The sequence below is a fragment of the Eucyclogobius newberryi genome, unplaced genomic scaffold (assembly GCF_026437365.1).
Source record: "Eucyclogobius newberryi isolate DKJ021-1_F unplaced genomic scaffold, fEucNew1.0.hap1 SCAF_5, whole genome shotgun sequence".
NCBI classification, from domain to species: domain Eukaryota; kingdom Metazoa; phylum Chordata; class Actinopteri; order Gobiiformes; family Gobiidae; genus Eucyclogobius; species Eucyclogobius newberryi.
The window spans coordinates 2,112,971-2,185,059 of NW_027316167.1; the positions used below are offsets into that span (position 1 = coordinate 2,112,971).

Here is a 72,089-nt window from a genome sequence, read left to right on the forward strand (position 1 = left end):
CTCAAACACAGACCTGACTCGTCTCATCTGGACTCTTCTCCTCAAACACAGACCTGACTCGTCTCTTCTCCTGAGCTGAGCCTTATTTTAGACACATTTTAACCTTTGATCTTGAACTGAAGTTTAAAGGAAACATGCACAGACTCCTGCGAGTAACGCTCACTACTCAGAGTACCACTGAGTATTCTGGAGTATTCTGGAATATTGTTCATGAGAAAGACACAAACACAAAGTCATGCAACAACAGCGCCACCTGGAGTTCACTCTGGACAGTTTAGTCACACTGTGACACACACTGTGAGTCTAACGGAGGAAAGGAACGTTTGAAAAGAGTTTTTCAAACTAAACTAGGACTAAACCAGGACTAAACCAGGACTAAACCAGGACTAAACCAGGTCTAAACCAGGACTAAACCAGGACTAAACCAGGACTAAACCAGGTCTAAACCAGGTCTAAACCAGGACTAAACCAGGTCTAAACTAGGACTAAACCAGGACTAATATAATAAAAGAGCTTTTTCTACCTCCAGTCCGCATTTGATGCAAGTTTGAACAAAGTAAAGGAACTAAGGAGGAACTAAGGAGGAACTAAGGAGGAACTAAGGAGGAACTAGGTGAGTCTAAGTACTTTTGGTGACACAAACAAAGAGTTTTCTCTCATTTCAGACACAAACACAGTTTCACGTTTAAAGAGTTCAAACAGAAGAGACGAGGTTCAGTTCTCACCACGAGAACAGCCGACACGTGCTGAAGCTAGAACCGCTCACAGGGACCGCACGGTTCCTCTGACGGAACAGGGACCGGACGGTTCACAGGGACCGGACGGTTCACAGGGACCGGACGGTTCCTCTGACGGAACAGGGACCGGACGGTTCACAGGGACCGGACGGTTCACAGGGACCGGACGGTTCACAGGGACCGGACGGTTCCTCTGACGGAACAGGGACCGGACGGTTCACAGGGACCGGACGGTTCACAGGGACCGGACGTCATGGGGACAGAGGAGGATCCTGAGGTCCAGAGGGTGAGCGGGAGTGCATGCACCTGACGCTCAGCTGCACCTGACGCTCAGCTGCACCTGACGCTCAGCTGCACCTGACGCTCAGCTGCACCTGACGCTCAGCTGCACCTGACGCTCAGCTGCACCTGACGCTCAGCTGCACCTGACGCTCAGCTGCACCTGACGCTCATGGCTTAAAGGGACTCGGCGGCGACGGAGAAACCGAGAACGAGAAACATTTCAGACAAACGAAGCTCAAGCGTTGGAGTAAGTTCATTATTGCTTTCATAGAACGAAGAACAAGTTCTGCACGACGAGCAACGAAAGAGCTGCACGAGCAACGAAAGCAGCGCGACTCTCCAGGAACAAGAGTCATAAAGTTAGACTTTCACTTTAATGTATTGCACATGGAAAACAATGACACTTACACTCACTTTCACTTTGTGGGAAATAAAAGGTACATTTATATTTAGCAACAAATACATTTTATTTAAATGCAACGAAATGATTGACTTTAGCCACTCTCCTGAGCTCTGATTGGTCCTGCCCAAAGGGGAGGAGTTATGAGGAGTTAGTCTGGCGTCCTCCACCTCAGAGCTGGGCCTCATCAACATACGCTTTTATTTGTGCTGAGGTTTTACGAGGCGGTTGTGAACTGAGGGGGATATTTCTGTTTCCTGCTTCAAGCGTTCAGGCGTTCTTCAGACGTTCTTCAGACGTTCTTCAGACGTTCTTCAGGCGTTCTTCAGGCGTTCTTCAAGCGTTCAGGCGTTCTTCAAGCGTTCAGGCGTTCTTCAGACGTTCTTCAGACGTTCTTCAGACGTTCTTCAGGCGTTCTTCAGACGTTCTTCAGGCGTTCTTCAAGCGTTCAGGCGTTCTTCAAGCGTTCAGGCGTTCTTTAGACGTTCTTCAGGCGTTCTTCAGGCGTTCTTCAGGCGTTCTTCAGACGTTCTTCAGGCGTTCTTCAGGCGTTCTTCAGGCGTTCTTCAGGCGTTCTTCAGACGTTCTTCAGGCGTTCTTCAGGCGTTCTTCAGGCGTTCTTCAGGCGTTCTTCAGGCGTTCTTCAGACATTCTTTAGACGTTCTTCAGGCGTTCTTCAGACGTTCTTCAGGCGTTCTTCAGACGTTCTTCAGGCGTTCTTCAGGCGTTCTTCAGGCGTTCTTCAGGCGTTCTTCAGACATTCTTTAGACGTTCTTCAGGCGTTCTTCAGACGTTCTTCAGGCGTTCTTCAGGCGTTCTTCAGACATTCTTTAGACGTTCTTCAGGCGTTCTTCAGACGTTCTTCAGGCGTTCTTCAGACGTTCTTCAGGCGTTCTTCAGGCGTTCTTCAGGCGTTCTTCAGGCGTTCTTCAGGCGTTCTTCAGGCGTTCTTCAGGCGTTCTTCAGGCGTTCTTCAGGCGTTCTTCAGACATTCTTCAGACGTTCTTCAGGCATTCTTCAGTAGGATGAACCCCAGTTAAACCCCGCCCTTCATGGTTCTGTTTTCTTTTGTCCTGTTTCTTGTCTCTTTTAGCGTTGTTGAGAGCATTCTGGACGTGCTATGCTTCCTTCTTTCCCTCAGAGTTTTGGACACTTTCTGGACTCTGATGTGAAGTCCTAAACCTGCAATCGGCGGTTCCTTTGTTGCCATGACACCAGCTCCACACATGTCCAAAAAGACACTATGAAACAAATACAATCCCCTTCACACAGAGTCACGTGATTGCACATGATTCAAAGGCTCTTTATTGTTCTTTGGCGCCTCCCAGAGGCCACAGAGAGGTGAAGCAGGAGAAGGTTTGAAAGAGAGAGAAACATCCCTCAGTTCACAACAGCCTCATAAAACCCCAGCACAACTCAACGCAGTGAAACAATGAGGCACAGCTCTGAGGCGGAGGAGAACAGACCTCATAAGCCCCTCCCCTTTGGGCAGGACCAATAAGAGCTCAGTAACAGTTCCAGATGAAAGCTTTGGAAAAGACCTCTGCTGGATGAATGAGGTAATACACAGACTTAAACGATGACGTCATAAGTGGGGCTTAAGGAGGCGGAAAATGTCGCCCGAGAATATTTTCAACATGTTCAAGTAAACGTCAGGAAGGACGAGAAACAGACGAGACGATCACACGTACAGATGATTATAGATTATAGATTCAATATCATTTAATATGTTTGTTTTCTTCATCACATGATAATAATATAAAAGAATGTGCTCTGCTCTTTGTGCTACACAGACTCAATATTGCGACTATTACATTATTATTATTATTATTATTGTGCATTCATAAAATAGCTTATTTAACATCTACATAGAATATCTGCTCTTTAAACAAAATAAATGAACTCTGTGGTGGTTTTCTGTGGGTGAGACGGGGGTGACGGGGTGAGGCGGGACGGGGTGACGGGGTGAGGCGGGACGGGGTGACGGGGTGAGGCGGGACGGGGTGACGGGGTGAGGCGGGACGGGGTGACGGGGTGACGGGGTGAGGCGGGACGGGGTGAGGCGGGACGGGGTGACGGGGTGACGGGGTGAGGCGGGACGGGGTGAGGCGAGACGGGGTGAGGCGGGACGGGGTGACGGGGTGACGGGGTGAGGCGGGACAGGGTGACGGGGTGAGGCGGGACGGGGTGACGGGGTGAGGCGGGACGGGGTGAGGCGAGACGGGGTGAGGCGGGACGGGGTGACGGGGTGACGGGGTGAGGCGGGACGGGGTGAGGCGGGACGGGGTGAGCGGGGCGGGGTGACGGGGTGACGGGGTGAGGCGGGACAGGGTGACGGGGTAAGGCGGGACGGGGTGATGGGGTGAGGCGGGACGGGGTGACTGGGTGAGGCGGGACGGGGTGACGGGGTGAGGCAGGACGGGGTGTGGCGGGACGGGGTGAGGCGGGACGAGGTGACGGGGTGAGGCGGGACAAGGTGAGGCGGGACAGGGTGAGGCGGGACGGGGTGAGGCGGGACGGGGTGACGGGGTGAGGCGGGACAGGGTGACGGGGTGAGGCGGGACGGGGTGAAGCGGGACGGGGTGACGGGGTGAGGCGGGACGGGGTGACGGGGTGAGGCGGGACGGGGTGTGGCGGGACGGGGTGAGGCGGGACGGGGTGACGGGGTGAGGCGGGACAGGGTGAGGCGGGACGGGGTGACGGGGTGAGGCGGGACGGGTGAGGCGTCACTGGCAGGACGGGGTGAGGCGGGGGTGAGGCGTCTTGAGTGGGACAGGGTGAGGCGTCATGGGCGGGATAGGATGAGGCGTCTTGGGTGGGACAGGGTGAGGCGTCATTGGCGGGACAGGGTGAGGCGTCATTGGCGGGACAGGGTGAGGCGTCATTGGCGGGACAGGGTGAGGCGTCATTGGCGGGACAGGGTGAGGCGTCATTGGCGGGACAGGGTGAGGCGTCATGGGCGGGACAGGGTGAGGCGTCATGGGCGGGACAGGGTGAGGCGTCATGGGTGAGGCGCGAGGTGGAGCGTGGTTTTAGGCCCTGAAGGGGAGCGCGGCGGAGTTGGGGTCAAAGGTGATGTTTGACCCGTTTGTGGGCCGCGCTCTTCATGGCTCGTCTGGAGGATTCCTATGTCTGAAACGTTAGCTCCTGCTTTAAAAACAGCGAGGAGCGTTTGTTCCTGAGACTTTGTCTTTAAACACGAGACACAAACGACACGAGAAGAACCCACGCATTTTAGAAAAGCACAGGACTGAACCAGGAACCAGGAACCAGGTCTAAATGTGGTCCAAACCTAGCGGCACATGTTTGTGGTTTGACTCATGCGCCACAGCTCCAGGGCTCAGGACTGACACCTGGTGGCAGAAGTGCATTTTGCATCTCAACGCTTGTTTTTTGTTGCTTTTTTAACGTGTAAAACTACGACAAAGCTGCAGGGACAAAAGAGACGTTTAGTCAAATATGAACCGTTTTAACCTATTCAACTAAGCGCGCTTATTGTAGAAGAGAAGCAGTAACTATAATATCTGGAGTAATAGTAGAAGTACTTGTACCAGTAGTATTTGTAGTAACAACATTAATAGTTGAAGTGTAATACTTGTTGAAAGCAGCAGCAGTAATAGTTGAAGTAAACATTACACTCATTTACATCGTCAGACCTCGTGAAGCTAGTGACAGTGTTCAGTCTGAACGCGCTTCACGTTCAGTCTGAACGCGCTTCGCGTTCAGTCTGAACGCGCTTCACGTTCAGTCTGAACGCGCTTCACGTTCAGTCTGAACGCGCTTCACGTTCAGTCTGAACGCGCTTCACGTTCAGTCTGAACGCGCTTCACGTTCAGACTGAACACAGCTCGACACTTTACATCTCAAACAGAGGATTCTTTTGTTTATTTGGATTTTGTCCCATTTTGTTTGTAATTCTCACATTTCTGTCCGTTTCCTTCGCCACTTCAATATTTTAGGTCTAAACGTTCATCGAGCTGTTTTATCATTGTTTTTTCTTCTTTTACAATAAAATATATCGTTTGTTTCTGAAGTTTTCTAAAATGCGTGAAGGCCCCGCCCACACACTGCAAAAATGTCCATCTCCGTGAGGTAAAACCACTCGTTATATTATTGTTTTGAAACTGAACTGGCAGATCATGATTTCCTGGATTGTCAAAATAAATATCTTGGAATCAACAATTGAAGTATAAATCTAAACATTCTTTTCTGAATTCAAGTCATTTTATCACGTTGAGAGGTTTATTTCCGCAGTGTTAAATCTAAAGCCCTAAAACGGTGACGACGACACGACAAGCACAGATCCAGACTAAACTAAGACTAAACTTAAGCTACAGTTAGCTCTACCACAGCTAGCCACGAGCGCTAACACTTTCACTGCACGACACAACATGGAGGCGTTAGCATTTTAGCACTTCAGCACTTTAGCAGGTCTTTCCTGCTCTGGCTACATAGACTTCTGATAATACTGTATATATTCTCTTTAGAGATAATGTCTGGACACGTTCACGTCACACTTTAGAGTTATTTTCTCTGTAAAAATTGTAAAAAGCACTATTTGTCCGACTAACGTGGGGTAAATGACACAGATTATATGCGTCGCTAGTGACTTGAGACGACACGATACAAAAGACAAAAACAGAGATATTACAGATTTGATCACTCAAATGTTCTTTTAGATGAAGCAGAAGCTGCAGAAGCTCGAGGCGACGCCCAAAACCTGATGTTTCTGTTCAACGTTTCTGCAAATGAACCAAACACGCCAAACGTGAAGCAAACAGACTTTTAACGGCTCATTTAACCTGAGACTCCACCCACACTTTTGTATCAAACGTTTGTTCTTGTTGTTTAATCTTTGGTGCACAAAGAAGATCATGTTTATTAAAATACTAATTACAAGTGTCACAAGGACTAAAACACGAACATGACACAATTATCAGAGTTTAGTCGACTAAAAAAAACTAAACACATTTTTTGGGTCAAAACACAAAGACTAAAACATAAATAAATTCTCGTCAAAATCAAGACAAATTTACATAATTTAGTAATATCAAATGGCTTTATCACTGTAAGTTTGTGTTTATTTTGTTCGTGGCGCTGCCGTTACAGCTGTTTGTTTGTTTGTTTGTTTGTTTGTTTGTTTGTTTGTTTATTGCCAAACCGTCACAAACGTGAGTGACATCACGGTTTGTACCTTTTTTAAAGTGTTTTACAGAAACGTCCAACAGAAACTTCTTATTCATAATTTTCAGACAAAAGTTGGGCCTAAATCTGCCTCGTGTTTATTTTCACTTCTAATGTTCAGTCTAAAATATATGGAAGAGGCTAGACCCAAAATGGCGGCACACGCACACAGTGACACACATACCTTACACGGCTCCCATGGGAGCCGCTCTGCCCCGGGAGACGCTCTGCCCCGGGAGCCGCTCTCCCCCGGGAGACGCTCTCCCCCGGGAGACGCTCTCCCCCGGGAGCCGCTCTCCCCCGGGAGCCGCTCTCGGGAGCCGCTCTCGGGAGCTTCTCCACAGCTCGGAGCAGTTCACAGTCGTGTCGACTTTGTTTTAACTTTTTTTTGGTTGTTTTTACAACACTTTTTTTCTCTTAAAATGTGCCCAGAAAAGGGTTCCAAAAAAACTTCTTGGAGTCAATACAAGCTCCAAACCGAGTCCTTCGAGAAACCAGGATTTATGGAGGAAAATGAGCAGGGATTGTCACGGTTTTCTCAGACATTTTGGACGTTGAGCGCTGGAAAAGATAAATGAACTAACGGCTTTAAGAAGTACACATCAACGTTCAAACCTCAGAATATGTTCAAATCAAGGCAAAACACGAGACAAGACCAAATGTAGTGATTCCTCCTGCGTTTGAGGCTCCTGGAGAAAAGAGTGGACTTCCAGACAAACGGGAGAACAACGGTGGAGGGCGTCAGACGTCCTCGGCTTCCCCAGGATCAGCTCTCGACGGCTGGGTACGAGCGCAGGACCACGGGGAACGAGCGGTGCTACTGGTACGCGCCGAGCTGGAAGTCTTTGGGCGGCAGTTTGAGGCCGAGCGAGTTTGTTCCGAGCGGATCCATCATGTTCTTGTAACGTTCTCCACGATGTTTCAAGAGGAACGGGCCCCAGTCGGGCTGAGGAGAGCAGACTAGCTTCAGGCGCTGCAGGAGAAGAAAGAGGAAGAGGAAGAACATAAAGAAGAGGAAAGACAGGGAGAAGAAAGGAGAATGTTGGATTTATATATTTTATCTTACTAATGCATCATGTATTTTGCTTAACATGTATTTTGCTTAAAATGTCTACAGAATGTAGAATGCCTCAGAGGAGGAAGTGATTCTATTTCTGTGTGAGTTATTTGCAGACTCAGCAGATTCTCACCGAAGGAGCAAACAGGTGTCCTCGGAAAAACACCCAGACTGCTGTGAAAGAACAGGAATAACTGCAAACTATGTGCAACAACATTTTAAAGTGCTAAATGTATCAAAAGTGTCAGGTCAGCTGCCCTGTACGTGATCTGTACGTGACCCTTTCCTTTTAGGGCCAGCTTGACTGTTTGTAACTAGGAGAGTCCTTCAATAAAAGGGGATTGAACGCAGGAGACCGGCAGAGCGCTCGGAGCAGGGTGGGCTACAGTACACCATACTGGAGCTGTTCTCTCTATATGAGAACAGATATGGATGGTAAAATGTTAGTATCTTTTGTCTTCCTTCTCAAAGATTTAGTTCTATCATTTGGTCCTTCGAGCTGGATTCCAAGACGCCTGAAAGACCTCCGACAAGATTTCGGTGACCCAGGTTGGTCTGTGAAAAGAGACTTGGTCAAGGTTGAGTAGTTTAGTTTAGTTTTTAGGAGTTTAGTATCTTTTGTCTTCCTTCTCCAAGATTTAGTTCTATCAGAGATGAAGGCGCGAGAAGACAAGAAGAAACAAAAAGCTCTAAAGCAGCTGGACGGTTCATGAGGATGGATGCAATGTGGTCAGGAGAATGTCCGATCTGTACTGGACCAGGAGTGGGCCAGGGGTGGTCCAGGGGTGGGCCAGGGATGGGCCAGCGTATCTGAGCAGGTCGAGGGCCTGCCCAGGTCAAATTTGACCCTGTTGACGGCCTTTTTGGCCCACATTGGAAACACCAGAGCCATAAACACATATGTGATCGACCACGGGAAAAAACGCCACAATTGGCCCGGACCAAACAGAGATAAAGCCAAAATAAGATTTTTTTTTTCAAATGTGTGATTTTTGTTGTTTTGCAGAATGTGCTAGTTGAAGTTATGAATGAGCCCCTGTGTGCTTCAGATAACACTATTGGTTGTCTTAAACGTATACATTAAGCTGTTAAAAATGTGTAGTTTTCGGGTCTTTTTCCAGCGCTCCTGGGGGGGCGTCACCTTTTTCTAGCCAGCGCATTGTTGATCTTTTTCCACCAATCAGCTGCGAACCACATGGCTACAGCTGCGTGCTCTCCTTGTACTCCTCTCATGGACTCCTCTCAGAGACATTATTCATGTCTCCAGACTTTCTTCAGAGCTTACATTCCCTGGACTGCATTGCAACGGAACTGAGGTACTTTTACTCTAAAGTATTGCTTTAACGCAGTGTTTTAAGGTGGTTTCGTGATGTCACTTTAGCCTCGTGCCTCGGCACCGGTGCAGACACGGTCTCTCCACAACCGCATGTAGCAGACACGGAGCAATGCTAAGCTAACATGCTGCGTGCACTCTACATTATAAATACGGGCTTGAATTTAATGTGACCACTTTCTGAATAATTAACATCACGTAGTCTCTTGAAACTAGCTTTTTTGGGATGGTATAATGTCTGTATCTTCGTGTTTTTTACTGTTTTTACTCTTTTGTTTCCCTTTTCAGAATTGGCGCTCAGAGCTGGATTTGATCAAAAACTATGCAGAAGTCCATTGCATTACAGCTTCGACTTTGCACAGCAGGTACTATTTATTACACATCATTTACTTAACTTCACTTTATTAAATGTACAATAAAGTGCAAATGCAGAATAGCAATTATAGATTGCTATAAATATTATTAGTATTATTTTGTCTTACGCTGTTTTTATTTCATTTTATCTTTATTTTCCCCCTCCATTCCTTATTGAGAAATGAGAGGTTCTGTCTATAGGAGATTTTGTTTATAAGAGTTCTTCTATTAAGAGTGTTTTTTTAAACTTCCCATAAGTTATCTGTCCTTTTCCTCTGTATCAACCTGCGTTGCAACAATGAAATTTCTCCATGTGTGGACAATAAAGGAATATCTTATCTTATCAAATGTCACATGTCTTACTCTAATTCCTTCGCTCTCTCCCTCTGCAGCACGGAGAGGCGCGCTGACCCCGCGAGCAGAGGCGCGCTGACCCCGCGCGCAGAGACGCACTAACCCCGCGCGCGTCGCTCTGTGCTGACAGAGGCGCCTGGTCAGCGCGCCTCTGCGCGCGGGGTCAGCACAGAGCTACAGAATTTCAGCTACTACGCAATTCAGCTGTTCTGCCTCCGGTTGACAATCTCCATGTCCTGGTCCCACCTGGACTGAACATTGACAGGCAGACCTATCTGCATGAAAAAATCAGGCCTTTCTGTGCTGACGAGGCAAAAGACATCACATGCCCAGCGCCGAGAGTCACAGCACAGAAGAGGATGTGGCTGTGATCTCTGATGTAATTGGACTCTGATGGTGTACATATCATATCTATTATCTCATTAATTAATACATTTTTATGATGTACATATCACCACTTCCTATTGCACTACATAACTTTATACCTTTATATTTCATTATGTACATATCATGCCGTTTAGTGCTCAGTGTTCAATGTTTTGCTGTTTGTGTTGCACTGAATCACCTGTGAATTCTGTTTATCCACAAATGGCAATAAATCCTATTCTGATTCTGATTCTGAATCTGATTCTTGGATTATAAAAGGCCCTGAATAGCATCAAAGTATTTCCATTTCAACATAGTAACTTCTAATTCTGATTCAAGTCCAGTTCACATCAACAACACTCCTCTTGAGTCTTGAGTGACAGCTGTAGGGGGAGGGGCTGTCAGTGTGACAGGGGGGAGGGCTTATCAATGAGATGCAAATGAGCCCCGCCCCCTGTGACTCTGGGCTCACTCCGGTGAGAAACTATAGAGGCCGTTTTCTCAGTGAAAGGTTTTGAGAGTTGTTTACATTCAAATGACCACAACTTACTCAAATATTATCAGATCTACATGAGTGAGACATCATTGGAAAGCTTTGAATTCACACTTTCAGAATCTGTGAATAACTCAAAATGTCTCCGAGTAGACATGTAACTGGTTTATCCACGGTCAGTCACATATTTAAAAGGACAAATAATGATCTTAAACCTGCTCTTTAGTTTGGCATCTCGTGTTTTGAAACTTAGAGCTAACTGAGCTTGAGCATCATCTAGTGGCTGCAGAGGGAATTACACACAGTTTAACATAAATGTGTTTTTGATGCTCGGAGGGAGAAGACCTTCTAACCAAGACCTGACGGCTCCTTCACACCATAAATCAGGACGTGCTGCTGGAGTCGTTACCTCTCTGAAGGACCCCGGGGCCAGGTACATCTTGATGCCGAACATGATGGGGATCCAGATGACGGAGCAGGTGACCATGAGCCAGCCCATGACCATGGACCAGGCCGGGTACGTGTAGTCCTCGTACATCATCCCCTTCCACTGGTACAGGCTCAGGAACAGGATGCCCTACCACAGGGACAGAACCAGGCCAGAGCCATTTCAGAACCATGTCAGAACCATGTCAGAACCATGTCAGAACCATGTCAGAACCAGGCCAAGATGGCAAAAAGCAGAGAAACACAAAAGAATGAATAAACCTCAAACTCTGGAGCAGAGTTGGAGAGGGATTATCAGAATATAAGAGCTTTAAATATTTGATGGGCCTCGAGGCTTTGGCCTGAAAGTGGTTTAGAAAAGGCCACAGTGAAACTGAGCCAGAGACGAGGTCCAAAGCATCCACGAGGGAGACGGTATTTACAGAACGGACCAAATGTGGTCGACTAAATCTGCATCTGCTGCTCAGGCCAGAGAGGGAGGGAGGAGGGGGAGGAGAGAGAGAGGAGGGGGAGGAGAGAGGGAGGAGAGAGGGAGGAGAGAGGGAGGAGGGGGAGGAGAGAGGGAGGAGAGAGGGAGGAGGGGGAGGAGAGAGGGAGGAGGGGGAGGGGAGAGAAAAGGGCGGAGCCACATCAGAAACAGATAATCCAAAGTGTTTGTGTTGAAGATGAACATCAGCATCGCCTCGTCTGCTCACGCTCAGTGTCAATAACACAAGTGTCAAAAAACAACTGAACAATGTGTTCAACACTGAGACTGTTTTGGACATAAAGTGAGTGTTTGTGTTTCTTACGGTGAGGATGGTCGGAGTGACGAACGCCCAGCACAGTCTCCAGAAGCGGTTTGGCTGAAATCCCACCATCATCTCGATGTCCTCACAGAACCTCTGCAGACCTGAACACACTTGAACACTTTAGAGTCCAACCAACACACACCTGAGCACACCCGAACACACCCGAACACAGACCTGAGCACACCCGAACACACCCGAACACAGACCTGAACACACCTGAGCACACCTGAACACTTTAGAGTCCAACCAACACACACCTGAGCACACCCGAACACAGACCTGAACACACCCGAACACACCCAAGCACACCTGAACACACCTGAACACTTTAGAGTCCAACCAACACACACCCGAACACACCCGAACACAGACCTGAGCACACCCGAACACACCCGAACACAGACCTGAACACACCCGAACACACCCAAGCACACCTGAACACACCCGAACACACCTGAACACACCCGAACACACCTGAACACACCCGAACACACTCGAACACACCTGAACACACACCCGAACACTTTAGAGTCAAACTAACACACACCAATCCACTGTAGCGACCTATATAACATCCGAGTGTTGCCATGGTGACATAGGGGTTTCACCATGGACACATCCCCCTCTTTTGGGGAGATGTCTCTGCAGACGGAGCAGATGTTTCACGCTTTTTCCTAAAACGGCTGCTTTTGGATTAAAATAAACAAAAGCTAAAAGGCTAAAAAGTCGATGCAGTTTTAGTGAACAGTCGTCTGATGCAGACTTTGTCCACAATTATAATGTTAATGTTGTTCATGTTCATTTAACTGTTTTATGACTCGTCTTGTTAACATTTTTTACCTAAACATGTGGCCTGATGTTCATGTGACTGCACTGGAGATATTCCAGATCCAGACCTCATTCTCTGGTCACATGACAAAGGGACAAAGTCAATCCAGAGAGAGACACGCCTTCACAATAAAACTCTCTCCCAAAAGGAATTCTGGGCCCTGATTTTTGCTTTATTTTTTTTATTACTTTTTTTTTATTTTAAAATTTTTGGGCCTCGGGACTCCATGGATGGACACAACCAGGAGCTCTCTGGAGCCCCCTCCTGGCAGCACCGAAAAAGGCCTCACAAAGAAACAAAATGCACCGACGATCAAAAATTGGACAGACATTATGCCGGACATTATACTGGACATTATGCTGGACATTATGCTGGACATTATGCTGGACATTATGCTGGACATTATGCTGGACATTATGCCGGACATTATACTGGACATTATGCTGGACATTATACTGGACATTGTACTGGAATAACTCTTAATAACTAAATATAAACATGTCAATCACACGTGTTTCTTAACATGAAACAACAGCGCCTCCCAGTGGCCAAACATGATATTACACATTCGACCCAAAAACAACATTTAGAATATTCTAGGTTCTCACCGTAAAGATACGAGATGCCGACCAGCTCACAGATGGCGATGATCACCAGAGAGTACGAGGCGGCGAAAGTGTCCACGAGCTGTAGCATGTACATCCCATTCTGAAGAACAGAGAACACGTATGTACAGGAGAACACGTATGTACAGGAGAACACGTATGCACAGGAGAACACGAATGTACAGGAGAACACGTATGTACAGGAGAACACGTATGTACAGGAGAACACGAATGTACAGGAGAACACGTATGTACAGGAGAACACGTATGTACAGGAGAACACGTATGTACAGGAGAACACGAATGTAAAGGAGAACACGTATGCACAGGAGAACACGAATGTACAGGAGAACACGTATGTACAGGAGAACACGTATGCACAGGAGAACACGTATGTACAGGAGAACACGAATGTACAGGAGAACACGTATGTACAGGAGAACACGTATGTACAGGAGAACACGAATGTACAGGAGAACACGAATGTACAGGAGAACACGTATGTACAGGAGAACACGAATGTACAGGAGAACACGTATGTACAGGAGAACACGTATGTACAGGAGAACACGAATGTACAGGAGAACACGAATGTACAGGAGAACACGTATGTACAGGAGAACACGTATGTACAGGAGAACACGTATGTACAGGAGAACACGAATGTACAGGAGAACACGTATGTACAGGAGAACACGAATGTACAGGAGAACACGTATGTACAGGAGAACACGAATGTACAGGAGAACACGTATGTACAGGAGAACACGAATGTAAAGGAGAACACGTATGTACAGGAGAACACGTATGTACAGGAGAACACGTATGTAAAGGAGAACACGAATGTACAGGAGAACACGTATGTACAGGAGAACACGTATGTACAGGAGAACACGAATGTACAGGAGAACACGAATGTACAGGAGAACACGTATGTACAGGAGAACACGAATGTACAGGAGAACACGTATGTACAGGAGAACACGTATGTACAGGAGAACACGTATGTAAAGGAGAACACGTATGTACAGGAGAACACGAATGTACAGGAGAACACGTATGTACAGGAGAACACGTATGTACAGGAGAACACGTATGTAAAGGAGAACACGTATGTACAGGAGAACACGTATGTACAGGAGAACACGTATGTACAGGAGAACACGTATGTAAAGGAGAACACGTATGTACAGGAGAACACGTATGTACAGGAGAACACGTATGTACAGGAGAACACGTATGTACAGGAGAACACGAATGTACAGGAGAACACGTATGTACAGGAGAACACGTATGTACAGGAGAACACGAATGTACAGGAGAACGTGAAAAGACGAGCTGAGAAAAGGGTGTAATAATAAATATAGCCGCAAGCGGCAATGATTGGCCCCGCCACGCCGCGAGAGGAGGGGGGGCTAACACGCCCCAATGTGTCTTTTATTACACCTCCTGCTGTCGCATCTTCTTCCCTTTGCTTTACATATAAATGGAAACGTGTGCGGCTCCATCGCACAAAGTCCGTGACTCTTAGAATGAAAACTTTGATAACTTTTGATGTCCCACTCCTCAACACCATTTTCACCAAATTTCAGCTTTTTCTAGCCAAGGTCCTGGGAGGAGTTCGTTAAAGTACAACGTACGACGCTCAGCAAATTTTGATCGAATATAGCCGACATTTGTTTGGGCAGACGGCGTTGCCGAAGTAATATAACAATCAAAAATGTATTACAACTAAACAGTATAAAAAGGTTCAGTTGTTTTATCTGGACTCAATTTTAGAAAAAACAAGACGTTTCATCCAAGAGTCATTGTCAATTTGCGAATTTAGACCTGGAACTCAGATATTTATTCTATTCTGTGGTAAGCCCCGCCCACCGGAAACAGAAACTTACACCTCTTTGTTTCCTCTCAGTCCTTTAATGGGCTGTTAGTCTCCTATTGTCCCTTGCTCACTCTCTCTCTCTTCCTTGAGGACGTGATGACATCAGAATGCCCTGGACGTCGACCTCTCCAGGAATTCAAAATTCCATTACAAACCACAGGAAGATTGAATCTTAACCCTTGTGTTTAAAAAAGGTCTTTAATTGTCTCTTTAACTCTTTCTCTTCATCTTTTGTCCTGCTCAGAATCTTCTCCTCTTTGTCTTTGATCCAGTGTTTTGTGTCTTTAAGCTTTAAGCTGCACGACGCTCTGTGGTCCTGAACTCTAGTGTCTGACGTGTGAGAGCCTCTGGTGCAGTGGCTCTTTAGTCTCACTATGTGGCTCTTTAGTCTCACTATGTGGCTCTCTTTAGTCTCACTATGTGGCTCTCTTTAGTCTCACTATGTGGCTCTTTAGTCTCACTATGTGGCTCTCTTTAGTCTCACTATGTGGCTCTTTAGTCTCACTATGTGGCTCTTTAGTCTCACTATGTGGCTCTCTTTAGTCTCACTATGTGGCTCTCTTTAGTCTCACTATGTGGCTCTTTAGTCTCACTATGTGGCTCTTTAGTCTCACTATGTGGCTCTCTTTAGTCTCACTATGTGGCTCTTTAGTCTCACTATGTGGCTCTTTAGTCTCACTATGTGGCTCTTTAGTCTCACTATGTGGCTCTCTTTAGTCTCACTATGTGGCTCTTTAGTCTCACTATGTGGCTCTCTTTAGTCTCACTATGTGGCTCTTTAGTCTCACTATGTGGCTCTTTAGTCTCACTATGTGGCTCTTTAGTCTCACTTTGTGGCTCTTTAGTCTCACTATGTGGCTCTCTTTAGTCTCACTATGTGGCTCTCTTTAGTCTCACTATGTGGCTCTTTAGTCTCACTATGTGGCTCTTTAGTCTCACTATGTGGCTCTTTAGTCTCACTATGTGGCTCTTTAGTCTCACTATGTGGCTCTCTTTAGTCTCACTATGTGGCTCTCTTTAGTCTCACTATGTGGCTCTTTAGTCTCACTATGTGGCTCTTTAATCTCACTATGTGGCTCTTTAGTCTCACTATGTGGCTCTTTAGTCTCACTATGTGGCTCTCTTTAGTCTCACTATGTGGCTCTTTAGTCTCACTATGTGGCTCTCTTTAGTCTCACTATGTGGCTCTCTTTAGTCTCACTATGTGGCTCTTTAGTCTCACTATGTGGCTCTTTAGTCTCACTATGTGGCTCTCTTTAGTCTCACTATGTGGCTCTTTAGTCTCACTATGTGGCTCTTTAGTCTCACTATGTGGCTCTTTAGTCTCACTATGTGGCTCTTTAGTCTCACTTTGTGGCTCTTTAGTCTCACTATGTGGCTCTCTTTAGTCTCACTATGTGGCTCTCTTTAGTCTCACTATGTGGCTCTTTAGTCTCACTATGTGGCTCTTTAGTCTCACTATGTGGCTCTTTAGTCTCACTATGTGGCTCTTTAGTCTCACTATGTGGCTCTTTAGTCTCACTATGTGGCTCTTTAGTCTCACTATGTGGCTCTTTAGTCTCACTATGTGGCTCTTTAGTCTCACTATGTGGCTCTCTTTAGTCTCACTATGTGGCTCTCTTTAGTCTCACTATGTGGCTCTTTAGTCTCACTATGTGGCTCTTTAGTCTCACTATGTGGCTCTCTTTAGTCTCACTATGTGGCTCTCTTTAGTCTCACTATGTGGCTCTCTTTAGTCTCACTATGTGGCTCTTTAGTCTCACTATGTGGCTCTTTAGTCTCACTATGTGGCTTTTTAGTCTTACTTTGTGGCTCTTTAGTCTCACTATGTGGCTCTCTTTAGTCTCACTATGTGGCTCTCTTTAGTCTCACTATGTGGCTCTTTAGTCTCACTATGTGGCTCTTTAGTCTCACTTTGTGGCTCTTTAGTCTCACTATGTGGCTCTCTTTAGTCTCACTATGTGGCTCTCTTTAGTCTCACTATGTGGCTCTTTAGTCTCACTATGTGGCTCTTTAGTCTCACTATGTGGCTCTTTAGTCTCACTATGTGGCTCTCTTTAGTCTCACTATGTGGCTCTTTAGTCTCACTATGTGGCTCTTTAGTCTCACTATGTGGCTCTCTTTAGTCTCACTATGTGGCTCTCTTTAGTCTCACTATGTGGCTCTTTAGTCTCACTATGTGGCTCTTTAGTCTCACTATGTGGCTCTTTAGTCTCACTATGTGGCTCTTTAGTCTCACTATGTGGCTCTTTAGTCTCACTATGTGGCTCTTTAGTCTCACTATGTGGCTCTCTTTAGTCTCACTATGTGGCTCTTTAGTCTCACTATGTGGCTCTTTAGTCTCACTATGTGGCTCTTTAGTCTCACTATGTGGCTCTTTAGTCTCACTATGTGGCTCTTTAGTCTCACTATGTGGCTCTCTTTAGTCTCACTATGTGGCTCTCTTTAGTCTCACTATGTGGCTCTTTAGTCTCACTATGTGGCTCTTTAGTCTCACTATGTGGCTCTTTAGTCTCACTATGTGGCTCTTTAGTCTCACTATGTGGCTCTTTAGTCTCACTATGTGGCTCTTTAGTCTCACTATGTGGCTCTTTAGTCTCACTATGTGGCTCTTTAGTCTCACTATGTGGCTCTTTAGTCTCACTATGTGGCTCTTTAGTCTCACTATGTGGCTCTCTTTAGTCTCACTATGTGGCTCTTTAGTCTCACTATGTGGCTCTCTTTAGTCTCACTATGTGGCTCTTTAGTCTCACTATGTGGCTCTCTTTAGTCTCACTATGTGGCTCTTTAGTCTCACTATGTGGCTCTCTTTAGTCTCACTATGTGGCTCTCTTTAGTCTCACTATGTGGCTCTTTAGTCTCACTATGTGGCTCTTTAGTCTCACTATGTGGCTCTCTTTAGTCTCACTATGTGGCTCTTTAGTCTCACTATGTGGCTCTTTAGTCTCACTATGTGGCTCTTTAGTCTCACTTTGTGGCTCTTTAGTCTCACTATGTGGCTCTCTTTAGTCTCACTATGTGGCTCTCTTTAGTCTCACTATGTGGCTCTTTAGTCTCACTATGTGGCTCTTTAGTCTCACTATGTGGCTCTTTAGTCTCACTATGTGGCTCTTTAGTCTCACTATGTGGCTCTTTAGTCTCACTATGTGGCTCTTTAGTCTCACTATGTGGCTCTCTTTAGTCTCACTATGTGGCTCTCTTTAGTCTCACTATGTGGCTCTTTAGTCTCACTATGTGGCTCTTTAGTCTCACTATGTGGCTCTTTAGTCTCACTATGTGGCTCTCTTTAGTCTCACTATGTGGCTCTTTAGTCTCACTATGTGGCTCTTTAGTCTCACTATGTGGCTCTCTTTAGTCTCACTATGTGGCTCTCTTTAGTCTCACTATGTGGCTCTTTAGTCTCACTATGTGGCTCTTTAGTCTCACTATGTGGCTCTTTAGTCTTACTTTGTGGCTCTTTAGTCTCACTATGTGGCTCTCTTTAGTCTCACTATGTGGCTCTCTTTAGTCTCACTATGTGGCTCTTTAGTCTCACTATGTGGCTCTTTAGTCTCACTTTGTGGCTCTTTAGTCTCACTATGTGGCTCTCTTTAGTCTCACTATGTGGCTCTCTTTAGTCTCACTATGTGGCTCTTTAGTCTCACTATGTGGCTCTTTAGTCTCACTATGTGGCTCTTTAGTCTCACTATGTGGCTCTTTAGTCTCACTATGTGGCTCTCTTTAGTCTCACTATGTGGCTCTCTTTAGTCTCACTATGTGGCTCTTTAGTCTCACTATGTGGCTCTTTAGTCTCACTATGTGGCTCTTTAGTCTCACTTTGTGGCTCTTTAGTCTCACTATGTGGCTCTCTTTAGTCTCACTATGTGGCTCTCTTTAGTCTCACTATGTGGCTCTTTAGTCTCACTATGTGGCTCTCTTTAGTCTCACTATGTGGCTCTTTAGTCTCACTATGTGGCTCTTTAGTCTCACTATGTGGCTCTCTTTAGTCTCACTATGTGGCTCTTTAGTCTCACTATGTGGCTCTTTAGTCTCACTATGTGGCTCTTTAGTCTCACTATGTGGCTCTTTAGTCTCACTATGTGGCTCTTTAGTCTCACTATGTGGCTCTCTTTAGTCTCACTATGTGGCTCTTTAGTCTCACTATGTGGCTCTTTAGTCTCACTATGTGGCTCTTTAGTCTCACTATGTGGCTCTTTAGTCTCACTATGTGGCTCTTTAGTCTCACTATGTGGCTCTTTAGTCTCACTATGTGGCTCTCTTTAGTCTCACTATGTGGCTCTCTTTAGTCTCACTATGTGGCTCTTTAGTCTCACTATGTGGCTCTTTAGTCTCACTATGTGGCTCTTTAGTCTCACTATGTGGCTCTTTAGTCTCACTATGTGGCTCTTTAGTCTCACTATGTGGCTCTTTAGTCTCACTATGTGGCTCTTTAGTCTCACTATGTGGCTCTTTAGTCTCACTATGTGGCTCTCTTTAGTCTCACTATGTGGCTCTTTAGTCTCACTATGTGGCTCTCTTTAGTCTCACTATGTGGCTCTTTAGTCTCACTATGTGGCTCTCTTTAGTCTCACTATGTGGCTCTTTAGTCTCACTATGTGGCTCTCTTTAGTCTCACTATGTGGCTCTCTTTAGTCTCACTATGTGGCTCTTTAGTCTCACTATGTGGCTCTTTAGTCTCACTATGTGGCTCTCTTTAGTCTCACTATGTGGCTCTTTAGTCTCACTATGTGGCTCTTTAGTCTCACTATGTGGCTCTTTAGTCTCACTTTGTGGCTCTTTAGTCTCACTATGTGGCTCTCTTTAGTCTCACTATGTGGCTCTCTTTAGTCTCACTATGTGGCTCTTTAGTCTCACTATGTGGCTCTTTAGTCTCACTATGTGGCTCTTTAGTCTCACTATGTGGCTCTTTAGTCTCACTATGTGGCTCTTTAGTCTCACTATGTGGCTCTTTAGTCTCACTATGTGGCTCTCTTTAGTCTCACTATGTGGCTCTCTTTAGTCTCACTATGTGGCTCTCTTTAGTCTCACTATGTGGCTCTCTTTAGTCTCACTATGTGGCTCTTTAGTCTCATTATGTGGCTCTTTAGTCTCACTATGTGGCTCTTTAGTCTCACTATGTGGCTCTTTAGTCTCACTATGTGGCTCTCTTTAGTCTCACTATGTGGCTCTTTAGTCTCACTATGTGGCTCTCTTTAGTCTCACTATGTGGCTCTTTAGTCTCACTATGTGGCTCTCTTTAGTCTCACTATGTGGCTCTCTTTAGTCTCACTATGTGGCTCTTGGACAGAATAAACTACATTGCTCTGCTTTTGTGTTGCATCTCGTCTTTAGGATGAACCAGTTTTTGTTTAAAATAAACAGGGATTTCATGTTGTCTAAAAATTCTCTGCATTTTTCATTCTCAGTCCCGAGACATAAGGGACAGAAACACCCTTATGTCTCTGTTTCCCTTTCGTCCCTTTTGTCCTGCTTTTTGGTTCTTTTCACTCTGTTAAGAGCCCAAGCGGGGAAACCACAGGCTGAGAGAGCCCTCTGAGCTGGTGGACACCTCTTGTCCTCTGAGCTGGTGGACACCTCTTGTCCTCTGAGCTGGTGGACTCCTCTTGTCCTCTGAGCTGGTGGACACCTCTTGTCCTCTGAGCTGGTGGACACCTCTTGTCCTCTGAGCTGGTGGACACCTCTTGTCCTCTGAGCTGGTGGACACCTCTTGTCCTCTGAGCTGGTGGACACCTCTTGTCCTCTGAGCTGGTGGACACCTCTTGTCCTCTGAGCTGGTGGACACCTCTTGTCCTCTGAGCTGGTGGACTCCTCTTGTCCTCTGAGCTGGTGGACACCTCTTGTCCTCTGAGCTGGTGGACTCCTCTTGTCCTCTGAGCTGGTGGACACCTCTTGTCCTCTGAGCTGGTGGACACCTCTTGTCCTCTGAGCTGGTGGACACAGCTTGTCCTCTGAGCTGGTGGACTCCTCTTGTCCTCTGAGCTGGTGGACTCCTCTTGTCCTCTGAGCTGGTGGACACCTCTTGTCCTCTGAGCTGGTGGACACCTCTTGTCCTCTGAGCTGGTGGACACCTCTTGTCCTCTGAGCTGGTGGACACAGCTTGTCCTCTGAGCTGGTGGACACCTCTTGTCCTCTGAGCTGGTGGACTCCTCTTGTCCTCTGAGCTGGTGGACACGTCTTGTCCTCTGAGCTGGTGGACACCTCTTGTCCTCTGAGCTGGTGGACACCTCTTGTCCTCTGAGCTGGTGGACTCCTCTTGTCCTCTGAGCCGGTGGACTCCTCTTGTCCTCTGAGCTGGTGGACTCCTCTTGTCCTCTGAGCTGGTGGACTCCTCTTGTCCTCTGAGCTGGTGGACACCTCTTGTCCTCTGAGCTGGTGGACACAGCTTGTCCTCTGAGCTGGTGGACTCCTCTTGTCCTCTGAGCTGGTGGACACCTCTTGTCCTCTGAGCTGGTGGACACCTCTTGTCCTCTGAGCTGGTGGACACCTCTTGTCCTCTGAGCTGGTGGACACAGCTTGTCCTCTGAGCTGGTGGACACAGCTTGTCCTCTGAGCTGGTGGACACAGCTTGTCCTCTGAGCTGGTGGACACCTCTTGTCCTCTGAGCTGGTGGACACCTCTTGTCCTCTGAGCTGGTGGACACCTCTTGTCCTCTGAGCTGGTGGACACAGCTTGTGCTGTAGTGGGTTGTTGGAACCAAAGAGCAGATACTGGTCCGTGTGTGTAGGTTTCCTATATACTTCTATTTGGAGTTTCCCGTCCTCTCCTCTGATCGTGGAACAATCAAGAAAGGCCAAGTGATTCTCCTTAGCGTCTTCTCTTGTAAACCTGATATGTGGGTCCACAGCATTGATGTGATCAGAGAAGGTTTCCAGCTCTTGTTTCTTAATTGTTACAAAAGTATCATCGACATAGCGGAGCCACAGCTTAGGGGCGGAGCCTGAGAAGGAGGCCAGTGCCTTCTTCTCAAAGTGCTCCATGTACAGGATGGTCACTATGGAGACGGTCTGTAGACAGTGGTGTTCAGACAGATGTCCAACAGTTTGCAGATGTGTTCAGGTGTCAGTTTGGTCCTGTCCTGTAGGTGGTGTCCTCCTGTAGTCTGGTCCTCACCGCTGCTACTGCCTCAAAGGTCAGAGGTCAGAGGTCAGATGCAGGTGAACAGGGACACGACATCATATGAAACCATGAGGTCATCTGGCTCCAGTTGGAGATCTTTCACTTTGTCCACAAAGTGATGTGTGTTTTCCACATGATGTTCTGAATTCCTCACCGATGGAGCCAAGACACGATGGTCTGTGCCGCACACGATGGTCTGTGCCGCACACGATGGTCTGTGTTGCGCACGATGGTCTGTGCCGCACACGATGGTCTGTGCTGCACACGATGGTCTGTGCTGCACACGATGGTCTGTGTTGCACACGATGGTCTGTGCTGCACACGATGGTCTGTGCCGCACACGATGGTCTGTGCCGCACACGATGGTCTGTGCCGCACACGATGGTCTGTGCCGCACACGATGGTCTGTGCCGCACACGATGGTCTGTGCCGCACACGATGGTCTGTGCCGCACACGATGGTCTGTGTTGCACACGATGGTCTGTGCTGCACACGATGGTCTGTGCTGCACACGATGGTCTGTGCTGCGCACGATGGTCTGTGCTGCGCACGATGGTCTGTGTTGCGCACGATGGTCTGTGTTGCGCACGATGGTCTGTGCCGCGCACGATGGTCTGTGCCGCACACGATGGTCTGTGCCGCACACGATGGTCTGTGCCGCACACGATGGTCTGTGCCGCACACGATGGTCTGTGCCGCACACGATGGTCTGTGCCGCACACGATGGTCTGTGCCACACACGATGGTCTTTGCCGCACACGATGGTCTGTGTTGCACACGATGGTCTGTGCCGCACACGATGGTCTGTGTTGCACACGATGGTCTGTGTTGCGCACGATGGTCTGTGCTGCGCACGATGGTCTGTGCCGCACACGATGGTCTGTGTTGCACACGATGGTCTGTGCTGCACACGATGGTCTGTGTTGAACACGATGGTCTGTGCCGCGCACGATGGTCTGTGCCGCACACGATGGTCTGTGCCGCACACGATGGTCTGCGCTGCACACGATGGTCTGTGCCGCGCACGATGGTCTGTGTTGCACACGATGGTCTGTGCTGCACACGATGGTCTGTGCCGCACACGATGGTCTGCGCTGCACACGATGGTCTGTGCCGCGCACGATGGTCTGTGCTGCACACGATGGTCTGTGTTGCACACGATGGTCTGTGTTGCACACGATGGTCTGTGTTGCGCACGATGGTCTGTGCCGCACACGATGGTCTGTGCTGCACACGATGGTCTGTGCTGCACACGATGGTCTGTGTTGCACACGATGGTCTGTGCTGCACACGATGGTCTGTGCCGCACACGATGGTCTGTGCCGCACACGATGGTCTGTGCCGCACACGATGGTCTGTGCCGCACACGATGGTCTGTGCCGCACACGATGGTCTGTGCCGCACACGATGGTCTGTGTTGCACACGATGGTCTGTGTTGCACACGATGGTCTGTGCTGCACACGATGGTCTGTGCTGCACACGATGGTCTGTGCTGCGCACGATGGTCTGTGCTGCGCACGATGGTCTGTGTTGCGCACGATGGTCTGTGTTGCGCACGATGGTCTGTGCCGCGCACGATGGTCTGTGCCGCACACGATGGTCTGTGCCGCACACGATGGTCTGTGCCGCACACGATGGTCTGTGCCGCACACGATGGTCTGTGCCGCACACGATGGTCTGTGCCGCACACGATGGTCTGTGCCACACACGATGGTCTTTGCCGCACACGATGGTCTGTGTTGCACACGATGGTCTGTGCCGCACACGATGGTCTGTGTTGCACACGATGGTCTGTGTTGCGCACGATGGTCTGTGCTGCGCACGATGGTCTGTGCCGCACACGATGGTCTGTGTTGCACACGATGGTCTGTGCTGCACACGATGGTCTGTGTTGAACACGATGGTCTGTGCCGCGCACGATGGTCTGTGCCGCACACGATGGTCTGTGCCGCACACGATGGTCTGCGCTGCACACGATGGTCTGTGCCGCGCACGATGGTCTGTGTTGCACACGATGGTCTGTGCTGCACACGATGGTCTGTGCTGCGCACGATGGTCTGTGTTGCACACGATGGTCTGTGCCGCGCACGATGGTCTGTGTTGCACACGATGGTCTGTGTTGCACACGATGGTCTGTGTTGCACACGATGGTCTGTGCTGCACACGATGGTCTGTGCTGCACACGATGGTCTGTGCTGCACACGATGGTCTGTGCTGCACACGATGGTCTGTGCTGCACACGATGGTCTGTGCCGCGCACGATGGTCTGTGCCGCGCACGATGGTCTGTGTTGCACACGATGGTCTGTGCTGCACACGATGGTCTGTGCTGCGCACGATGGTCTGTGCTGCGCACGATGGTCTGTGTTGCGCACGATGGTCTGTGTTGCACACGATGGTCTGTGTTGCACACGATGGTCTGTGTTGCACACGATGGTCTGTGCTGCACACGATGGTCTGTGCTGCACACGATGGTCTGTGCTGCACACGATGGTCTGTGCTGCGCACGATGGTCTGTGCTGCGCACGATGGTCTGTGCTGCACACGATGGTCTGTGTTGCACACGATGGTCTGTGCTGCACACGATGGTCTACAGACAGGACACCAGAGGCCGGTCCATCACTTTCTTCTTGGAGCCACTGGTCAGATCTCTTTTCAAGCGTTCGTATGTGGGCGTGTCCTCCAGGAGGGCGTGTCCTCCAGGAGGGCGTGTCCTCCAGGAGGGCGTGGACTTTGCCTTCATAATCAGCTGCGTTGAGAATCACAGTGCAGCGCCCCCTGTCTGCTGGAGGACGTTTATGCTGTGATCCTTTTCTAGTGCTGAAAGTGCTTTTCTCTTTTCAGATGTGATGTTTGAAGGAGGTGGTTTGGCACTCTTCAGAGCAGATGTGACTCGTAACCTCAGGTCTGCACTCTTCAGAGCAGATGTGACTCGTAACCTCAGGTCTGCACTCTTCAGAGCAGATGTGACTCGTAACCTCAGGTCTGCACTCTTCAGAGCAGATGTGACTCGTAACCTCAGGTCTGCACTCTTCAGAGCAGATGTGACTCGTAACCTCAGGTCTGCACTCTTCAGAGCAGATGTGACTCGTAACCTCAGGTCCGCACTCTTCAGAGCAGATGTGACTCGTAACCTCAGGTCTGCAGCCTCCGATTCTGTCATCTTGTTGCTCCTAACGGACGTTTCTGTGGCTGTGACGTAATCTTCTGTAGGGATGTGTTTAGAGGTGATTGAAACATTTAGACCTTTAGAGAGCACGTCTTTAGATAATAATAGATAGATAATTATAATAAAAATATAGCCGCAAGCGGCAATGATCGGCCCTCGCCACGCCGCCGCCACGCCACAAGAGGAGGGGGCGTGGCTAACGCGCCCCAATTGTCCTTTTATTACGCCTACTGCTGAATCTGTGACGCTGTCACATCTTCTCTCCTTTGTTTTACATCAAAAAGACATTTTATTTTGAATTCTTGGCAAAATGTGCGGCTCTGCCGCACAGACACCGTGACTCTTTGAATAAAAATGTGAATAACTTTTGATGGTCCTGAAGATGAGTCTCACCACATTTCAGGTTAATAGGACTAACGCCCTGAGGGGGAGGAGTTTGTTAAAAGTATAAAGTGTAAACATGTTCTGGCGATTTCCCCATTGGAATAACATGGGAGGTTTTGGTCATCGCTACGGCAACGACATAACAATTATGACATGGGTCTAATTTACTTTTTTGATGGGGCCAAAATTGGGTTTTGTGTCAAATTTCATAAAATTTCGCAAAACTAAACATTTAACCTCCATATAAAATCTGTAGGGGGCGCTGTGGCTCCAAATTAATTTATTTCACTTCAAGTAGGTTTAGGGCAAAGAGTTTGACGCAATTCGGACTTTATCTGTGCAAACGGCAGAAATGTCAAATTTGGGAGATTTCTGAAATTCTAGCTCAGAGACCGTGACAGGGTCAATGTCATTTGAATAACTTTTCATGTCCCACTCCTCAGCACCATTTTCACCAAATTTCAGCTTTTTAGAGCCACCGCCCTGAGGGGGAGGAGTTCGTAAAAGTACGACATTTGGAAAAACTCCCGAGTCATGCTTGAAGCAATATGGCCGACATTTGGTTGGGCGGACGGCGTTGCCGTAATAATATTTTTTACTTCTCTTGTCACCATCTACCTCTGCGCCAAATTTCATGATTCTACCATCAGGTTTTTTTTGGGTCATTTCCAATCTCTCAATGCATTTTTGGTACATTTGGGGGCGCTGACGAGCCAATTCTTTTATTATAGAAAAGGGAAATAGCCAAAATGTAGAGGCACGATTTTTAGAGGTGTGAACATTTTTGTGACTTTTCGTCAATGTCACTGGGAGAAAAATTGGGGGGTTGGTCCCGAGAAGAAGAAGAAGAAGAAGAAGAAGAAGAAGAAGAAGAAGAAGAAGAAGAAGAAGAAGAAGAAGAAGAAGAAGAAGAAGAAGAAGAAGAAGAAGAAGAAGAAGAAGAAGAAGAAGAAGAAGAAGAAGAAGAAGAAGAAGAAGAAGAAGAAGAAGAAGAAGAAGAAGAAGAAAAAGAAGAAGAAGAAGAAGAAGAAAGAAAGAATAATATTCCGATGCGAAAACAATGTTTCCCATTTTTCAAATATCATAAACTATACATTTTCGGAAAGCGTTCGCGCTTTCCTACCTCATGGTGTGGGTCCCTGGTCACTGACGGGTACTTTCAATAATTTTGAGTGGGCTCCGCCCACTTTGTGTTTTTGGCCCTCTAAACAGTAATAATGTTCCATTTTTGCATTACATGTTTATATGAACAGAACATGCAAGAGATAGAACGTATTCGTGAGCTACTTAGCGCAAATGAGTGCTTTATATGGGGATGACGACCGCGAAATGTAAAGTGCTCGTTTAGTGCGCACTTTTGCACGGGCTTCGCCCGTTTACAACGGTAATGTTCCATTTTCCTACTACTAATTAGTCTGCACGGGGCGTGCATGAGTGAAGGAGTGCGTTAGTGAGTGTTTGGAAGTGGGCGAGCGCTTCGCGCTCGATTTCGTGCGCACTACGTGCGCACTTTCGCAGCCGTGCTTCGCACGGCCTCACGAGAATAATAGGCCTCTCGCAGCTTGTGGCGCTCGGGCCTAATAATAATCATATTTATAATAATAATACTTTATGAAATAATCCTATCAACAAAACATCTGTAGATTCTATGGCACAAATCACCACGTCCTGGAGCAGAGCAGGAGGTGGTGTTGATGCAGAGCTGAAGTCCACAAACAGGATCCTGGTGGAGGGAGTCCAGGTGCTGCAGGTGAAGTGGAGAGCCAGGTTGATGGTGTCGTCCACAGACCTGTTGGTTCTGTAGGAGAACTGCAGGGGGTCCAGCAGGAGGTCCAGCAGGGGGTCCAGCAGGAGGTCCAGCAGGGGTTCCAGCAGGGGGTCCAACAGGGGTTCCAGCAGGAGGTTCAGCAGGAGGTCCAGCAGGGAGTCCAGCAGGGGTTCCAACAGGAGGTTCAGCAGGAGGTCCAGCAGGGGGTTCAGCCGGGGGTCCAGCAGGGGGTCCAGCAGGAGGTCCAGCAGAGGTGGCCGCGGTGGGGGAGGGGGGTTGTTGGAGAACTGCTTCAGACGCGTATTGTAATGAGATCTAGCTCTCGACACCTCCCTGCTAAATCCATACTTTGCCTCTTTGTAGTGCCCTCTAGCTCCGCCCCTGTGCTCCGCCTCCTTCAGCCTCAGTTTAAGTGTGAACCAGGGTTTGTCATTGGTGAAGGTGACTTGGGTGTGAGATGGTCTAATGCTGTCCTCACAGAATGTATGATGTCACAACATGTGCCTGTTGTGCCCCGTGTGGTCACTCTCTACATGTGCAGTGTGTTATAATCAGAGCTGGTCTATGTTTTATTACTGTATTTTTAATTCATCTTGACGCTGGCAGCAAGGGGTCATGACCTTCTGCAGGGGTCATGACCTTCTGCAGGGGTCATGACCTTCTGCAGGGGTCATGACCTTCTGCAGGGGTCATGACCTTCTGCAGGGGTCATGACCTTCTGCAGGGGTCGTACCTCCGTGATCATTGGAAAGCCCAGGATGAAGAAGCAGGCGCAGCAGATCAGAGTGAACACAGGTTTGTGTTTTCTCAGGTATTTGGGAAACTCGTCCGACACCGACGTCACAATCGTCTCAATCGTCGCAAACTGGAACAAAGACAAGATTCAAATCAGAATAAAGTTTAAAATATGATCAAAGTGCCAGAGAGCGACCCCCTCCTGTCAGTTCAGGGACAAAAACTGTTTCTGAAGTTCAAACTTTTACAAACATTTTGATTACAGCTCATGGACGAGTTTCAAATGAACACGTACAACAACCAAAAACAATATTTGATCACAATCCACATCACCAGGATCTACAAGAGAAGTGTGGTCCACACAGAGAAGTGTGGTCCACACAGAGGGAAGGTGGTCCACACAGAGGGAAGGTGGTCCACACAGAAGGAAGGTGGTCCACACGGAGGGAAGGTGGTCCTCACAGAGGGAAGGTGGTCCACACAGAGGGAAGGTGGTCCACACAGAGGGAAGGTGGTCCACACAGAGGGAAGGTGGTCCACACAGAGGGAAGGTGGTCCACAGAGAAGGAAGGTGGTCCACACAGAAGGAAGGTGGTCCTCACAGAGGGAAGGTGGTCCAGACAGAGGGAAGGTGGTCCACACGGAGAAGTGTGGTCCACACAGAGAAGTGTGGTCCACACAGAGAAGTGTGGTCCTCACAGAGAAGTGTGGTCCACACAGAGGGAAGGTGGTCCACACAGAGGGAAGGTGGTCCACACAGAAGGAAGGTGGTCCTCACAGAGGGAAGGTGGTCCACACAGAGGGAAGGTGGTCCACACGGAGGGAAGGTGGTCCTCACAGAGGGAAGGTGGTCCACACAGAGAAGTGTGGTCCTCACAGAGAAGTGTGGTCCACACAGAGGGAAGGTGGTCCACACAGAGAAGTGTGGTCCACACAGAGAAGTGTGGTCCTCACAGAGAAGTGTGGTCCTCACAGAGAAGTGTGGTCCACACAGAGAAGTGTGGTCCACACAGAGAAGTGTGGTCCTCACAGAGAAGTGTGGTCCTCACAGAGAAGTGTGGTCCACACAGAGAAGTGTGGTCCTCACAGAGAAGTGTGGTCCTCACAGAGAAGTGTGGTCCTCACAGAGAAGTGTGGTCCACACAGAGAAGTGTGGTCCTCACAGAGAAGTGTGGTCCTCACAGAGAAGTGTGGTCCACACAGAGAAGTGTGGTCCTCACAGAGAAGTGTGGTCCTCACAGAGAAGTGTGGTCCTCACAGAGAAGTGTGGTCCACACAGAGAAGTGTGGTCCTCACAGAGGGAAGGTGGTCCACACAGAGGGAAGGTGGTCCACACAGAGGGAAGGTGGTCCACACAGAGGGAAGGTGGTCCACACAGAAGGAAGGTGGTCCTCACAGAGGGAAGGTGGTCCTCACAGAAGGAAGGTGGTCCACACGGAGGGAAGGTGGTCCTCACAGAGGGAAGGTGGTCCACACAGAGGGAAGGTGGTCCACACAGAGGGAAGGTGGTCCACACAGAGGGAAGGTGGTCCACACAGAGGGAAGGTGGTCCACAGAGAAGGAAGGTGGTCCACACAGAAGGAAGGTGGTCCTCACAGAGGGAAGGTGGTCCAGACAGAGGGAAGGTGGTCCACACGGAGAAGTGTGGTCCACACAGAGAAGTGTGGTCCACACAGAGAAGTGTGGTCCACACAGAGAAGTGTGGTCCTCACAGAGAAGTGTGGTCCACACAGAGGGAAGGTGGTCCACACAGAGGGAAGGTGGTCCACACAGAAGGAAGGTGGTCCTCACAGAGGGAAGGTGGTCCACACAGAGGGAAGGTGGTCCACACGGAGGGAAGGTGGTCCTCACAGAGGGAAGGTGGTCCACACAGAGAAGTGTGGTCCTCACAGAGAAGTGTGGTCCACACAGAGGGAAGGTGGTCCACACAGAGGGAAGGTGGTCCACACAGAGAAGTGTGGTCCACACAGAGGGAAGGTGGTCCACACAGAGGGAAGGTGGTCCACACAGAGGGAAGGTGGTCCACACAAAGGGAAGGTGGTCCACACGGAGGGAAGGTGGTCCACACAGAGGGAAGGTGGTCCACACGGAGGGAAGGTGGTCCACACAGAGGGAAGGTGGTCCACACAGAAGGAAGGTGGTCCACACAGAGAAGTGTGGTCCACACAGAGAAGTGTGGTCCACACAGAGAAGTGTGGTCCACACAGAGAAGTGTGGTCCACACAGAGGGAAGGTGGTCCATACAGAGGGAAGGTGGTCCACACAGAGAAGTGTGGTCCACACAGAGGGAAGGTGGTCCACACAGAGGGAAGGTGGTCCATACAGAGGGAAGGTGGTCCACACAGAGGGAAGGTGGTCCTCACAGAGGGAAGGTGGTCCACACAGAGGGAAGGTGGTCCACACAGAGAGAAGGTGGTCCACACAGAGGGAAGGTGGTCCACACAGAGGGAAGGTGGTCCACACAGAGGGAAGGTGGTCCACACAGAGGGAAGGTGGTCCACACAGAGAGAAGGTGGTCCACACAGAGGGAAGGTGGTCCACACAGAGGGAATGTGGTCAGATTTTAAGACATGAAAGCTCTTGATCATGGAGGGTTCCATCCCAAACCCAGCTCCCTGAGACTGTGCACTAGCCGTAAGGAAGGAGGCGGGGCTAGTGAGTGTGAGAGCCACTATCCAGGACGAAACGTCCAAGATCCATAAGTACATCAAGGACAAGGCTCCTACAGAGGACGTGCTCAGTGAATGTCTCAGGCAATGATGAACAGAGGATGATGAGGTGCTGGAGGGACCATCATGGGAGGACACGCCCCTACATGGAAGGACACGCCCCTACATGGAAGGACACGCCCCTACATGGAAGGACACGCCCCTACATGGAAGGACACACCCCTACATGGGAGGACACGCCTCTACATGGGATGTACCACCGGTCTGAAGGACAGAGGCCATGAACACCAGATCAATAGAGGCCCAGATCTACCACACCAGACAATACCCAAGGGGGGGCCCCTGAGACCATCCCGCACATAATGGCAGGTGCAGATGCTGCAGGGACAGCACACATGGAGCTCCATCACCAGGAGCTGACACAGTGTAAGAAACATCTGTGCAGAGCGCGAGACCCAAGGACAAAGTGGAAACACCTCCAAAGGTGGAGAACGACCGAGCCAAGGTCCTCTGGGACTTCCAGATACAGACAGAACGGTAATGGAACCAACCGGACATAGTGGTGGTCTCAGGGGTCAGAGGAAAGCTGTGGTGGTGGACATTGCAGTGCATCATGGGATGGAAACATCCGGAAAAAGGAACATGAGAAACTAGAGGAATCCCAAGGCCTCAGAGAGGAGCTGGAGAAGGTCTGGAGCGTGAAGTATCAGTGATGCTGTAGTGATCGGAGCAGTTGGAGCAGAGACAAGAAGAAGATTTAGACCAAACAAAGAAACAAAGAAAAGCAGTTTTATGAAACAGATATTAGAAAAGTATTGCAATATTTGAAAATATTTTCTATGAGATGAAAGTCCATGAGCCAATCACAGCAGGAGAATCAGGCCCTGACTATAAGGACAAAAAGACTGTGTTTAAATGTGTGTTCTGTTCTTTTTAAATAAACTAATAAATGCAATTCTACTTTTGTAGATTTGAATGAAAAGTACCATCGTGTCCAGCCCGAGCGTGAGCAGCATGAGGAAGAAGATGATGGCCCAGAACGGAGACAGAGGAAGACGCGTGAGCGCCTCGGGGTAAACCACGAACGCGATGCCAGGACCTGAACCACAAGAACAAATGAAACTGACATCGTGAAACAATGAAACATTTCAAGAGTGTTTTACCTTCGTCTGCGACCTGCTCGATGGGAACTTTGAGCTCGTGAGCCATGAAGCCGATAACGCTGAAGATGACGAAGCCGGCGAAGATACTCGTGGCACTGTTTGTACACGTCACGATGATCGTGTCCCTGCCAAGGATCAGATGTAGGGTAAAGTTATTATTAAATCTGTTTTTGTGTCCGCTGGGAAAGTCTCAAATATAAATGAGCAAAAAGTCCAATCACACGAGCTGCTCGTGTCACTGAGACGGCCCCTAAACTCCTCCCTCTTGTGCTGAGGGCCCGGCTCCTCCTTTAAAGATCATATTTGGAACAGCATCTCTAAGTGAAGGTTAGTTAAACTTTTGTACACGTGTGTTTTTGATATGTACAGTGTGTTTTTGATTTGTACAGTGTGTTTTTGATATGTACAGTGTGTTTTTGATATGTACAGTGTATTTTTGATATGTACACATGTGTTTTTGATATGTACAGTGTATTTTTGATTTGTACATGTGTGTTTTTGATATGTACACGTGTATTTTTGATATGTACAGTGTGTTTTTGATATGTACAGTGTGTTTTTGATATGTACAGTGTGTTTTTGATATGTACACATGTGTTTTTGATATGTACAGTGTATTTTTGATATGTACAGTGTATTTTTGATATGTACAGTGTGTTTTTGATATGTACAGTGTGTTTTTGATATGTACAGTGTATTTTTGATATGTACACATGTGTTTTTGATATGTACAGTGTATTTTTGATATGTACAGTGTATTTTTGATATGTACAGTGTGTTTTTGATATGTACAGTGTATTTTTGATATGTACACATGTGTTTTTGATATGTACAGTGTATTTTTGATATGTACAGTGTATTTTTGATATGTACAGTGTATTTTTGATATGTACAGTGTATTTTTGATATGTACACGTGTAACTTGCTCCACTCGAATAGTCATGTAGTAGTTCGGCCAGCAGAGGGCGCCTCTGGCTTTTCACTGGACTTATTTGCAGAGCAGAACTGTGGGACGTGATTAAAGGTCATGTGACAAGCCAAGCAGCTCTCATTGGCTGAAGCCGGTCGGCCATGTTGGGCTGTGATCCAATCAGGGCGTGGCTCGTTTAAATCCACAATAATAATAATATAATAATTCACACATGTTTGTTCAAAATGTGTGACTTAAACATTTGACCATTTTCAAAATCTGAAACAAAAGATTTTCCATCGACTCAAAGAAAAAGCTCCGACATTTTGTTTCATAAAAGTATTTCTGATTCAACAGTGTAAACACGGGACGCTGTTTACCTCAGCGCAAGTATGTAGTAGTAGTATTTGTAGTATTTGCAGTAGTAAACTGACCTGTAGCAGTAGTAGTATTTGCAGTATTTGCAGTATTTGCAGTATTTGCAGTAGTACTGACCTGTAGCAGTAGTAGTATTTGCAGTATTTGCAGTATTTGCAGTAGTACTGACCTGTAGCAGTAGTAGTATTTGCAGTATTTGCAGTAGTAAACTGACCTGTAGCAGTAGTAGTATTTGCAGTATTTGCAGTATTTGCAGTATTTGCAGTATTTGCAGTAGTACTGACCTGTAGCAGTAGTAGTATTTGCAGTATTTGCAGTATTTGCAGTAGTACTGACCTGTAGCAGTAGTAGTATTTGCAGTATTTGCAGTATTTGCAGTAGTACTGACCTGTAGCAGTAGTAGTATTTGCAGTATTTGCAGTATTTGCAGTAGTACTGACCTGTAGCAGTAGTAGTATTTGCAGTATTTGCAGTAGTACTGACCTGTAGCAGTAGTAGTATTTGCAGTATTTGCAGTATTTGCAGTAGTACTGACCTGTAGCAGTAGTAGTATTTGCAGTATTTGCAGTATTTGCAGTAGTACTGACCTGTAGCAGTAGTAGTATTTGCAGTATTTGCAGTATTTGCAGTAGTACTGACCTGTAGCAGTAGTAGTATTTGCAGTATTTGCAGTATTTGCAGTAGTACTGACCTGTAGCAGTAGTAGTATTTGCAGTATTTGCAGTATTTGCAGTAGTACTGACCTGTAGCAGTAGTAGTATTTGCAGTATTTGCAGTATTTGCAGTAGTACTGACCTGTAGCAGTAGTAGTATTTGCAGTATTTGCAGTATTTGCAGTAGTACTGACCTGTAGCAGTAGTAGTATTTGCAGTATTTGCAGTATTTGCAGTAGTACTGACCTGTAGCAGTAGTAGTATTTGCAGTATTTGCAGTATTTGCAGTAGTACTGACCTGTAGCAGTAGTAGTATTTGCAGTATTTGCAGTATTTGCAGTAGTACTGACCTGTAGCAGTAGTAGTATTTGCAGTATTTGCAGTATTTGCAGTAGTACTGACCTGTAGCAGTAGTAGTATTTGCAGTATTTGCAGTATTTGCAGTAGTACTGACCTGTAGCAGTAGTAGTATTTGCAGTATTTGCAGTATTTGCAGTAGTACTGACCTGTAGCAGTAGTAGTATTTGCAGTATTTGCAGTATTTGCAGTAGTACTGACCTGTAGCAGTAGTAGTATTTGCAGTATTTGCAGTATTTGCAGTAGTACTGACCTGTAGCAGTAGTAGTATTTGCAGTATTTGCAGTATTTGCAGTAGTACTGACCTGTAGCAGTAGTAGTATTTGCAGTATTTGCAGTATTTGCAGTAGTACTGACCTGTAGCAGTAGTAGTATTTGCAGTATTTGCAGTATTTGCAGTAGTACTGACCTGTAGCAGTAGTAGTATTTGCAGTATTTGCAGTATTTGCAGTAGTACTGACCTGTAGCAGTAGTAGTATTTGCAGTATTTGCAGTATTTGCAGTAGTACTGACCTGTAGCAGTAGTAGTATTTGCAGTATTTGCAGTATTTGCAGTAGTACTGACCTGTAGCAGTAGTAGTATTTGCAGTATTTGCAGTAGTACTGACCTGTAGCAGTAGTAGTATTTGCAGTATTTGCAGTATTTGCAGTAGTACTGACCTGTAGCAGTAGTAGTATTTGCAGTATTTGCAGTAGTACTGACCTGTAGCAGTAGTAGTATTTGCAGTATTTGCAGTATTTGCAGTAGTACTGACCTGTAGCAGTAGTAGTATTTGCAGTATTTGCAGTATTTGCAGTAGTACTGACCTGTAGAAGTAGTAGTATTTGCAGTATTTGCAGTATTTGCAGTAGTACTGACCTGTAGCAGTAGTAATATTTGCAGTATTTGCAGTAGTACTGACCTGTAGCAGTAGTAGTATTTGCTGTATTTGCAGTATTTGCAGTAGTACTGACCTGTAGCAGTAGTAGTATTTGCAGTATTTGCAGTATTTGCAGTAGTACTGACCTGTAGCAGTAGTAGTATTTGCAGTATTTGCAGTATTTGCAGTAGTACTGACCTGTAGCAGTAGTAGTATTTGCAGTATTTGCAGTATTTGCAGTAGTACTGACCTGTAGCAGTAGTAGTATTTGCAGTATTTGCAGTATTTGCAGTAGTACTGACCTGTAGCAGTAGTAGTATTTGCAGTATTTGCAGTATTTGCAGTAGTACTGACCTGTAGCAGTAGTAGTATTTGCAGTATTTGCAGTATTTGCAGTAGTACTGACCTGTAGCAGTTGTTGTGGAACTTGTTGTAGGAGGACAGGGTGATGAGGCCGCCCCAGGCCGCTGACAGAGAGAAGAAGATCTGAGTTGCAGCGTCTTTCCAAACCTGAAACAAACAAACAAACAAACAAACACGTGAAACATTAAATATGAACGAACTCAGACTTTATTGATCCAAGTATGAAAGTGTTTGATCTTTAATCTGATGTAGAACAAATATTGACTGAAAACTCGTTTAAAGTTTATCTTGACATTCTCAACATATTTCGTTCTCGTTTTTCTTGTGCCGTTGTCATGGAGCTTTCGTTTGTCGTTCAAATGCACGTTTGCTTCTTCTGCCTGTTCATGTCTTTGGTGTGAACTATGATGTCGTGGGTCAATATTCATCATGAGGACATTTCATTTGGTACTTTTGTGAAGTACCAAGTGAAGAACTAAAAACTCGTATCAGTGGATTAAACATGTTTCATAATCGTTTATTCAAATATCAGATATATGTACTCCGGAGCAGTACTCCAGAGCAGTACTCCGGTGCAGTACTCTGTGTAGTACCTTTGCGTCGTTGAGCTTTTCCCACTTGGGCGTGATGAAGTACAGGATTCCGTCGCCGGCTCCAGGTAAAGTGACTCCTCGGATCAGGAGAATGACCAGGACGACGTACGGAAACGTGGCAGTGAAGTACACGACCTGCAACACAGATGAAATACTCAAAGTACACAGCCTGGAGACGGACAAGAGAGGAAAATACACTCTGGAGAAAGAAGACAAAAAGTAGGAGCTAAATTATGAACCAAACTGCTACATAAACTGTGTGATGCACCATGGTGTCCACTAGAGGGCAGAAGCACACAATCACATCGCCGTGTGAGAAAGGAGAATGTGCAGTTTTATTTAGTCAAACTAAAACACAGCTCGACTTTTGAATTGTTCAGTTTAAGTCTCGACTTTGAACAAACAAAAATTTCTGACGAATAATAACAAGTCGCTTCAGTTGAACAAAGATTGTCACAATTAATTCACAAAATCAAAACCTTCTCAAACGTTTTACAGTAAAATTACATGTTTCGTTGGTTCAGTATTTGTGAGTACAGTATTTGTGAGTGCAGTATTTGTGAGTACAGTATTTGTGAGTGCAGTATTTGTGAGTACAGTATTTGTGAGTGCAGTATTTGTGAGTACAGTATTAATGAGTACAGTATTAATGAGTAAAGTATTAAAGTATTTGTGGGTGCAGTATTAATGAGTAAAGTATTTGTGAGTGCAGTATTAATGAGTAAAGTATTCGTGAGTACTTTTCCAGAGGACTTGATGCCTTTGGCCAGCGAGGCGTACACGATGACCCAGGCCAGGAAGAGGCACCCGGCGAGGGGCCAGCGCAGGTCGCCCGGGAACTCGATGCCTTTGGAGATGTGCAGCACGTTGTACCTGAAACACCGCCACGCAGACGCAGAAGTACATTTACAAGTAGTGACTGTTAGTACAGATTGTACTTTATCTTTATGACTTTGACTCCACGAGAACTGAAAGATCTGAAGGGTCTCGATAAACCTCTGACAGTATCACCAGTATATGAATATATAAATATACATATAAATATATCAATATAAATATATCAATATATCAATATATCAATATATCAATATATCAATATATCAATATATCAATATCATTATAAATATATACTTGTGGGTGCTCTGTGACAGTACTTTGAGTGTACTTTGTGTACTCACTTGAAGTACTCCTCGCTGGGGCTCACGTACGTCTTGTTTGAGTCCAAACTCATGTTCAGGAATTTGCTCAGATTTCCCGCTGCGTTCGCGGACAAACAGAAAGACGAGTTTCGGACGGAAGAGAAGTTTCTGTCACGCAGGATACAAGCGTCTAAAGTACAAGTACACACAAACAAGTACTGGGATTAATGCACACAAACATTAAGTATAAGTACACAGACATACTCACAAGTCAAAAACAAACATTACCCAGATATTTAGGTGACTTTTGTTGTTTACTGTTTTCTCTCTCCACATCTAAATAAAACTTTAACTAAAGACGTTTTATTCTTCCATCTTCACCATTTCTCTCTCTGTTTTCAGGTGTGAAACGTCCAACAAACATCTCTGCTGTTCCCGTGCTGTCCACCAGGTGCTGCTGTGGTGCTGCTGTAGCGCTGTGTGTGCGCGCTCATGGTTTACAGTACACGTGCACGAGCAGCACTTTCCTGCTGAATCTGCAAAATCGCTGCGACAAAACTCCACCAAATGAAGGCTCGGCCGACACAGGAGGAACACCACGTCGACATGTACCATTCTTTACATTTAGAAAGGGACAAAGGAATATTCATTTCTTGTATATTTCTGGTGATATTATAAATATAACAAATAATATCTTATTTATGCTGCAGCTCATTAGAATATTTCCATCTGGTCAACAATATGTATTCACCATCTTTTACTTTATACTGTACATAAAGGATTCAAATAATAAAACAATGCAGCAATAAACTCACTGCATTTATTATAGTGTATTCTTATATTTTCTTTTCTCTGAGCATTGACCCTAAAGAGTCTCCTTCAGCACCTCGGACAGCTCCTCACAGACAGAATATACACTGTTCCTGGATCAGACTATTTACTGGACAAATACTTTACCTAACCTTTTACAAACAGTGCACACGAGTTTAACACACTGTACGTAACACTGCACTTTCTATTCAGCACCATGGATAGCTCCCCCTCACACAGGCAGTCTTTTATACACTGCAGTCTTATTTACTGGACGTGATACTGCAGAGTCTGGCCCTGCCCCTCTCCTTCAGCACCACAGACAGCTCCTCAGATACAGAACATATACTTCTCTTCTTTTTTAGAACCATAGACAGCGCCTCACACAGATACAGAACATACGCTGCTCTTCTCTTTAAAAAAATATATATAAATATATATTTGTCAGAAAAAAACAGTCAGATGTTTCCAGATCAAACCCATGAAATCTAGATGTCGCTTGTGAGATTGACTTGGTCAAGTGGTTAGCATCACGTGTCATATAAAACAATTACAAATACTATTCACATAGAGACTCTTCCCAATCCAAATTTGTTTATAAAATACAGAGTGCTGAGGTCAAGTGGATGGTGATTTCATAATTTGTCTGTAAGACTTTGTTGATCTCAGTCTAAACTTGTGAACAACAGAAACCAGACATACTTTTCTAACAGAATTCCCTCCAAACATGTGATCCTGTGGTTCTCCAGTGAGATGTACTTATACTTTCCCACTCTTCATCCTCCAGAACAAAGTGACCCTCTCTTTCCCTTTGACCTTCATGTGTCAGTAGTGACTGTCCAGACTCTTCATACATTTGTATGATTTAGATATTAATCCTCTTGAAGGTTCAGATTTATAAGATTTAATAAATGTTTCGGTCAAAAGGCTCAGATGGTCATTATCACTCTTCAATGTTTTGTTATAATAACTCCTTATTTGTAAAAAACTTTAAAAGTCCTGTTTCTTTTTCCACATATCAAAGCTTTTCATGTGATTCTCTTTTACATCTGGTGAAAAACCTTTAGACCTTTTGTACTCCAGACCTTGAGTCTCAGGTCAGGTCTATTTGGTACAAAACCTTTGGTCATAAAGCTCTTTGTTAAGATCTTTGTTTAGTTTGTATGTTTTGATCATCTCCTTTCATGTTGTAAGCACAGATTTGACCCAGGGATTCTTCACTTCCTCCATGACTCTCAGTATAAGACCTGTACAGGAACCTCAGGCACCACATGACTCTCAGTATAAGACCTGTACAGGAACCCCCGGCACCACATGACTCTCAGTATAAGACCTGTACAGGAACCTCAGGCACCACATGACTCTCAGTATAAGATCTGTACAGGAACCCCCGGCACCACATGACTCTCAGTATAAGACCTGTACAGGAACCTCAGGCACCACATGACTCTCAGTATAAGACCTGTACAGGAACCCCCGGCACCACATTACTCTCAGTATAAGACCTGTACAGGAACCTCAGGCACCACATGACTCTCAGTATAAGACCTGTACAGGAACCTCAGGCACCACATGACTCTCAGTATAAGACCTGTACAGGAACCTCAGGCACCACATGACTCTCAGTATTAGACCTGTACAGGAACTACAGGCACCACATGACTCTCAGTATAAGACCTGTACAGGAACCTCAGGCACCACATGACTCTCAGTATAAGACCTGTACAGGAACCCCCGGCACCACATGACTCTCAGTATAAGACCTGTACAGGAACCCCCGGCACCACATGACTCTCAGTATAAGACCTGTACAGGAACCCCCGGCACCACATGACTCTCAGTATAAGACCTGTACAGGAACCCCTGGCACCACATGACTCTCAGTATAAGACATGTACAGGAACCCCCGGCACCACATGACTCTCAGTATAAGACCTGTACAGGAACCCCCGGCACCACATGACTCTCAGTATAAGACCTGTACAGGAACCCCTGGCACCACATGACTCTCAGTATAAGACATGTACAGGAACCCCCGGCACCACATGACTCTCAGTATAAGACCTGTACAGGAACCCCCGGCACCACATGACTCTCAGTATGAGACCATTGAGCACAATATTCTGGATCACACCAGCAGAGGGTTTTTTCCTTTCAACATAAATCTTGAGCCCATGGTCACAATAATTTCCACTCTGAGATATCACGCTGCATTTAGCGTCTTATTTCGGACATCATGAGAATAACTGATGATTAGTTCGCGTCGCAGAATGCGACGCAATTTTTCTCAAATGCGATGCATTTGTCATAAAAAGTGTGTTTGTGTCGCAGCTTTTGCGACACAAAAACGTGTGTTCAATTGTATCACCAAAGCGCCTAAAAGTACTGATCACTTGTCAATTGATCGTCAATAATGGCGTGACACAATGTAGGACGCTGTGTTGAAATGACGAGGTCCCGCTGCTGTCTCAGATTGCGAGTCTGAAAGTGGGAGGAGCCACGTGCGCTAAAGTTTGCGTCAGATTCGGACTCCCGAGGTCAATAGCTCCTACACGCAAAAGACTTTGCAGATCATACACAGCCAAAATATTCATATTTACACTGCCACGTGACACAACCTCATTTTTAACAATCAGATGCGTATTTTGGGCGCAGTGAATTACACTGATCCGAATGTGCAGCCGGAGCCGAGACGAGTGCTTAAGGACCGTCATCAAATAGCAAAACGAAAAATGGAATGGAACGTCAAATAGAGCGGTACAATTTGAATAACACAATAAATACACCATGACGGACGCCACAGCAACCTTTATTTTTCCATCAGAAGCTTAATACATATTTTTGTGAGTGTAATGACGATTACTATGTAAATGAGACTCATGCAAATAGTCGTCTGATTGATGATGATATGGAAGAAAGTTTTAAATAAGGCCATCTGACTTTGTGTTGATTAATTTGTTCAACAACTAATTTTATTTGCAAGTTTTCTGTTTTATTTAAAGAAAACATGTTTAAAAAGTGTTTAAAAGTTAATTTGTTAAGAGTTTTTTTTTAAACAGAATGTTTACAAATACATTTTAAATAAACAATTGTGTTATATCAATGGAAAATATTGATGCAATTGTGTTTTACTATGCAATTATCAAATTGCTATACACATTTCAAAAAATTAACGGATTGTTTAGCAGCTGCTGCTATATAAGTGAAAATCCTTAATCTGAGCCCTGTAATGTAACTTGTATTTTGCTCAAACATGTATTTTGCTTAAAAGTCTACAAGAAGTGTGTCTATTTGTGTGTGAGCTATTTGCAGACGAGCGGTTTCTCATGAGGGAGCAAACAGGTGTCCTGGGGAAGAATTCCGGACTGGCTGTGGAAGAACAGGGTGGTCAGCTGCCCTGTACGTGACCTGTACCGTGACCCTTTCCTTTTAGGGGCAGCTTGGCTATTTGTAACTAGGGAAGTCCCTTCAATAAAAGGAGGAGACGAAGAGAGAGGCCTCAGAGCATTCGGAGCGGTGCATATTGTAACTGAGGTTTACTTCTCTGTTCGCTTCGAGAAAATATTTAATCTCTCTTGTCTTCCTTTATCTCACTTAATGAAATTTGGGTTTTGTGCAGATTCAGATCCATCAAATTGGTCCTTCGAGCCCGGACTCAAACACGCCTACGACTCCGACGATATTTCGGTGACCCAGGTTGGTCTGTGGCCACAGCAAAGAGACCTGTTCAAGGCTGACTCGCCGACTCTCGGCGGGGTCTGACGGTTGAAAGAAATCCCAAGGAGAGGGGAGACAATGGAAAAGTATGAACGTTTTAAGTAAAAGTGTGTGACTGAGGGTTACAGCGCGTAGAAAAACCCTAAAGATTCTAGACACTATTAGGTAAAAGGGGAAGCGGTTGAAAGTCCCCGTTAAACGAGTAATCTAGGGAAGACTCCCATTTGTGTTAAAATCTGCAAATATAAATTAGGACTCTTATTAGAAACAACTTACTAGGAGAAAAGAGCTGATAGAAATGAGTGACAGGTCCTTGTGTATGTGTGAATTAAAGTGTGATTGGAGTGAACTCTTTTGAAGCATAAGGATGAGGGAAAACCAAACGGTGTTAACATAAACTTGTCGTTTGTTTAAGTTGATTGAGAAACCATCTCATTAAGGCTTTAGGTGGAAGGAATTAGGAGCCTAAAACGTTCTGTATTTCTGGGATCGAGCCCCCAGTGCGTGGCCAGATCAGACAATAGGTTTGACCTAGAAGCTTGCCACGTAGGAAACACACTACGGTTCATGAATCATTCTCCCTAAATTCAAACCACACTCTGAACTGAAGTACAAATATACTCCGACGGCCTGTACAGGTCCGGTGAAGTAATATTTGACCTTATAACAGTCACAATGGTAATTAAAGGACAACTGGTGTTGAGTGCGGTGGTTCTTCTCCTGCTGGTGACCTGGATGCTTCCAGGGACCAATGATGACAACCAGAAACAAAGTCAACGCTCACAATTGGGGGCGGGGCGACAGAATGACTAAGGTTTTTGTGACTCAACAACGGACTAAAAAAAAAAAAAAAAAAAAAAGAAAGCAAAGGGCTACAATCAAAGGGCAACATTAATACGGAATCAATATGTGTCTGGTAAATGGTGAGATGAGAACATTCCTGCTGCCAATTAAAACTATGTTTCCAGGGGAATGTGAATATTTGTGTGTTACCAATGATGACTGAATTTTTTTTTTTAAATATATATTTAAATTAGCAGCAATATTGAGCCATGTTGTTACACATGTCTCAACAGGAGGGAGAGTAACAAGAAAACAGAATATCAGAATATATACTATAAAATGTTTGTAGAGCATGCATTATTTGTACTAAGCCTAACTCTCAGGGAAATCTCAAACACAAAAGAGGGAAATTTCCAGCATCCGTAAATTCAACCTGTTTCTGTACATTCAACCTCAGCACAACAACTTCTTAATTCTACTAATGATATAAAGCCTAAGGATTGGCACCGGGTTAAACGATCAGCCGCCTGGCAAGGAAATTATCCAACCTATATTGACGCAATAGGAGTGCCCAGAGGGGTCCCTGACGAGTATAAATTGGCAGATCAAATAGCCTCTGGCTTTGAAAGTATTCTCTTTTGAATAACTCCAAATAAAAATGTCAATAGAATCAACTACATCCACTACAACGTTCAGAAGCTTGGCAACTACACCCAACAAGGTTTTGAGGCAGTGCATGAGCAACTTACTGCAACCTCCCTAATGGCTTTCCAAAACAGACTTGCAACAGACATGCTTCTTGCGGAAAATGCGGAGTCTGTAGTTTGTTCGGGAATCAATGCTGTACCTACATTCCTCAACACAGCAGCCGATGGCTCTCTCACTAAAGCCATCGAAGGATTTGCTCTATGAATAAGCGCATGAAACACCAGTCTGGGATAGATTCTACTATTTGGGATGACTGGATGAGTGTTTGGCAGATACAAAGCTCTTGCCTCCTCTATCTTGGTGTCTGCTGCTGTTTTCATTGCTATTCTCACCTTGTGTGGATGTTGTTGCATTGCGTGTATCAGATCTCTTTCAGAAAAATTGATAGCCACTGCTATCGCACCGCCTGTTGATAAAGCGGTCCAGATGCCCTTGTTGGCCGGCAGTGATGATGATACGGACCCCGAAGATGCCCTCGCTATTCTCTTTTCAACTGACCTCTGAGTGTAAGTCTTTATGATTCCGTGATAGAAAATCCACAAGAAGATGTTACAGGATGATGACATTAGTACGATAAACAGGAGGGAAATGTTGGATTTATATATATTTTATCTTACTAATGTAACATGTATTTTGCTCAAACATGTATTTTGCTTAAAAGTCTACAAGAAGTGTGTCTATTTGTGTGTGAGCTATTTGCAGACGAGCGGTTTCTCATGAAGGAGCAAACAGGTGTAACAGGAATAACTCCAAACCATCTACGTCAACAGTTTAAAGTGCTGAAATGTATTAAAAGTTTGGGTCAGCTCCCCTGAGGTTTACTTCTCTGTTCGCTCTCCTCCAGATATGAGGTAGGTATGATGTAGGTATGATGTAGGTATGAGGTAGATATGATGTAGATATGATGTAGGTATGATGTAGATATGATGTAGGTATGATGTAGATATGATGTAGGTATGAGGTAGATATGATGTAGATATGATGTAGATATGATGTAGGTATGAGGTAGATATGATGGAGATATGATGTAGATATGATGGAGATATGATGGAGATATGATGGAGATATGATGTAGATATGATGGAGATATGATGTAGATATGATGTAGGTATGAGGTAGATATGATGTAGGTATGAGGTAGATATGATGTAGATATGATGTAGATATGATGTAGATATGATGGAGATATGATGTAGATATGATGGAGATATGATGGAGATATGATGTAGATATGATGGAGATATGATGGAGATATGATGGAGATATGATGTAGATATGATGGAGATATGATGTAGATATGATGTAGATATGAGGTAGATATGAGGTAGATATGATGTAGATATGATGTAGATATGATGTAGATATGATGGAGATATGATGTAGATATGATGGAGATATGATGTAAATATGATGGAGATATGATGGAGATATGATGTAGATATGATGGAGATATGATGTAGATATGATGGAGATATGATGTAGATATGATGTAAATATGATGTAGATATGATGGAGATATGATGGAGATATGATGGAGATATGATGTAGATATGATGGAGATATGATGTAGATATGATGGAGATATGATGTAGATATGATGGAGATATGATGGAGATATGATGGAGATATGATGTAGATATGATGGAGATATGATGTAGATATGATGTAGATATGATGGAGATATGATGGAGATATGATGTAGATATGATGGAGATATGATGTAGATATGATGGAGATATGATGTAGATATGATGTAGATATGATGGAGATATGATGGAGATATGATGTAGATATGATGGAGATATGATGGAGATATGATGGAGATATGATGTAGATATGATGGAGATATGATGTAGATATGATGTAGATATGATGGAGATATGATGGAGATATGATGTAGATATGATGGAGATATGATGTAGATATGATGTAGATATGATGTAGATATGATGGAGATATGATGTAGATATGATGGAGATATGATGTAGATATGATGGAGATATGATGGAGATATGATGTAGATATGATGGAGATATGATGTAGATATGATGGAGATATGATGTAGATATGATGTAGATATGATGGAGATATGATGGAGATATGATGTAGATATGATGGAGATATGATGTAGATATGATGGAGATATGATGTAGATATGATGGAGATATGATGGAGATATGATGGAGATATGATGTAGATATGATGGAGATATGATGTAGATATGATGTAGATATGATGGAGATATGATGGAGATATGATGTAGATATGATGGAGATATGATGTAGATATGATGTAGATATGATGTAGATATGATGGAGATATGATGTAGATATGATGGAGATATGATGTAGATATGATGGAGATATGATGGAGATATGATGTAGATATGATGGAGATATGATGTAGATATGATGGAGATATGATGTAGATATGATGTAGATATGATGGAGATATGATGTAGATATGATGGAGATATGATGGAGATATGATGTAGATATGATGGAGATATGATGTAGATATGATGTAGATATGATGGAGATATGATGGAGATATGATGTAGATATGATGGAGATATGATGTAGATATGATGTAGATATGATGTAGATATGATGTAGATATGATGTAGATATGATGGAGATATGATGGAGATATGATGTAGATATGATGGAGATATGATGTAGATATGATGGAGATATGATGTAGATATGATGGAGATATGATGTAGATATGATGTAGATATGATGGAGATATGATGTAGATATGATGGAGATATGATGTAGATATGATGGAGATATGATGGAGATATGATGTAGATATGATGGAGATATGATGTAGATATGATGTAGATATGATGTAGATATGATGGAGATATGATGGAGATATGATGTAGATATGATGTAGATATGATGGAGATATGATGGAGATATGATGTAGATATGATGTAGATATGATGGAGATATGATGGAGATATGATGTAGATATGATGGAGATATGATGGAGATATGATGTAGATATGATGGAGATATGATGTAGATATGATGTAGATATGATGTAGATATGATGTAGATATGATGTAGATATGATGGAGATATGATGTAGATATGATGTAGATATGATGTAGATATGATGTAGATATGATGTAGATATGATGTAGATATGATGGAGATATGATGTAGATATGATGGAGATATGATGGAGATATGATGTAGATATGATGGAGATATGATGTAGATATGATGGAGATATGATGTAGATATGATGTAGATATGATGGAGATATGATGTAGATATGATGGAGATATGATGTAGATATGATGGAGATATGATGTAGATATGATGGAGATATGATGGAGATATGATGTAGATATGATGTAGATATGATGGAGATATGATGTAGATATGATGGAGATATGATGTAGATATGATGTAGATATGATGGAGATATGATGTAGATATGATGTAGATATGATGTAGATATGATGTAGATATGATGTAGATATGATGGAGATATGATGTAGATATGATGGAGATATGATGGAGATATGATGTAGATATGATGGAGATATGATGTAGATATGATGGAGATATGATGTAGATATGATGGAGATATGATGTAGATATGATGTAGATATGATGGAGATATGATGGAGATATGATGTAGATATGATGGAGATATGATGTAGATATGATGGAGATATGATGTAAATATGATGGAGATATGATGGAGATATGATGTAGATATGATGGAGATATGATGTAGATATGATGGAGATATGATGTAGATATGATGTAAATATGATGTAGATATGATGGAGATATGATGTAGATATGATGGAGATATGATGTAGATATGATGGAGATATGATGTAGATATGATGGAGATATGATGGAGATATGATGGAGATATGATGTAGATATGATGGAGATATGATGTAGATATGATGTAGATATGATGGAGATATGATGGAGATATGATGTAGATATGATGGAGATATGATGTAGATATGATGGAGATATGATGGAGATATGATGTAGATATGATGTAGATATGATGTAGATATGATGTAGATATGAGGTAGATATGAGGTAGATATGATGTAGATATGATGTAGATATGATGTAGATATGATGTAGATATGATGGAGATATGATGTAGATATGATGGAGATATGATGTAGATATGATGGAGATATGATGTAGATATGATGGAGATATGATGTAGATATGATGTAGATATGATGTAGATATGATGGAGATATGATGTAGATATGATGGAGATATGATGTAGATATGATGGAGATATGATGTAGATATGATGTAGATATGATGGAGATATGATGTAGATATGATGTAGATATGATGTAGATATGATGGAGATATGATGTAGATATGATGTAGATATGATGGAGATATGATGTAGATATGATGGAGATATGATGTAGATATGATGTAGATATGATGGAGATATGATGTAGATATGATGTAGATATGATGTAGATATGATGTAGATATGAGGTACTCACCGAGCGCGAGCATGTCTTTGTCTTTACATTCGTGCGTGTTCCACTCGTTCTTGCAATGCGCCCACGGCAGATCTCCCTTCAACGAAGCGAACAGGTAGTACAGTGTCCAGCACATAATTATGTTATAGTATATGGCAATCAAGACAGATATTATCAACATGGCAATCCCGCAACCTAAAATACATAAACGAGACAACCACAGATGCGCCATTACTGAGGAGAAGGAAACACAACGACACACAAGGAGCAGCGCAGAGGCACGGGGCGGACGCACACACTGAACACACTGAACACACTCTGAACGAACACACTGAACACACTGAACACACTGAACACACTGAACACACGCTGAACACACAGAACACACGCTGAACACACAGAACACACTGAACACACGCTGAACACACTCTGAACGAACACACTGAACACACGCTGAACACACTGAACACACTGAACACACGCTGAACACACTGAACACACTGAACACACTGAACACACTGAACACACGCTGAACACACAGAACACACTGAACACACGCTGAACACACGCTGAACACACTCTGAACGAACACACTGAACACACGCTGAACACACTGAACACACTGAACACACGCTGAACGCACACTTAACGCACACACTGAACACACTGAACACACACTGAACGCACAAACTGAACACACTGAACACACGCTGAACACACTGAACACACACTGAACACACACTGAACACACACTGAACACACATAACACACACTGAACACACACTGAACATGCACTGAACTCACACTGAACACACACTGAACACACTGAACACGCACTGAACACACGCTGAACACACACTGAACACACTGAACACACGCTGAACACACACTGAATACACTGAACACACTGAACACACGCTGAACTCACACTGAACGCACTGAACACACTGAAAACACTGAACGCACTGAACGCACTGAACACACTGAACACATGCTGAACGCACTGAACGCACTGAACGCACTGAACACACTGAACACACTGAACACATTGAACACACGCTGAACACACTGAACGCACTGAACGCACTGAAAACACTGAACGCACTGAACGCACTGAACACACTGAACACATGCTGAACGCACTGAACGCACTGAACGCACTGAACACACTGAACACATTGAACACACGCTGAACACGCTGAACGCGCTGAATGCACTGAACGCACTGAACACACTGAACACACGCTGAACACACTGAACACACACTGAACGCACTGAAAGCACTGAACTCACTGAACGCACTGAACTCACTGAACGCACTGAACTCACTGAACACACTGAACACACTTAACGCACGCTGAACGCACACTGAACGCACACTGAACACACTGAACACGCTGAACACGCTGAGCACACTCTGAACACACTGAACACACTGAACACATGCTGAACGCACTGAACACGCTGAACATGCTGAACACGCTGAACACACTCTGAACACACTGAACACACTGAACACGCTGAACACACTCTGAACACACTGAACACACTGAACACGCTGAACACACTCTGAACACACTGAACACACTGAACACGCTGAACACACTGAACACACTGAACACACTGAACACGCTGAACACACGACACATACATTTATTCACATGAAGATGAAACATGTGGAATATCAGTGTTTGACTCTGAAACAGCGACACTGGACCTATAGATGGCGCTGTGAGTGTGCGCCAGGGTCACGGGACGCTCTAAAGGTCAGACATGAGAGACAGACAGGGGTTAGGGCAGGGCTATTAGACAGGATTAGGGGTCAGGGGTCAGTTGTGGCACATCGGTCTGGTGTGGCACATGGGTCAGGTGTAGCACATGGGTCAGGTGGAACACGTGTGTCAGGTGGAGCACATGGGTCAGGTGTGGCACATGGGTCAGGTGTAGCACATGTGTCAGGTGGAGCATATGGGTCAGGTGTGGCACATGGGTCAGGTGTAGCACATGTGTCAGGTGGGGCATATGGGTCAGGTGTGGCACATGGGTCAGGTGTAGCACATGTATCAGGTGGAGCATATGGGTCAGGTGTGGCACATGGGTCAGGTGTAGCACATGGGTCAAGTGGAGCACATGGGTCAGGTGGAGCACATGGGTCGGGTGTGGCACATGGGTCAGGTGGAACACATGGGTCAGGTGTGGCACATGGGTCAGGTGGAACACACGGGTTAGGTGTGGCACATGGGTCAGGTGGAACACATGGGTCAGGTGTGGCACATGGGTCAGGTGGAACACGCGGGTCAGGTGTGGCACATGGGTCAGGTGGAACACACGGGTTAGGTGTGGCACATGGGTCAGGTGGAGCACATTTGCACCAGCTTCAGGAAACATTGTTATTCCACTGAATTTGAGTGTTCACATTTTCACTCAATGACTTTGATTTCATGATATTTCTAAACTTAAACAAACATGACCCTGGATGTGCGTCAGCCCAGTGCCTCTGGTGGCCCCTGAGGGCCCTGCAGCCGGGCCCCTGTGGGCCCTTGGGGGCCGGGCAGATTACCTTGCAGAGCCGGGATGCACTTCCACACAGACACGGGCCCCTGGCTCGCAAACTGTCCCAGCGACACCTCCATCAGGAAGATGGGGATCCCAGCGATGCCCAACATGGTCAGGTACGGGATCAGGAAGGCCCCTGGGAACCACAGAAAGAACCAGGAGGCAGAAGAACCACAGTTACTGTATTTATTTGAGCTCTAAACGGGCAGTCGACTCAAACTCTGGTCTGATTTGTCTGGTTCTGAAGCAAACTCACCTCCTCCGTTCTGAAAGGCCAAGTACGGAAACCTCCAGACGTTCCCGAGTCCCACAGCGTAGCCCACCATGGACAAGATGAAGTCCAGTTTGTTGGACCAGTTTCCTCTGGCTTTGTTTTCATCTCCGCCCTCGTCCTCGTCTTCAATCTGTGGAGAAGACAAGAGTGAAACATCAGTCCTCCAGGGGGCGCTGTCCTCAGACACATGAGAGCGTCCTCCAGGGGTGCTGTCCTCAGACACATGTGAGAGTCCTCCAGGGGGCGCTGTCCTCAGACACATGAGAGCGTCCTCCAGGCGGCGCTGTCCTCAGACACATGTGAGCGTCCTCCAGGGGACGCTGTCCTCGGACACATGAGAGCGTCCTCCAGGCGGTGCTGTCCTCAGACACATGAGAGCGTCCTCCAGGGGGCGCTGTCCTCTGACACATGTGAGCGTCCTCCAGGGGGCGCTGTCCTCAGACAAATGAGAGCGTCCTCCAGGGGGCGCTGTCCTCAGACACATGAGAGCGTCCTCCAGGGGGCGCTGTCCTCAGACACATGAGAGCGTCCTCCAGGGGGCGCTGTCCTCTGACACATGTGAGCGTCCTCCAGGGGGCGCTGTCCTCAGACAAATGAGAGCGTCCTCCAGGGGGCGCTGTCCTCAGACACATGAGAGCGTCCTCCATGGGGCGCTGTCCTCAGACACATGTGAGCGTCCTCCATGGGGCGCTGTCCTCAGACACATGTGAGCATCCTCCAGGGGTGCTGTCCTCAGACACATGTGAGCGTCCTCCAGGGGGCGCTGTGCTCAGACACATGTGAGCGTCCTCCAGGGGGCGCTGTCCTCAGACACATGTGAGCATCCTCCAGGGGGCGCTGTCCTCAGACATATGAGAGCGTCCTCCAGGGGGCGCTGTCCTCAGAGACATGTGAGCGTCCTCCAGGGGGCGCTGTCCTCAGACACATGTGAGCGTCCTCCAGGGGGCGCTGTCTTAAGAGACATGTGAGCGTCCTCCAGGGGCGCTGTCCTCAGACACATGAGAGCGTCCTCCAGGGGGCGCTGTCCTCAGACACATGTGAGCGTCCTCCAGGGGGCGCTGTCCTCAGACATATGAGAGCGTCCTCCAGGGGGCGCTGTCCTCAGACACATGAGAGCGTCCTCCAGGGGGCGCTGTCCTCAGACACATGTGAGCGTCCTCCAGGGGGCGCTGTCCTCAGACATATGAGAGCGTCCTCCAGGGGGCGCTGTCCTCAGAGACATGTGAGCGTCCTCCAGGGGGCGCTGTCCTCAGACACATGTGAGCGTCCTCCAGGGGGCGTGCTGTCCTCAGACACATGTGAGCGTCCTCCAGGGGACGCTGTCCTCAGACACATGTGAGCGTCCTCCAGGGGTGCTGTCCTCAGAGACATGTGAGCGTCCTCCAGGGGGCGCTGTCCTCAGACACATGTGAGCGTCCTCCAGGGGGCGCTGTCCTCAGACACATGTGAGCGTCCTCCAGGGGTGATGTCCTCAGACACATGTGAGCGTCCTCCAGGGGACGCTGTCCTCAGACACATGTGAGCGTCCTCCAGGGGTGCTGTCCTCAGAGACATGTGAGCGTCCTCCAGGGGGCGCTGTCCTCAGACACATGTGAGCGTCCTCCAGGGGGCGCTGTCCTCAGACACATGTGAGCGTCCTCCAGGGGTGCTGTCCTCAGACACATGTGAGCGTCCTCCAGGGGGCGCTGTCCTCAGACACATGTGAGCGTCCTCCAGGGGGCGCTGTCCTCAGACACATGTGAGCGTCCTCCAGGGGGCGCTGTCCTCAGACACATGTGAGCGTCCTCCAGGGGGCGCTGTCCTCAGACACATGTGAGCGTCCTCCAGGGGGCGCTGTCCTCAGACACATGTGAGCGTCCTCCAGGGGGCGCTGTCCTCAGACACATGTGAGCGTCCTCCAGGGGGCGCTGTCCTCAGACACATGTGAGCGTCCTCCAGGGGGCGCTGTGACATCAGAGCTGTTTCAAACACATTTAACACACTAATAGTTGAGTGTGTGCTGATGTCATAAAGACACTATATGTTCCAGGATTTTCCTGATTTTTGACGTGTTTCACCTCCTTAACACTTTCACCAATTTCAATAAGTTTCACCTCTTTACGATCGCTTTCACCATCTTAGGAGCTATTACTTCTGACATTTGTACAACTTGTACTTTTTGCATTATTTGCAAAAGTATCAGTATTTTCCCCCATTGAAATGAATGGGAATATATATAAGGATATGAGGAATATTTAATTTTTTGGGGATTTTTATTAATTTTCAATGTCTTTAGATGCAAAAAGTGTTGTGTTTGACCTCGATTGGACAAAAACCCAGGACAAGTACGATTTTGAAAAAAGAAAGTCAAGCGTGGCGGCGCCACTTTGATTCAACATGGCTGACTTCCTGTTTATCATAGAGCGATGCTCCAGGTGTGTTTTACTCCTCACAGGTCAGAGGTCACAGTAGCTCTATCAATATCCCAAGTGTCATGTGCCTAGGCCAAAGATTAAGAGTTTCATGTTTTCTCTTTTATGCTCAAGGTGGCGCTGTTGCGACGGGCGTTCTCACAAGCTCCATTTTATTGGAGTTGGGGCCGAGCCAATGGCGTCTATGTCAGTCTATGAGTCTGAACATAGCATTAGGAATGTATTGTACCTTTTATTTGCAAAATATTATTAAAAACTAGATAATGTGCAATGGCTGAAGCCATTGTGAGTGTCTGCATTCTTGCGTAAAAGTACTACATGTGTGTAAAAGTACTACATGTGTGTACATGTGTGTAAAAGTACTACATGTGTGTACATGTGTGTAAAAGTACTACATGTGTGTACATGTGTGTAAAAGTACTACATGTGTGTACATGTGTGTAAAAGTACTACATGTGTGTACATGTGTGTAAAAGTACTAAATGTGTGTAAAAGTACTACATGTGTGTACATGTGTGTAAAAGTACTACATGTGTGTAAAAGTACTACATGTGTGTACATGTGTGTAAAAGTACTACATGTGTGTACATGTGTGTAAAAGTACTACATGTGTGTAAAAGTACTACATGTGTGTACATGTGTGTAAAAGTACTACATGTGTGTAAAAGTACTACATGTGTGTACATGTGTGTAAAAGTACTAGATGTGTGTACATGTGTGTAAAAGTACTACATGTGTGTGAAAGTACTACAGGTGTGTAAAAGTACTACATGTGTGTCATGTACTACATGTGTGTAAAAGTACTACAGGTGTGTAAAAGTTCTACATGTGTGTAAAAGTACTACATGTGTGTGAAAGTACTACATGTGTGTAAAAGTACTACATGTGTGTAAAAGTACTACATGTGTGTGAAAGTACTACATGTGTGTGAAAGTACTACATGTGTGTAAAAGTACTACATGTGTGTAAAAGTACTACATGTGTGTGAAAGTACTACATGTGTGTAAAAGTACTACATGTGTGTAAAAGTACTACATGTGTGTAAAAGTACTACATGTGTGTGAAAGTACTACATGTGTGTAAAAGTACTACATGTGTGTGAAAGTACTACATGTGTGTGAAAGTACTACATGTGTGTAAAAGTACTACATGTGTGTAGTAAAGTCTTTATTCTTGTTTGGCTCGAGCCATGGAATGGAATGTGAGTCTATTGTTCTTATTCCTGTTCTTCATGTTCAGACTCTGAACATGGATGAAAGTCACACATGGGACATCGACACATCGGGTTCGCCCAAACTCCAATAAAATGGAGCTTGTGGATCCACACGGCGCCGCGCCCCCAGGGCCACGCCCCCAGGGCCGCGCCCCCAGGGCCGCGCCCCCAGGGGAAGAACAATAGACTCCAGTATTCCATTCCATGGCTCGAGCCAAACAAGAATAAAGTCTTTACTACACACATGTAGTACTTTTACACACATGTAGTACTTTTACACACATGAAGTACTTTTACGCAAGAATGCAGACACTTGCAATGGCTTCAGCGATTGCACATTATCTAGTTTTTACTTTTATCCACACAAATATCACACACTTTAAGACTAATTATACTTTTGTGAAGCAAAAATACAATTTTAAGGCAAAAAAATATATATTTTTATTTCAAAGACAAACTGCCGAGTCATTTATAAAACTGTTTTTTGGCTCAAACTGCAGAAAATAGAACTGAAATGTCTATATTTGTACTTTAGACTTTTAACTGCTTCTTATATTCATATTGTTTGTGTTTAAACTGTTTATATCTCACTCAGAACCTTCATCATGTTGTGTTTTATGCTCAGAACAGTTAAAGCCACTTTGGACCCTCGGACCCGGGACCCTCGGGACCCTCGGGACCCTCGGACGTACCGGAGCCACACTGGTCACATGATCCACAAGTGACACGTTTAATGGTCCGTTTCATTCCAGGACGTTGAACTAAATCACCACTGAAAATATTTAAACCAGTGAGAGTTAAAAATATTTGTACCTAAATATACGAAATAAATACTTTGGAATATTTCACTTTTTGTCTCGAGTCCTTCTATTTTATGTTTGATTTCAAAAGCCAGTTTAACTTTTACTTTAGGCCCAAACATGAAAGAAAAGCTCATCTAAGGACAACACTAACGACAGCAGGCGCCACGGCAACAGGAACATAACAGACTTTAGACTTTAGAGTTTTTACTGACACAGCAAAAAAATGACAACAAATAAAGCTCAACACTGTGAAATAACAGGCGACGGTTGTGATGGCGACGGTTGTGATGGCGACGGTTGTGATGGCGACGGTTGTGATGGCGACGGTTGTGATGGCGACGGTTGTAATGGCGACGGTTGTGATGGCGACGGTTGTGATGGCGACGGTTGTGATGGCGACGGCTGTGATGGCGACGGTTGTGATGGCGACGGTTGTGATGGCGACGGTTGTGATGGCGACGGTTGTGATGGCGACGGTTGTGATGGCGACGGTTGTGATGGCGACGGTTGTGATGGCGACGGTTGTGATGGCGACGGTTGTGATGGCGACGGTTGTGATGGCGACGGTTGTGATGGCGACGGCTGTGATGGCGACGGTTGTGATGGCGACGGCTGTGATGGCGACGGCTGTGATGGCGACGGTTGTGATGGCGACGGTTGTGATGGCGACGGTTGTGACATGAGCCGAGGCCGTGACGAGGTCATGTTCAGTTTTGTGGCTTCTCAGACGCAGTGATAATTAGAACATCATCAATATATTTTTAAAGCCCATTTTTCTAACCCACGGGCCCCTCACACAAATAGACACAAATATAAAAGTCTGGAGTAATTAAACTCCTCCGTGTTATCACGCGCGTGCGCGCGGTGCTAATGACCCGCAATCTCCGGTCACGCACCGGAACGCGCCACCGCCGCCTCCCGGCGCTTTGAGGCGCGCTCAACTGAAGCGAATACAAGGCGCGTGTGATTATGTCACGCGCGGAAATGAAATCATGTCACGAGCGTGTGAGGGGGAGGGAGGGGGGGGCAGGGGGAGGGAGGGGGAGGGAGGGTGCACGAGGAGGGTCCTGGCGCGGGAAAGGAGAAGAGTGGCGGGAAAAGGGAGTTTGGAAAGTGTGCGCGCGCGTTTCGGAGACGCGTGGACAGGATGCGTTTGACGCGGGGCCCGGGCCCTCACGCAGAGCGGCCCGGGCCCTCACGCACCCTCACGCAGAGCGGCCCGGGCCCTCACGCAGTGCAGCCCGGGCCCTCACGCAGTGCAGCCCGGGCCCTCACGCAGAGCGGCCCGGGGCCTCACGCAGAGCGGCCCGGGCCCTCACGCACACTCACGCAGAGCGGCCCGGGCCCTCACGCAGTGCAGCCCGGGCCCTCACGCACCCTCACGCAGTGCAGCCCGGGCCCTCACGCAGAGCGGCCCGGGGCCTCACGCAGAGCGGCCCGGGCCCTCACGCACACTCACGCAGTGCAGCCCGGGCCCTCACGCAGGTCTGGCCCTCAGGAGCTCCGAGAGGAGAAAATAAAGAATCAACACTAGACACAAAGTGTTTGTTCCAGACGGTCATAAATCTGCTCTGACCCAATGAAATAAAGCAAATAAAAAGTGACCGATAAAGTGTTATTATTGTGATTAATATTATTATTATTATTATTATTAATATTATTATTATTAGAGTAATGACGTCATCACAGCTCGTAGAGAACAGTGCGTGAAACGGTGGGCTCTAAAGGCTCATCATTCTGTGGAGGCCCAGGATGCGCGCGGGAACACGAGGACGCAGGCTCCGCCCCTCATGTAGGCTCCACCCCTCTTTTAAAACTTAAACATCAGGAGAAGTCTGAAGAAGAAGAAGAAGAAGAAGAAGAAGAAGAAGAAGAAGAAGAAGAAGAAGAAGAAGAAGAAGAAGAAGAAGAAGAAGAAGAAGAAGAAGAAGAAGAAGAAGAAGAAGAAGAAGAAGAAGTGTTGACCGTCACAGAGACTCCCCTGGAGCTTTAGCACAAACAAAGCTTATTTAGATGTTACATTGTGACAGACTGAGAAACATCTGAGGAAAAGTTAGATATTTGCTCATTATTTAAAGAGTTTCCTCTTTGAGGGACAGAAAAGAGCCCTCGAACTTTATCCGATAAAACCACCATATTTTATTGAAACACCATCAATTAAAATACAGATATGATTTGAACTGATGGAGATCCACAGAACCAACATTTGTCCTCATGTGAGCCGAGCTGCAGACCAGGACCGAGGCCCAGGACCGAGGCCCAGGACCGAGGCCCAGGACTGAGGCCCAGGACTGAGGCCCAGGACCTCATAATCACTCTTTCTTTTGGTCTTGTTTGATCAGCGCCGGACCGGGCAGCACCGGGCAGTACCGGGCAGTACCGGGCAGTACCGGGCAGTACCGGGCAGTACCGGACAGTTCTGGACAGTACCGGGAAGTACCGGGAAGTACCGGGCAGTGCCGTTTTTCCCATACAAACAAAAGTGAAACAGACAAAAAAGCTGCTTTAACTTGTGTTGTTTTTATAATAAAATATAAAGTGTGAAGTATTTGAAGTATTCAGAATATTCTGGTAAAGTATCCTCCGGTGCAGCGGGACTTACCGTGGCGCTGGGCCCGGGCTGCACGCTCGCGCTGCCGTCTGTGCCCAGGATGATGGTGGTCTGGCTCATGGTCTGGATCGGGTTCTGGCTCGGGACGGTCCAGTTGTTCTGCTCCGGAGGCGGTGGGGCCGGGGCCGGGGCCGGGGTCTTGAAGGTCCCGTAGGCCCGGTTACTGTCCGCGTCCCCGGTTCTCTCCGCCAAACTTCTGCTGTCGTTGTTGGCGGCGTGCGCGCTGCTGTCGGCCCGGTGTGCTCCGTCGGGCTGCGGGGGGCTCGGAGCTGCGGGAGCCGTGGAGAAGCTGCCCGGTGCTGGGACACTCGGGGCCGGCTTGGACATGTCCCGCTGCTCGTGGAGGTCCTGCGGAGACACGGACACAGCGTCAGGAGCGGCACGGACACAGACCGGGAGAGTGCGTGCGCGGCTACGTCTGTGCGTGAACGTGTGTGAATGTGCGTGAATGTGCGTGAATGTGCGTGAACGTGCGTGAATGTGCGTGAATGTGCGTGAACGTGCCTGAATGTGCGTGAACGTGCGTGAACGTGCGTGAATGTGCGTGAACGTGCGTGAACGTGCGTGAACGTGCGTGAATGTGCGTGAATGTGCGTGAATGTGCGTGAACGTGCGTGAACGTGCGTGAATGTGCGTGAATGTGCGTGAAGCGAAGCGCAGGTGACGCGACGTTTCATTCATCACTTCTGGAGTTTCCCGCGGCGCAACATTAAAGTCAAAAGTTAAAAAAAGCTGATCATAAAAGCTGAGCTTTGTGTGAACCTCAGATGTTGAGTTTAGTCTCTTGGAAACATTTGGAGACATTTTATTTCGAATCCCTCGAAAGCCTAAACATACGCGCATGCGCGACCACGTTTCCCACAGGGTCAAGAGTATTAATACAATGTAGCAGTGGATCAAATCAGCTGTACAAGGGCCTATGAGTGGGGGCCTCTGAGCGGGGGCCTCTGTGTGGGGGCCTCTGAGCGGGGCCTCTGTGTGGGGGCCTCTGAGCGGGGCCCCCGGGACCGGTCATTACTACACAAAAAACATGCACAATAGGTAAAAACCTCCAGCAGGTCCTGACCATCAGCATAAAGATCTGGAGCTGGTCCCGGGCTCCTGAGGAGAGGCCCCAGAGGCTCTGAACATGGGTCAAACGCAGAGGACAAATTTCCTTACAGAGACAATAAAGTGTATAAATGAATCCTTATTATGCGTTGATTTGGACAAACTGTACATTTGTTTACATATTAAGGCTGTTTTTATTTTTATTCTTATCTTATTGTTATTTTGATCCTACAGCAGATTTAAATTGTTTCTCTTTTTTACTTATTCATTGTTTTATGTTGCACCAGGACAAGTTCCTGTTCATGACAATGAGAATAAACCTTTTGTGATTCTGATTCTTTCTGAAATTAACAGTTTTCAGTTTATAAAAGAACATGAGTCTGAGTCAGGCCGAGTCTTTAAAGCTGCACTGCGGAAAACACCGGACACACGGGACACGCACGGGACACGCACGGGACACACACGGGACACGCACGGGACACGCACGGGACACGCACGGGACACGCACGGGACACGAGGCTTAACACCGGATTTTAGCCTTTGAAGTGGAGATTTAAGAACATTAAACGTTCTCATCACATTGTGACATGAACAATAAGAACTTTGACCCTTTGTCCAGGAGCTGAAGTGTCCAGGAGCTGAAGTGTCCAGGAGCTGAAGTGTCCAGGAGCTGAAGTGTCCAGGAGCTGAAGTGTCCAGGAGCTGAAGTGTCCAGGAGCTGAAGTGTCCAGGAGCTGAAGTGTCCAGGAGCTGAAGTGTCCAGGAGCTGAAGTGTCCAGGCGCTGAAGTGTCAAGACGCTTAAAGTCTGAATACCTGAAAACACGAGTTCTTTGTTTCCTCTGGACCTGGATCACACTCAAGAGTCACGACTGCAGCAAACCGACCCGCACGCGCCCAGTCCACGGCCACGCGCGCGCGCGCGCACGCGCCTCACATTGATTCGCGTGAGATTGGAGAAAGATTGAATTAACGCCGGCTCCATTCGCTGCGCGGTAAAAGTGCTGAATGCGCGGATCTACTGTCCCGGAGCCGCGGCGGAGGTGACGTGACGTGACGGGGGGAACGCGCGCGGGGACCGGGGGGAGGAGCGGGGGGAGATTTGTGCTGGATTCTTTAATTTTACGGACCATTTCCCGCGGTGTCATTGAGCGGTGCTGCTTTATGGTCGACACAATCTGCTGCAGTGTCCCGAGGGACCGGGGCTCCGAGCCGGGCCACGGGAGAAGCGACAGGGGCTCAGGGCTCAGAACGGGGACCGGGGACTGACCGGGGACTGACCGGGGACTGACCGGGGACAGACCGGGGACAGACTGGGACATGGAGTAAGATCTGGGTTTGAGAACGAGAATAAACAAGAACAGCCAAGAGGGGCCATGAGCGGGGATAGACCGGGGATAGACCGGGGATAGACCGGGGATAGACCGGGGATAGTCCGGGGATAGACCGGGGATAGACCGGGGATAGACCGGGGATAGACCGGGGATAGTCCGGGGATAGACCGGGGATAGACCGGGGATAGACCGGGGAATTCCTGTGGATTCTGCTTCGTTTATTTAGTTCTCTCTTTTCATGTGGATTTTTTCCAGCTCGTTTGTTGTGGTCATCACCGGAGAAGAGAACAAAATATAGATGAATTAAGATTATTCAATTAAAAAATAAAAGATGTTTCCTGGAGGCCGGTGAGTCCAGATTAAAAAACAGTTTTCAGTTTCAACATTTCCAAACGTTGATTTTGGAAAGAATTCACTGTTAAATTAAAGCTGATTGTTCCAGAGGCAGAAAAGAAAGAAGCTTAAACACTTTAAACACTTTAAACACTTTAAACACTTTAAACACTTTAAACACTTTAAACACTTTAAACACTTTAAACACTTCCGGTCCGATTCCGCCGCGTCAAAGCCGCAGCTGCGCCTCGTTCACGGTGTGTTAGTGTTTTTATACTTATATACTTATACTTATAACGGTTGTTATAAGTGTTTTTATGTTTCATATTTGTGAACATTGTCCCTTAGTTAAAAGTTAAAAGTAATTCAAAGTTAGATGTATTTTCTGGGCCTCAGACGTTTGAGTGACAGACGCAATAAATGATAATAATGATAATTATAATAATAATGATAATAATAATAATAATAATAATAATAATCCTTTCAGAATAATCTATTTCCGTTTCAGATGAAAATGTAGTTGATTATAAGCATTTGTACAAATGCTGATTCAGCAAAATCCCGTTCAACAAAAAGGAAAAACCAGAGGAAAGAAGAGCAAATGTAAAAGACACTTTATAATCTGCGGACTAAAGTCTTTGAATACTCAATAAACCTTTAGTTATGTTTACTTATTATCATTAATAATAATAATAATAATAATATTACCATTATTATTAATATTATTATTATTATTATTAATTATAATAATATCAGCTGTAAAAGGATTAGAAAGAAAACATCAGCAGGATTCTAGAAAATACTTTCAGCATTTTTTAAAAACAAAATAAATGAATAAAATTGCTGACTTGGCAAATATTCTCAGTGACACGCGCAGGTCCAAACAAACCAATGTTTCTCTCCTGCGGCCGCGTCATCAGAACCTCACGGTTCCGTCCAGATGAACATCTCCAAACCTTCCGCACGTCACGTCCGCGCAGGGCGCGCGGCACGGGCGGCACGGGCGGCACGCGCGGCACGGGCGGCACGGGCGGCACGGGCGGCACGCGCGGCACGGGCGGCACGGGCGGCACGCGCGGCACGGGTGGTACAGTACGCGCAGGAAAACGCTGATGCGGCAGAATGTCGCAGTGAAGCGCGTGGGCTCACGACACGCGCACTTCTTTGTCCCGGGCCAAACGGGACCAAACAGGACACAGACCCGTGTGTGGTGGGGGAGACGGTACCGGGAGGACACGGTACCGGGAGGACACAGATGAACACGTGTTTTCTGTGAAACCGCAGATTTTCTGTCACAAAACAAACTCCAAACAACGGAAAGAACATGAAGTGAATTCTGAGCCTGGTTCAGATCAAACATTTGAACTCGTCCCGTGATGCATTTGAGTTCAGAACTGTACAAAGTAAAGCGCGCGCTCCGTGCGTAATGACGCAAAGCGAGTTTCAGCACCGCGGACAGCGACACTTTTACACTAAACTTTAACTTAGCTTTTCACTTTTCACTCTTTTTTCCCCCAAGACAAAGTTGCACTTTGACACTTCTGTCAGTGAAAATCCCACAGACAAACCCCCAGCGCGGCCGGAGCGCGCGACAGACTCACCATGAGTGAAGCGGCGGCGGCGGCGGCGGCGGCGGCGGCGGGACGGAAACAATCCGCGGGACTCACGCTGCAGAGCGCGACTGTGGCTGCGACAAAAGCGCCAAAGCTTTTCTACTTCTGCCGCGCGGAAACAGGGGCGTGCGTGGGCCGTGCGTGGGCCGTGCGTGGGCCGTGCGTGGGCCGTGCGTGGGCCGTGCGTCAGAGTCCAAGAGGCGTGTGCGCGCGTGAGGAGCGCACGAGCGCAAGGTGCCCTTCGCGTGACATTTTCTTGATAATAGGAGTTTGATAAATCATTGGCCTTGACTTTTTTTAAACGGGACAAAGCGGAAGCGGCACGTGGGGGCGGGGCCTCCGCGCACATGCGTCAGTGAAGTTAAGGCGCGCGCACCTTGTACAGTATCATCGTCATCATCAGGAGTCTGAAGAGCCTCCAAAAGAAGGGCCAAAGTCTGACACAGTCTGAAAGACCCAGGGGCCAGAAGGAGGGGCCAGAAGGAGGGGCCAGAAGGAGGGGCCAGAAGGAGGGGCCAAAAGGAGGGGCCAGAAGGAGGGGCCAGAAGGAGGGGCCAAAAGGAGAATGAGAAGAGGTTTATTTCCATCGTCAATGAACAGAATTCACAAACACAGAAGTCGCTTTGGTGTAACATAAAACACTGAGAAATGAATAAAGTACATTTAAAAGTCCAAAAGAAAAACTATTTAAATCTAATGAAGACAAATGTTTTTACAGTTGAGTTACAGAAAGTGACGGTGACGTTTCTGTGAGTGAAGTATTTGTGGAGCAGGTGATACTGTATTTATATTATAATTATTTACACATTAATACTTACATTAGCTTTAAGAGAAGGAGATCTAAACCAGGCCCGGTCCAGGCCCGGTCCAGGCCCGGTCCAGGCCCGGTCCAGGCCCGGTCCAGGCCCGGTCCAGGCCCGGTCCAGGCCCGGTCCAGGCCCGCTTTACATTAAAACCCAGCGGTCCAAACTTCTGCTGATGTTTGTTAAAAGAAGAGTCTAAAAATAACCACTACATTTTACACCTTCTGCACCAGAGGAAGAGGAGGAAGAGGAGGAAGAGGAGGAAGAGGGGAGGAAGAGGAGGAAGAGAGGGGGAAGAGGAGGAAGAGGAGGAAGAGGAGGAAGAGAGGAGGAAGAGGAGGAAGAGAGGAGGAAGAGAGGAGGAAGAGAGGAGGAAGAGAGGGGGAAGAGGAGGAAGAGGAGGAAGAGGAGGAAGAGGAGGAAGAGAGGAGGAAGAGGAGGAAGAGAGGGGGAAGAGGAGGAAGAGGAGGAAGAGGAGGAAGAGAGGAGGAAGAGGAGGAAGAGAGGAGGAAGAGAGGAGGAAGAGAGGAGGAAGAGAGGAGGAAGAGGAGGAAGAGGAAGAGGAGGAAGAGATGAGGAAGAGGAAGAGGAGGAAGAGAGGAGGAAGAGAGGAGGAAGAGAGGGGGAAGAGAGGAGGAAGAGGAGGAAGAGAGGAGGAAGAGGAGGAAGAGAAGAGGAAGAGGAGGAAGAGAGGAGGAAGAGGAGGAAGAGGAGGAAGAGAAGAGGAAGTGGAGGAAGAGAGGAGGAAGAGGAGGAAGAGAGGAGGAAGAGAGGGGGAAGAGGAGGAAGAGGAGGAAGAGGAGGAAGAGGAGGAAGAGAGGAGGAAGAGAGGAGGAAGAGGAGGAAGAGAGGAGGAAGAGAGGAGGAAGAGGAGGAAGAGGAGGAAGAGGAGGAAGAGAGGAGGAAGAGAGGAGGAAGAGGAGGAAGAGAGGAGGAAGAGAGGAGGAAGAGGAGGAAGAGAGGAGGAAGAGAGGAGGAAGAGGAGGAAGAGAGGAGGAAGAGAGGAGGAAGAGAGGAGGAAGAGAGGAGGAAGAGGAGGAAGAGGAAGAGGAGGAAGAGATGAGGAAGAGGAGGAAGAGAGGAGGAAGAGGAAGAGGAGGAAGAGAGGAGGAAGAGAGGGGGAAGAGAGGAGGAAGAGGAGGAAGAGAGGAGGAAGAGGAGGAAGAGAAGAGGAAGAGGAGGAAGAGGAGGAAGAGGAGGAAGAGGAGGAAGAGAAGAGGAAGTGGAGGAAGAGAGGAGGAAGAGGAGGAAGAGGAAGAGAGGAAGAAGAGGAGGAAGAGAGGAGGAAGAGGAGGAAGAGAGGAGGAAGAGGAGGAAGAGAGGAGGAAGAGGAGGAAGAGAGGAGAGGAGGAAGAGAGGAGGAAGAGGAGGAAGAGAGGAGGAGGAGAGGAGAAAGAGGAGGAAGAGAGGAGGAAGAGATGAGGAAGAGGAGGAAGAGAGGAGGAAGAGGAGGAAGAGAGGAGGAAGAGGAGGAAGAGAGGAGGAAGAGGAGGAAGAGAGGAGGAAGAGGAGGAAGGGAAGAGAGGAGGAAGAGAGGAGGAAGAGAGGAGAAAGAGGAGGAAGAGAAGAGGAAGAGGAGGAAGAGAGGAGGAAGAGAAGAGGAAGAGGAGGAAGAGAGGAGGAAGAGGAGGAAGAGGAGGAAGAGAGGAGGAAGAGGAGGAAGAGAGGAGGAAGAGGAGGAAGAGGAAGAGAGGAAGAAGAGGAGGAAGAGAGGAGGAAGAGAGAGGAGGAAGAGGAGGAAGAGAGGAGGAAGAGGAGGAAGAGAGGAGGAAGAGAGGAGGAAGAGGAGGAAGAGGAAAAGAGGAAGAAGAGGAGGAAGAGAGGAGGAAGAGAGAGGAGGAAGAGGAGGAAGAGAAGAATAAAAAGAGGGGAAAAGCAGTGGAGGTTTTCATAAAGCAACAATCGTTCAAGTGTGAGGTCACGTGATCTCGCTCCTCAGCCAATCACAGGCCAGGAGGGAGGCACTGCAATGCGCTTGGAGTGGAATACTACTGAAATACAACAACTACTGTACATGTACACGAGACAGAAGAATACTACTGAAATACTACAACTACTGTACATGTACACGAGACAGAGGAATACTACTGAAATACTACAACTACTGTACATGTACACGAGACAGAGGAATACTACTGAAATACTACAACTACTGTACATGTACACGAGACAGAGGAATACTACTGAAATACTACAACTACTGTACATGTACACGAGACAGAGGAATACTACTGAAATACTACAACTACTGTACATGTACACGAGACAGAGGAATACTACTGAAATACTACAACTACTGCACATGTACACGAGACAGAGGAATACTACTGAAATACTACAACTACTGCACATGTACACGAGACAGAGGAATACTACTGAAATACTACAACTACTGTACATGTACACGAGACAGAGGAATACTACTGAAATACTACAACTACTGTACATGTACACGAGACAGTGGAATACTACTGAAATACAACAACTACTGTACATGTACACGAGACAGTGGAATACTACTGAAATACAACAACTACTGTACATGTACACGAGACAGAGGAATACTACTGAAATACTACAACTACTGCACATGTACACGAGACAGAGGAATACTACTGAAATACTACAACTACTGTACATGTACACGAGACAGAGGAATACTACTGAAATACAACAACTACTGTACATGTACACGAGACAGTGGAATACTACTGAAATACTACAACTACTGTACATGTACACGAGACAGAGGAATACTACTGAAATACAACAACTACTGTACATGTACACGAGACAGAGGAATACTACTGAAATACTACAACTACTGTACATGTACACGAGACAGAGGAATACTACTGAAATACTACAACTACTGTACATGTACACGAGACAGAGGAATACTACTGAAATACTACAACTACTGTACATGTACACGAGACAGAGGAATACTACTGAAATACTACAACTACTGTACATGTACACGAGACAGAGGAATACTACTGAAATACTACAACTACTGCACATGTACACGAGACAGAGGAATACTACTGAAATACTACAACTACTGCACATGTACACGAGACAGTGGAATACTACTGAAATACTACAACTACTGTACATGTACACGAGACAGAGGAATACTACTGAAATACTACAACTACTGTACATGTACACGAGACAGAGGAATACTACTGGAATACTACAACTACTGTACATGTACACGAGACAGAGGAATACTACTGAAATACTACAACTACTGTACATGTACACGAGACAGAGGAATACTACTGAAATACAACAACTACTGTACATGTACACGAGACAGAGGAATACTACTGAAATACTACAACTACTGCACATGTACACGAGACAGAGGAATACTACTGAAATACAACAACTACTGTACATGTACACGAGACAGAGGAATACTACTGAAATACTACAACTACTGTACATGTACACGAGACAGAGGAATACTACTGAAATACTACAACTACTGCACATGTACACGAGACAGAGGAATACTACTGAAATACTACAACTACTGTACATGTACACGAGACAGAGGAATACTACTGAAATACTACAACTACTGTACATGTACACGAGACAGAGGAATACTACTGAAATACTACAACTACTGTACATGTACAGGAGACAGAAGAATACTACTGAAATACTACAACTACTGTACATGTACACGAGACAGAGGAATACTACTGAAATACTACAACTACTGTACATGTACACGAGACAGAGGAATACTACTGAAATACTACAACTACTGTACATGTACACGAGACAGAGGAATACTACTGAAATACAACAACTACTGTACATGTACAGGAGACAGAAGAATACTACTGAAATACTACAACTACTGTACATGTACACGAGACAGAGGAATACTACTGAAATACTACAACTACTGTACATGTACAGGAGACAGAAGAATACTACTGAAATACTACAACTACTGTACATGTACACGAGACAGAGGAATACTACTGAAATACTACAACTACTGTACATGTACACGAGACAGAGGAATACTACTGAAATACTACAACTACTGCACATGTACACGAGACAGAGGAATACTACTGAAATACTACAACTACTGTACATGTACACGAGACAGAGGAATACTACTGAAATACTACAACTACTGTACATGTACACGAGACAGAGGAATACTACTGAAATACTACAACTACTGTACATGTACACGAGACAGAGGAATACTACTGAAATACTACAACTACTGTACATGTACACGAGACAGAGGAATACTACTGAAATACAACAACTACTGTACATGTACACGAGACAGAGGAATACTACTGAAATACTACAACTACTGTACATGTACAGGAGACAGAAGAATACTACTGAAATACTACAACTACTGTACATGTACACGAGACAGAGGAATACTACTGAAATACTACAACTACTGTACATGTACACGAGACAGAGGAATACTACTGAAATACTACAACTACTGTACATGTACACGAGACAGAGGAATACTACTGAAATACTACAACTACTGTACATGTACACGAGACAGAGGAATACTACTGAAATACAACAACTACTGTACATGTACACGAGACAGAGGAATACTACTGAAATACTACAACTACTGTACATGTACACGAGACAGAGGAATACTACTGAAATACTACAACTACTGTACATGTACACGAGACAGAGGAATACTACTGAAATACTACAACTACTGTACATGTACACGAGACAGAGGAATACTACTGAAATACTACAACTACTGTACATGTACACGAGACAGTGGAGTGGAATACTACTATTTTTACAGAAACAGTTTTGAGAAGTACAATCCAAACAAAGTATTTCATGAGTTCATTTTCCTTCATCATTTCCACAGAGTATTCAATATTATATGTTTATATTGATAATCTGATTACGCCAGAAATCAGATTATGATCATAAAGAGTGTGTTTGAGTCAGTGAAGAAGACGAAGACGACGAAGACGGCGAAGACGGTGAAGACCATCTCTTAGTTGGAGACGTTTCAGAGCTGAAGTGATATATATATATATATATATATATATATATATGTGACTGACCGTGGCTAATCCAGTTACATGTCTACCCGGAGACATTTTGAGTTATTCACGGATTCTGAAAGTGTGAATTCAAAGCTTTCCAATGATGTCTCACTCATGTAGATCTGATCATATTTGAGTAAGTTGTGGTCATTTGAATGTAAACAACTCTCAAACCCATTCACTGAGAAAACGGCCTCTAAAGTTTCTCACCGGAGTGAGCCCAGAGTCACAGGGGGCGGGGCTCATTTGCATCTCATTGAGATAAGCCCTCCCCCTGTCACACTGACACCACCTCCCCCTACAGCTGTCACTCAAGACTCAAGAGGAGTGTTGTTATTGATGGTAACTGGACTCTAATCAGAATTAGAAGTTACTATATTAAAATGGAAATACTTGGATTACAAAAGGCCCTGAATAGAATCAAAGAATCAGAATCAGAATAGGGTTCATTGCATTTGTCGATAAACATAATTCACAGGTGATTCACCAACAATGGTGCACTGAATGATTCAACACAAACAACAAAAGATAAGATAAAATAGCCTTTAATGTTACAACGCAGTAGATACAGGGGGAAAGGACAGTAACTTATAGGAAGTTTAAAAAACACTCTTAATAGAAGAACTCTTATAAACAGATGCCAGGGCCAGGTATACGAACTGCAACGGGTCCATGGCTTTGAATATATGAGATATGAGATAATAGATATGATATGTACACCACCAGAGTCCAATTACATCAGAGATCACATCCTCATCCTCTTCTTCCTCTGTGCACTCTTCTGTGCTGTGACTCTCGGCTCTTGGCATCAAAGCTGTAAACAAATAACAGGACATTTAAGAAATGGCTAACTATTTCACATAAAACACTCATTAACTATTTTATTTTTTAACACAATGTGAGAGTTTCAATATAAATACCTGAAGTGCTGATAACTCTTGATCTTTGGAAGCCGTCTGAAGAAGGGACTCAGATGCTTCTGCCAGTCCAAGTTCTTGACAAACACTTTGCCATCCGCCGTTCCAACAAGCTGTGGGATATTGAGGTGAGACTCAGGAGAGCTGTTTTCCACTCCCTGATGACAAGGGCGACACTGTAAAAAAAATGAGAACAGAAGAAACATATCTTAAGCAGAGAGCAGCACTGAAGTTTTGCCAGGCTAATGTTTACACATTACAGTAGTCAAATAATATAAACTAACCTCAGCGATGTCTTCCAAAGTGTCAACCCTGGTCTTCATGTATGCTCGCTTGATAATCTGATGATCTGTGCGTGGCCTGCAGCTTCTGATGTGTGGGAGAAGCTGTTTCCACAGTGATCTGAAGCTTGATGTACAAACTGCAGGCTCACCTGAAAAACAGATGTTGCTTATGGTTAATTATACTCTAATCATTAAAACATGAAAATCACCAAAATAATGTTTTACACTTACCACGCTCCTTAGCAGACTTCACGTAGAGACAGGTCATGTCAGTCAGGGTGTCTTTGCCAATTCTGAAAAGGGGGATAAAAGGATTAGGGTTAACAGTAATATGGGAATAACACGCTTCACAGATAACAGTTCACATTGTGACGTTAACGGTGTATTTAAGATGCAAAACGCGGAGATATTGGGACATCTGCCCTCGGCTAGCGGGGCTAGCTAGCTCACTTGAGATAACACTGCTCGTAAAAGCAAAACACTTGCAGAACAGCACACCAAAACATAAACATACACTCGAGTTTAAAACCGGCGCACATTAAAGTGATTAAAAGCGGGTGTTTTAGTCGCAAAGCTTACCTGGTTCAGCCGTCCTGTTGTCTCTCCCAACACCGTGCACGGAGAGACACACAGGAAGCTGATAATGGCCAGGCAAGCGCGTGATTGGTTCGAGTGACGCAGTGCGTGCGTGACGTGCAACGTACGTAAGCCACGTGACCAGAAGTGGTATCGGGAGTTGTAGTTTTTTTCTCTTCCCTCGCCGAAAAATAACCCGATAACATAGCAAAGTTTAGCTTACAACTTAGCTCCGAATAGCTGCGTTTAGCTCCAGGCTGTGGGGCTAACAGCCGGTTTAGCACCATAAAACACACACAAAGCACGACCCACACAACCCACGGGCCAACCCACGCCGAAAAATAACCCGATAACATAGCAAAGTTTAGCTTACAACTTAGCTCCGAATAGCTGCGTTTAGCTCCGGGCTGTGGGCCTAACAGCAGGTTTAGCACCATAAAACAGACACAAAGCACGACCCACGGGTCAAGAAATACTACATAAGTATATAATTTGTACAGACAAAACGCCGAAAAATAACCCGAAAACATTTCAAAGTTTAGCTTACAACTTAGCTCCGAATAGCTGCGTTTAGCTCCGGGCTGTGGGGCTAACAGCCGGTTTAGCACCATATAATAGACACAAAGCACGACCCACACAACCCACGGGCTAACCCACGCCGAAAAATAACCCGATAACATGGTGATAACAGCAAGTAGTCACATTAAGCCCGTATTGCAGAGTGCACTGAAGCAACATGTTAGCTTAGCATTAGCTCCACCGGAGCAGACAAGTAAGATTCTAAAGTGATCACGAGACCGCCTTAAAACACAGCGTTAAAGCAATAATTTAGTAGTAAAGTAAAAGTGTACCTGAGTAAACAGTTCCGTTGCAATGTAGTCCAGGAAATGTAAGCTCTGAAGACTGTGCTCTGCAGACGGTCTGGAGTAATGAGAGGAAAACACGGAGCAGCAGCTGCCATGCGGATCACAGCTGATTGGTGGAAAATGTAAACAACACGTTGGCTAGAAAAAGGTGACGCCCCCCAGGAGAGCAGGAAAAAGACCCGAAAACTCCACATTTTTAACAGCTTAATGTATACGTTTAAGACAACCAATAGTGTTATCTGAAGCACACAGGGGCTTATTCATAACTTCAACTAGCACATTCTGCAAAGAAATGAAAATCACAAATTTGGGGAAAAAAAAGTAAAATGCTGTTTTTCTCAGTTTCACCGAGGCCGACATGGTCCGACAATTGCGGTGGCGAGTCACATATATATATATATATATATATATATATATATATATATATATATATATATATAGACCAAGGAGATGGTGGTGGATTTCCGCAGACGCCACGCCCCCCTCACCAGAGAACATCCAGGGACGGGACATTGAGACAGTGACTCATACAAGGACCTGGTGTTTCATCTGAACCACAAACTGGACTCATAACACAGACTGAACAGGACGAGCCAGAGTCGACTCCACCTCCTGAGGACACTCAGGTCTTTTGGAGTGACAGGGCCGCTCCTGACAGGGCCATTCCTGACAGGGTCACTCCTGACAGGGCCACTCCTGACAGGGCCACTCCTGACAGGGCCACTCCTGACAGGGCCACTCCTGACAAGGCCATTTCTGACAGGGCCGCTCCTGACAGGGCCGCTCCTGACAGGGCCGCTCCTGACAGGGCCGCTCCTGACAGGGCCACTCCTGACAGGGCCGCTCCTGAAGACCTTCTCCTCCTCTGTGGTGCATCAGCTCCTGTAGGTGTGGTCATCACAGAGGAAGAAGCTGGACACAGCTCTGTCCTGGGCTGTGCTCTGGACTCGGTGCAGGAGGTGGGGGACAGAAGGGTCCTGGCTAAACTCACATCTATGCTGGACCATGAGTGTCGCCCCCTGCAGGACACTCTGTCCCCTGCAGAACACTCTGTCCCCTGCAGGACACTCTGTCCCCTGCAGGACACTCTGTCCCCTGCAGGACACTCTGTCCCCTGCAGAACACTCTGTCCCCTGCAGGACACTCTGTCCCCTGCAGGACACTCTGTCCCCTGCAGGACACTCTGTCCTCTCTGGAGAGCAGCTTCAGTGAGAGACTGATCCACCCTCGCTGTGTGAAGGAAAGGTTTCGCAGGTCTTTCCTTCTGCTGCTGTCAGACTTTATAACAAACACTGTTAGTCCTGAACACTCACAATACTGACCTAACCATGTGTGTCATATGTGCAATTACTGTGAATTTCATGTGCAATCCATGTGCCGTCGTGACACATATTCATGTGCAATTACTGTCGTGATCACATGACATGGTATTTATGTATTTATTTATTTATTTGTCTATGTGAG

At 46.1% G+C, this 72,089-nt stretch overlaps 1 protein-coding gene across 1 annotated transcript; it reads right to left on the reverse strand.

Moving 5' to 3' along the window:
• Positions 1-7,317: 7,317 nt before the first annotated feature.
• Positions 7,318-58,122, reverse strand: slc6a5 (solute carrier family 6 member 5). The gene is made up of 15 exons (XM_072465606.1): positions 57,750-58,122; positions 50,703-50,850; positions 50,451-50,582; positions 47,912-48,085; positions 37,411-37,561; positions 36,973-37,105; positions 36,233-36,367; positions 35,683-35,786; positions 32,119-32,243; positions 31,942-32,054; positions 28,285-28,416; positions 13,236-13,335; positions 11,799-11,899; positions 10,970-11,137; positions 7,318-7,576 (listed from the first exon to the last, which is right to left on the reverse strand). Exons 1-15 carry the CDS (start codon positions 58,083-58,085, stop codon positions 7,421-7,423), a joined length of 2,208 nt encoding a protein of 735 aa, XP_072321707.1. The 5' UTR covers positions 58,086-58,122; the 3' UTR covers positions 7,318-7,420.
• Positions 58,123-72,089: the final 13,967 nt, after the last annotated feature.

Excerpts from the sequence above, each read along its gene's own strand:
- slc6a5 (XM_072465606.1), bottom strand. The coding sequence starts at position 58,085 with ATGTCCAAGCCGGCCCCGAGTGTCCCAGCACCGGGCAGCTTCTCCACG. Across the intron at positions 36,368-36,972 it reads GCATCAAGTCCTCTGGAAAA|GTCGTGTACTTCACTGCCAC; the intron begins GTACTCACGAAT and ends TCTGTGTTGCAG. Across the intron at positions 32,244-35,682 it reads TTCCACAACAACTGCTACAG|GGACACGATCATCGTGACGT; the intron begins GTCAGTACTACT and ends GATCCTTGGCAG.